We start from the raw sequence: 72,089 nt of genomic DNA, 5'->3' as shown, positions 1-72,089 counted from the left end.
TTCTATACAGAACCTATGATTACACCAATGATGAGCAGAAGTTGAAACTATTCCCATCCACTCTATGTAGCTTTGCGTTGGTTCATGGGTTTACCTGGGGATAACATCACAACCTATGCTCAGATGCAGCAAGCCTTTAACAACAAGTATCAAGACTACTGCAGTTCTAAAGACACTAACGATGAAATTTTTAGAATGAACTTAGGGCATGATGAATCCCTAGAGGATTATGAAGAAATATTTCATCTTAGCTACAAAAGGGCCAGGTACACACTTAATCCTGAGTCACTAAAGCTATTCCTACTTAAAGGGGGAAGGGAATATCTTCTAGATACCCTAAATGTGCTAGTAGGAGGGGACATCTACCAGCTACCCTCTGAAGATATCAAGACTTTCTTTAGGAACCATCCTAGGGCTTCTAGGAAAAAGGGTACAGGTAGTCAACCTATGGTAAGTCCATCCTCTTCCAATACATCCATCAAGGGTGAAATTGAAAATATGCTGGAATATTTCAAGAGTGAGATGTTGCAAACCATTGCCCTACAGATGGACACTATGCACATCAAGAGAAAGCAGGAGGAAGCAGAGAGAGCCTTAGCCATTTTCTGCCCTAGATGCACAAGGAGGCACCCTAGGAATGAATGTCCATTGAATCTGATTGAAGTTTGCTCGGTCTGTGAAGAAAACCACTCCACAGACAAGTGCCCTTCTCTACCTAGACTAAAAGATGTGTATCAGGGAACTGAAGGGGTGACTGAACATCTCTGCTACATAAATCAAAGGATATCTCATGGGCCTTAGCCATACCAGTAGGGCATGCAAGGGTCGTCCCATGCCTATTAAAACCCTGACCAAACCACATTTGTTCCCTCTTGGGGGGCCCCTTCTTATCTTTCATGGTCTACACCTATTCCTTGGTCCTTTGCACCTCAATACCATTCCCAGCTGACCAACTAGTCATTTCAGCCATATGCTCCATCACAACCTCAGTGGAATGCACCGCCCCAAGGGTGGAGGCCCCCATATAACAATGCTCCAACTTTATTGCCTTCACCACCTACTCAACCACAGATTTTACACCCTACTCCACCTAAACAACCCCAGATTCCTACCCAGCCAAATCTGAATCCGAACAATAGACAGGCACAAAAGGTTTACAATGGAGAGACATCCTATCCTGCTTATGTTATGGATATTTAGGAAATCAACCTGAGATCTAGGAGAGTACTCCCGGACAACCAATCTTTACCTCCACCTAGGGAGAGTGAGGAAGAAAGAGAGGAAAGCATACCTAGAGTAAATCCACCACCCTTTCCTAAGAGATTAACCCATCCAGTCCAGCCTACCCTAGAAGAGAATGAATTTCTAGGTGAATTGAAAAATCTATGTGTCAAAATTCCACTTTTCCATGCCATAAAGTATGTACCTATTTACAACAAGTTGATTAAGGAGAAGTGCTTCAAACATCCAAGGAGGAAAAAAAGAGACACCCCTACCATTAATGTCACTGGACAGTTGTCTGACTGAATGATGAGGCAAGTAATTTACCCGAAGTAGTTGGACCCTAGAAGCCCTATAGTAGATGTGCACATCAATGGCACCATTGTCCCACACACTTTGATTGATCTTGGGGCTACCATTAATGTGATGAAAAAGGACAACATGCTCAAGCTCAATCTCCAGGGCTTATTGATAAAGATCACAACAGTCTTGCAACTTGCAGACCATTCCACAGTGACCCCTGAGGGGATTTTGGAGGATGTGATGGTCACCATTGACTCTTTGGAGTATCGTACAAACATCCTAGTTCTCGAGCCTAAGGCCAAGCTTACTGGTTACCCTCTCATCCTTGGGAGGCCCTGGTTAGCCATTATCGATGCCTACATCAGCTGCAGGGCTGGAAATATGACTATCAAAAATGGGCATATGTCCAAGCAGTTAGTCATGTACCCTCCTGCTTAGCCATCTCTAGAAAATGACTTACCTTTATGGCTGGAAGAGGAAGAAGAAGATGAAGTCTACTCAGCCCAACTCTATACCTTAGAAACAACCATGGGAGGAGGAAAACCGGATGAAGATGATTTGATTGAACACATACTCCAAAGTCCAACTCCCAGCACCTTGTCCTTAGAGGAAGTAATAGAGGAAACCTAGAACAACCATCAGATTGATCTATGCCTAGCTAATTCAAGTCCAACCCGTGTCAAAACCATAGAATTCGACCCTAAGAGAACTTTTAAAATCAACCCATCTCTTTTTGTACACCAAGAAGAAAAGTTGTGCAACATGCTAAAGGAACATTTGGATGCCTTTGCTTGGAGTTACAAGGAAATGAAGGGAGTGCACCCCTTGGTGTGTACTCACCAAATTTATATCAAATAAGGTTGCAAACCAGTCTGACAACCCCAAAGGAGAATGAATCCAGCTCTTAACGATATAGTCAAAGAAGAACCACAAATTCTGCTAGATGCAAGATTCATTTACCCTATCTTAGACAATGAGTGGGTCTCTCCTTTGGTGTTGGTTCCAAAGAAAAATGAGAAATGGAGGATTTGTGTCAATTACAGAGAGTTAAAAAAAGAAAAAAAGAAGGACCATTTCCCTCTACCTTTCATTGACCAAGTGCTAGATGGCCTAGCAAGGAAAAAAAATTATCTTTCCTAGATGGGTTCAGTGGTACAATCAAATCCAAATCAGCCCGGAAGACCTGGATAAAACCATCTTCACTTGTCCTTGGGGTACTTTCACCTATAGGGTCCTTCCTTTTGGCCTATGCAATGCCCCTACCACTTTCCAGAGGACAGTCCTGAGTATCTTGGTCGAGCTAGTCCATGATGCAGTAGAAATTTATATGGGTGATTTTACACCTTAGGGGTGTGATTTCCAGGAGGCTCTGTCCAACTTAGGTAAGGTGTTAAACAAATGCATTGAAATGAAACTATCCCTTAGTCCCGAAAAATGTATATTCTTTATGACTGCAAGGATTGTTCTAGGTCATTCAATATCCCATCAAGGACTGTAGGTGGACCCAAACAAAATAGCCATCATCCAAAGGGTCCCACCTCTGCAAAAACAGAGAGATGTCAGAAATTTTCTAGGCTTAAATGGTTACTATCGAAGTTTTATAAAATACTTCAGCAAGTAAGCTTCTCCTTTATTTGGGTTGTTGGCCAAAGACTCTGAATATGTATGGTCAAAAATTTGCCAAGAGCCCCTGAACACCCTGAAGGACAAGTTGACCATTGCACCTATTCTCCGAGGCCCAAATTGGGCCCTCCCTTTTCATATACATGTTGAGGCCTCTCACAAATCCATAGTAGCAACTCTAGGCCCGATAGATGACAAGTTACCTTATGCCATTTACTTGATCAGTAAGAATCTGTCAAAGGCTGAATTGAACTACATAGTAACCAAAAAGCAGCTCCTAGTTGTTGTGCAATCATCGAACAAATTTAGGCATTACATAACAGGTTGCCAAAAATTTGTACATACTGACCATGTTGCAGTTAAATATTTGATGAATAAACCTGATGTGAATGCCCATATTATTAGATGGTTACTTTAATACAACAGTTTGATCTAACTATTTTTGATAAGCCTGGCAAGGAGAATGTTGTTGCAGATTTTTTATCCAGGTTAACTTTTCCTGTAGGGGAGGAAGGAATGGTTGATGATTAGTTACCGGATGAACACTTATTCACCATTTGAGTTCTCTCTCCATGGTTTGCTGACATAGAAACCTACTTGGTGCCTACATAGTTCCCACCAAATTTTTCCTCCAAAGAGAAAAGCAAGATTGTGAAGAAGAGTGCCCCATTCACTTGGATTGGGGGAAACCTTTTCAAACTAGGCCCGGATCAAATTCTGAGAAGATGTATCAGGGAGGAGGAAGTCTTTGACATCCTTCTGACTTATCATGATGGGCCTTATGGAGCTCACTTTTCAGCCAAGAGGACTGCATTCAAAGTGTTACAAGTTGGTTATTATTGGCCCACTCTTCATCAAGATGTGAGAAGGTATACTAATCAATATGGTCAATGTCAAAGGATGGGAAAGACTACTCCAAGGGATGAAATGCCTCTACAACCTCAAGTGACTTTCAAGCCATTTGACGAGTGGGGAATGGATTTCATTGGACCTATTGACCTTCCATCCAAGCAAAACCAGTACATCATTGAGTGCACTAACTATTTGACCAAGTGGGCTAAAACCAAGGCAATCAAGGCAGAAACAGAGGAGAAAGTGGCTGAGTTCTTAAGGGAAAATGTATTTTACAAGTTTGGGTACCTGTTACACAGCATTTTGTCACTGTCCATGTACTCCCCATTCCTTGATCCTAGAGGACCTCTACAATGAGCCCCGCATGCTTTACCTTCATGGAGAAACTCCCATTATGTCCCTCTTCATGAGCAGATCATTTCCCTTTTGCACCATTTCCCCTGAAACTTCTGTCTTTCCCAGTTTACAAGACCAGCGCTAATGACCTTTGTCTCCCTTGTGCCGATGAGTAGAGATTATCACTATTCCCCACGTCGATCGGTGCGACTGAGCTGTGTTCCAATTGCACCAGTCCTATTATGGAAAGTTTTTTAAATTAGAGCCGAAGCTTCCATATCCAGAAGCTCCGTAACGAAAGTCTGGTAAATGGTTTGGCCAGATGGGGTCGAGGATGACAGTTTGGGCTCCTTTCCCCTATAATGATGGAACTACCTCAATGGATAAGTCCTTCTCCCATGAGAATAGGATCCATCTCCCATCCGTATTTCCTATATAAACCTCCCTTCTTCCCAAGCACAAGCTAGTGTGAAAGTTGTAATTAGAGTGTTGGCTGAATGTGAGTATACTATTTTGATTAGACAAGCAAGCTATTACTAGTTGTAGCCATCTAGTTGTGTGAGGGAGAAGTGTGTTTGGTTTGGAGTGAATTCTAAAGGGAAGAGCCTTAAAACTATTGTTGATTGAGGCCATCATGGAATGCTAGTAGAAGTGTGTGGGAACTTGGTCTTGTAAGAGGAAGACTACGACGTCAAGATGAATTATTGTAATCTCTCTTTGATATTAATATATGCAACTATCGATTGGTTTCCTACATGTTTTTTGATATTACATATTCATGGCTTAATGTTTCTTGACTTGTTAAGTAGGTTGAATTGTAATTTGTCTATTATTATGCTTGTGTGTTGTTGTTGTTTACTTGTTTCAGGAGCTTGAAGAACGAAGCGAGAGATTGCTGGAGCGAGTAAGCGAGGACATAATCAAGTAGGATAAGCGACCAAGAGATAGGCCCTCTTGATTGATTCTAACCTCAGGAAATATTCCACAGAATGTATCTGTTGTGGCTTTACCCATTATTGGGCTAGAGGAATTTGTTTGTGTCTGCACTTATAATTTTACTTCACCACAGTACCCTAGAGAATTGGTCACTGATCAAGGCAGCCAGTTTACATCTCACATGATTGAAGACTTGTTAAGCCAGCACAAGATCAAGAATAGAACCTCCACTCCCTAACACCCACAAGATAATGGGCAAGTGGAGATGACCAACAGAGCATTGGAGGGCATTCTGGCCAAAGTCGTTAGTAGTAGCAGGAAAGATTGGGCAGATAGATTAGTTGAGGCCACTTGGGCCTACAATACCACCTGGAAGACCACCACTGGATTCACACCCTATGAGTGGTCTATGGGAAGAAGGCCCTGTTGTTCATTGAATTTGAGTACAATACATTAAGGATGGCAGCCCAACTAGATCTAGATCTCAATAATGCACAAAAAGAGAGATTTCTCCAACTAAATGGGTTAGATGAGTTTAGAATGCAGGCCCTCCTGCACACAGAGGTGACTCATGTTTAGAGGAATATCTAGCATGACAAGAACATCAAGGACAAACAATTTCAAGAATGTGATTGGGCCTTGCTATATGATTCCACATATAAATATTTTAAAGGCAAGCTAAAGACTAGATGGTTAGGGCCTTATGTCATAGAGAAATGTCATGATAATGGTTCAGTGCAGATTAGAACCATTGATGCAGAGGCTATTCCTTTACTTGTCAATGGGCACAGATTGAAGGTTTACAAGAAGCCCTTATCAACGCAAGAATTCATTGATGGAACTAGAAAGATAGTGATGGTGGTGGAGCAAGTCTTAGCTTCCACCTCATCAAGTCACTAAAAAAAAAAATAAGGAGACTCAGGTGAAAACCTCCATGAGGCACCTGAGTCCCACTGTTGGGGTGAAAACCTCTTTAGGCAGCCCAATGGTGTCAAATAATAAAGAGAGAGAAATAAAAAGATCTCTAGGTGAAAACCTCTTTTGAGGCACCCAGGGCAAGCAGCTAGGATGAAAACCTCTTGGAGGCAGACTAGTTTCTTTCAAAAAGAGAAAAACAAAAAAACAAAAAAACTTTGAAAATATTGTTTGCAGGTCTTGAAAATATTGGTTGCAGGTCAGTAGGAGGAGCACCAGAGCAACAAGAGAGGATCAAAAGGGACCTATCTAGTTCATGTTTTTATTTCTCCATTCATTATCCTTCATCACACAATCATTCCCTCCATTTTTCTACTCATTTAGCTTAGTTTGCAAGGGTTCTACATTTTCTACACGATTCCCTGTAAACCTAAAAGATTCCCTGAAAACCTACAGGATGATCCTTTTGGAATTACAGTGGCTTGGGAATCCCAAAGGAAGTAACCCTAGAGAAAGGGGATAACCTTCTCATGTCAAAAATAAGTTAAATTTCTACTTCACCATCTCATCACCATGCCTCTCTCCACCATGATCACCCCTGCATTCATCCAATAAAGTCAGTTTCAAAAAAAAATACAGTTTTCAGAACAAAAAAAAAAGGATGGAGATAAAGAACAAGGGGACAACACCTGGAAGCTATACCTCTCATTCACCAATCCCTAGACCCCTTATCCACCCATGCCAACCATCCTCATGCTCTAGAAGTGAAGAAATGATTAAAAAATTTTGAGGGAGAGGCAACTACAAGACATCCTGTAGCAGCCTGACCAACAAAACAAAAAATCACAGGTTGTAGTCATCTTCAAGCATGGAGATCCAGAGGTCAAATAAGCTCCTCCAGAGCTTAACATCAACATCAGGATGATCAGCATCACCATTTGGTACCTGCACATCAAAGAAAAACATCATAGGACAATAAAAAAAGAAGGAGAAACACATGCAACAAATACACAGCAAGGACTTCACTCTCCAACAAACATCATCAAAGAATCATTACCACAGGTATGTATCTCACTTCCACTCTCTCATTAGAATAATATGATCAAACATGTAAAATTTTTGAAAGATTTGGTTTATAAGCGAAAGGTGGCCAGTTAACTTGGCCACCTTCGATCATTCAACGAAGAGAATACATTTAGTTCTTTCACACGTGGCAGCAGTCAAGTCAAGAGAAAGGGGAGATGAGGTCAAAAGTGGTTAAGCTACGGATGCCTGAAGTGGGAGTTGATTATGAGGTAAGGAGAATAATGATGTGGTAGTGGGACCAATGGTCCAAAAATAGATACTCGTACCTCGGCTATCAGCACACCACCCCACTCAAATCACCCATATGAGAAAATAAACTTTGATCCCTGTGCATAGAGGCATTCACATTCTTGAGGCTACACACAAGAAAAGTTTCTCTTGGCCCTCAAGCAGTCTACAGGAAAGGTGGAATTTGTGTTTTCCAGTGTAGGAGCGCCTACAGGATCCTACAGGAAATCCTACAGGAGACTAAAGGATACAGAACAGCACCTACAAGATTGGCAATGAGAAATTTTAAAAGGGAAAAATAGAGGTTGGCTTCATAAAGCAGTGATAAGGAGGTAGGCTCTATACTTTCCCACATTTTCCAAGTGAAAAGAATATAGCAAAGCCTTCTAGTTTCTTGAAAAAGATTGCAATCTAGGGGAATTGCATACACAAAATTTTCATTTAAAATTCCTCATCCATTAAATTTGGTATCAAACATACACAATCCTCCATCCATTAGAGAAAAATGATAGGGGCATTTAATAAGAGGGAACCCATCAACATAGTGAGGATTCATCATCACCCTCTTGTACTAGAGATATTCACAAGGCACAATTGGATGGGTTTCTTTGAAAAATTGAGGGGATATGATGATGAAGTGGCCAGATACATTTCCCTCTCCCACATTCCACTTACTAGGAACCATGCCATTGTTGTGGTGAAAGGCCTCTCTATAGAACTCACCCATGAAATCATAAGCAAAGTCACCACCCTTCCTTTAGGGATGCCTTGGAGAAAGGAGGATAAGGGTAACAACCAAATTGAAAAGAAGAAATTCTTTTTGGAAGGAGAAGAGGCAATGGAAGACAAAAATGGAGTCAGAAGAGCAAGCCTACCATATCCTTGGAACTAAATTAGCTACCACCTTATAAAGTAGATATCATGTGTAGGTAGGTACAGTGTGGTATATGGATACCATTTTAGGCTTCTCCAAGAGTTGAGATTTGGAGCAGACACACCTTCTCAAAACAGACTCAGCATACCCTACTTTCTTCTTCAATCAATGATAGATATGAGCATTAAGGTGCAAGAAGGAAACCATCAATAGCTAGTCCATCATGGGTTAATTAGACTTATAATAAAATATGGCCTCCAAAACCTCAGAATCTCTATCACATGGGAAACTTTCAGAGACATGCAAACAAAGGAATACATAAAATCCCTTGAATATGACAAAAGCCCCACTGCCAGTGAAAGGGATGAAGAAGAAATAGACAAGGATGAAGAAGAAACAGAGGGGGATGAAGACGAAATAGAGGAGGAAGAAGAGGAAGAAAAGGAGAAGGAAAGTGGTGAAGAGACAGAAGAGGATTGAAAGGAGGAAAATCATGAACAGAGTGAGGAACTAGAGGGAGAAGAAGAGGAGAAAGACAAGAGTGAAAAGGAAAATGGAAAAGGGGAGACAGAAGACAAGGAAGAACATAGGTCTACAATGCAAGGCAAAGAAGGGGAGGAATCACCCAGGGTATCTCTAGAACCCACTGAGAAAGAGGCAGCAGTTGCCCTCACTACCCTTAGTACCCCTATCAAACAAAAAGGGAAGAGACAGAGAAAAACTCCATTGTACTTTAGGACAAGAAAAAGTACAAGAATAAGGCAAGGGAAACCTCAAACTCCCACCAAGGTTCCTATTGTCATTGAAGACTCACCAAAATAGTAGGAAAAGATAACTCCTCTTATGAAAAATCAAGGAGAATGATCATCAGGACAAGCCTCTCCCAAGTCTCCTATCACTTATGTTAGGAGGCCTGTCACTAGATCTGCCTCATCCAAAGGAAAAGGCCTCCTACAGGATACATAGAAGGACCTACAGGAAGCAGAGGAAATCATATAGGAAACTAAACCTACAGGAAACTCATAAATTGGACAGAGAAGGGAGTATGCAGCAAGAAACAAATAAGGAATATCCATAGTTGGGAACCTATTCCTCAACCTAACCTTGACTCCTACTACAGGTTCATTGAGGGGGAAGGGTCATTCCATAGAAATTTTCCATCCCATTGTTCTTTGAGCTTGAGAAAGAAAGGGCAAGAACATATAGATGGATGTAAATTGCCAATTCTAAAGGAGTGGAGGACATAGGTCACATGGAGGAGAAAGTAAAGAAGATGGGTGGAGAACTAAGCAGCTTGAGGGATAGAAAGGCAATGATGAAAGCTCATTTGGAGGCAGAAAATTCATGGTTAAGAGGACAGCTACAAGAGAGAGAGAATCAATTGGAATCCATGGCCAGTCTATCCTTGGAGGCAATCCATGCAAGATGCCAGCAAAGTCCTATGCATTGTATCTTAAGGAACAGTGGTTGCAGTTCCAAATCAAGACTTTAGAACAGAGAGGCACTATGCCCTTCCAGGATTATAGAGATTTCATTGATCTTTGTGATCAAAGCACATTGGAGGATAGGGCTAAAATATCTGAGTTCTACCTACATAACTTAGCCTTGACAGATCTGAATGTGTGGGACCCTAATTCAAAACTAGGGGACTTACAGTTGATGGATTTTTCATCATGGATGAATCATGAGGAAGAAAGGGCTACAAAAATGAAGAAAGTAATGGTAAGGGAAGAAATAAAACCCCTCATGATAAGAGTTCAGAAATCAAATCCAATGGTTGTCATCAGCCCCCATAACTTGATTGCAAATGACCCTCAACTTGAACCTAGTTAACTTGCTGCCCAAGAGCAAGCAATCACACACTTTGAGGACATATTCATGCTGTTATGGGATGACAGCATGCAAGATTGCTAAAGGAGATGGAATAATTTCCCCTACAACTTGAAAATCAAAGAGTACCATTCTCCTCAGAGAATGAGAGAAGCACTGAACAGGACACCCATGTACAAGCAAGCTCTCCAAAGACTCAAAGTCAATTGAATTGGCTTGAGACTCAGTCCACCACTACTCCTAGGAATGTTGGAAGGAAGGAAGGAAGAGGAAGAAATAAAGCAGTGGGAGGAGATAGAAAGGAAGGCATGGTTCTATGCATAGGAAGAGGAAACTATAGCAAAAGCATGGGATGTCAGGGAGGCCACTAGAGCAATGAAAGACATGGATATAGATTGAGTTGCTCAAACGATGAGAAACACTTTCAATAGGGGAGTGATGATGAGCCTCATCATTAGGTAACTATATGGACCTTAATGCACCTCCTCGCTTATTCAAATCAACTCTTCTCATAATTTCTTACATGTTTTGATTGTATTTTGCTTAATGAGATGAGTCAAAGTGAGATATTATGCCTAGTGGACTAATGTGCATTGATTGCAGGTTTTTGAGAGAAAAGCATGGAAATTTTGGTTAATTAAGGGTTGAAACTCGAATGAGACAAGGAGGAGAGATTGTAGGAGGTATATCCTCCTCATTTACTCCTCACTCATTCGAATATTTCTCCATCAATCACACTAGCTCAAAGTACAAGCAGCCAAGTCATGGAGATCAAAAGGCAGCCGAGCAAGTGAAAGTTAAAGAGATAGTTTATCTTGAGTTTGGAAGCTGAGCCTCCCTATATTTAAGGAATTCATTGGAGAGTTCAGTTGTATAAATAAGGAGGCCTAGAGCCTCATTAGGATTCAAATTTTTGCTATAAAAAACACTAGTCATTTTCGAGCTCAAGACTTGTGGAAGACATTGTGATGTAATTTTATGATTTGATAATGAGAATGAGCATTTCCTTGATCCAACACTGAGATGACTCAGAGGGTTAAAGCTCTTGGGTTAGGTCCCAACCTTAGCAGCAAAGGATCCTCTTCTTGTATTTGTATGCTTAGTTGATTTTATAGATTAATAGTTGAATTGTCTTTAGTATTATTCCATTGCAAGTAGTTGTGGATTTGGCCTCACTCCTCCCTTCAGGGATCATGGTTTGAGGAAAGAACTCCTATGCAGCCTCAAAAAGACAAAATTCTAGTTTCTCATGGAATTTAGGGCTTTCTATTACTTAGGTCAGCATTTTGCTAGTTTTCAAGAATAGGATTTGATTTCCATTTCTACTATCTTCAGTCTTACTTTAGATCTCATCAAGGCTCCATATTATTTTGCAATTTTTCCCATGCATGAAATAGGCAGCTAGCTCATGAAATTTTGTTTTCCTTAGTTAATTGAAATCCTTCTTTTTTACATGATTTATGGACAAATGTCAATGTTTGATGCAATGCAGGAGTTTCAGCAATACATACAGATGGCATGATTAACAATCTCATCCCAACCTCATCCATCCATGGTCATCACTTTATTTCACTAAAACCCTCACCAATTTCATCATTGCACAAGAATGTTCTCCAATCTTGTTGAGCAAATCCAGCCATCTCACAACGCTAGTTTTGAGCTCTGCAGGAGTCCTAGGCACTCCCTCACCTCATTCCCCCACCATCCACCTTCCCTAAGCCTTACATCGCCTTCAACATCCCTCCTTTTTCTCTCGGTTGTATCCTATAGGAATACAGGGGATCTTGTCGAAATTCAGGACAACCTATAGAACGCATTAGGACATCCTGTAGGTCGACCTGTAGTGGCCTGTTTTGATGTCGAATTGAGGGAAAATCCCCTAGGAAGCTAGAAAAGGACCCCTACTTGTCTCCCAAGCTTTCTGACCATTCGCCATCATCCCTAAGCCACCTACCACATCACCAAAAGAAGTTAGCTTTCACACTTTCACACAAAAAAGACAAAAAGAAAAACAAAATTATTTTGTTCATTTACATGCATAGCAGTAGAATGTTTGATGTTTTAATTTGCATGCCTAGGACAGTAGGATTGCATCCATGTTAACTTAGCATTCTTTTGAAGCAAAGCCTCTAGAAGTTAGTTAAAAAAATGGTGTGCTTAAACATTTGATTTCATTCTTTTTCCTTACTGCAGTAGACAAGATTTGTCTTAGTGTAGATTTCTCATTTCCTCATTGGTAATCAAGCTTCTTTTGAACCAATAAAAGTCTAGTTTGAAAACCTTAGTGGTCTATCACCAACTTAGCAGTGACAAAGAGCAGAACCATCACATTTACTTGTGTATACAGCACTGTCACCTCCAATTTTGTACGAACCCTGGGTTGATAAAGTAAAGTTGGTAGCCCCAGGAGTTGCAGCATTCTTTCTGCAATATTAGTGCTCATCAAAACTATTTGAGGCAAATTCAGAATCCTTTCATTAATTTGAGGCAAATCTCTAGCTCAATTACAATTCTTCTTTGAAACTTCATCCAAGGGTTCAACCCTTAATAACTCGAAGGAAGAGTTATTTATACAAAATGAAAGATCTTCTAGGGACATTTTAACAAAATACAAAAATAGTACAAAATTATAGGAATTCTAAAATTGTTGAGTGATGGCACTATCTTTAAGGAATATGTTGGTGATCTGGTCCCCAAAAAGTGTCGCCTAGCTATCTATCAGTTGGCGATGAAAGTTACTCGATAATTTCACATAGGTGATCCCTCCTATCTTCACTTGGTATATAAATATTAACCAACTTCTTGTAGACTTCATCAACCTCGGTATACTTTTCAAAAGTAGGTTTATTAAAAAAATGTCTTTAATTTCATGCTTGATTATTAAATCAAAATCCAAAGCTTCTAAGATTTCCTTCCCTTTAAGGTGACCCTTTATACCTGCAAATCTAGTTTTATCAGTGACAATTGCATAAAGCTTTTGACAGTATTCCTCCAAGTTGATCAACATGTCATTTGGTGCCACTAATCCTGGTAGTCCTCTCTAGTTGAGTAAGTTGAGCTTGAAATGAAATCTTTGGACAACAGTTTTCAAGGCTTGGCACTCGGTCTCCAACTAAGTCATGAGATTCTTTTCCTGCCAAACCTTCTTAATCTCCAAAATAGTTTCAGTCTTGTCCAAAATCTGAATCTACTCCAACTTGGCTCTCATTTTTGAATTTAGAACTTTAATCATGTCTATGGCTTCACTTGGTTTATCCTTAAGAAGTTCTCTAACTTATTCAACAGTTTCTTGGCACCTATTTATCAGCTCTTCTTGTTCAAAAATAATCTGTATGGAGGGCCAAACTTCAGTTATAGCCTGACTGATGTCTACCCAAATATTTTCCTTGGCTTGGGCCAAGGTCTGAGCCATTAATGACTCATTTTCCAACTCTTCTATCCTTCTAGTCAATCTATGGGTCTTCTGCATCTCTTCAACATAAAGAGTGTCATTTTTAATCTTCTAAGTCTCCAGATTCTTAAATTTCTTATGAAGCTTTTCATTCTCTTGTCTCTGGAGAGACAACTCTTGTATGACTTTGTTTAAATCTCTTGTTGTTGATGTAGACTCTATTGATGCTGATGTTGATTCCCTTGTTGTCCTTGACACTGTAATAGGTATAGATGTAATTGGAGATATGGCTACTTGAGCAGATTCCTATTTTTCTTTAAGCAATTTCTCAATTTTCTCTTCCATTGTCTTTGTCTGTACATTTTTCTCAATGATCAGCTTGAGCATTTATTCTTTATGCTACTCACTTTCTGTTATCTCCTTGGATTGAGGATCCTTTGTAGAAGGTAGTTTGAGTTGCTTCCTTAATGCTAAAATGTATGCATTCTTATTTTTAATAATGTCCTCTGCAGCTTTAACATCAGTGGGATCACACCCAATTTTAATCACTAGATCTTCTAATGATTTTACCATGTTATCTTTTGCCAAAGAGGATATATTTTCTATCTTCAATTGTGATTGTACATTTGAAAGAGGTGTCCTGAGTTTTGATAATGCCATAGAAGTGTTGGTCATGGTAGATAAAATCATCTCACCAGACTGCCTATGCATGTCCATCTAATCAATTGGATGTATATGGTTGGCATCAAAAGAAAATACAGTCTTCTTATAATCTGAAGAAGCCTTTGGAAAAGGCACTTGGGCTTGTAGTAATTCCATTTGCATCCTTCCTTTTTCACTATCAAAAGTTTTCAATAACCTATGTTGTGAAGTTGATGTCTGTTTCTAAAATTGAGCATATACATTTTCCTTCAAACATTCATTCTTTTGTTTAATTTCAAGGAAATCAATGGAGATGTTTTGCTCCTCTTCCTCACTTACTCCTGCAAACTGGGTGATCTCCAACAAATTCTATGAAACTGAAGAGGAAGATGGAGGAGTGATTACAATTTCTTTTGTCCCTATAGAAACCTGTGAATCATCCAAATTGATGATTATAGGCTCTTTTTGACTTAGAGTAGTAGTGAAATTGGAGTTAGTCCTTGATTTCTTCTAATAATGAAGAATTATTTTTCACCTTTTGTTGATGATGAAGATTCTTCTCTCTATCTCTTGTACTGCTTGCTTTCAGAACTGGGAGTCTGGAGGGTAGAAGGAGGTAAAGTTTGTTCTTCTACTTCCTGAAGTGTATTATCTTCCCACTTTTCTTGATTTCTATACTTTTCAATCTCTGGTCTTGGAGTATTATTGTAAGGTGTGGTTTTGAGTTCCACCCTTAAGTTGGAGATTATACTAAATGGATCATAAGACCAGGTAAAACTTGGTTGGAATCCCATTTGTTTGAGGATTGATTCTGCTTCAATACCTATTGATCTGGCATTGAAAATAAATTATCCTACTTGTGACTTGATTTTTAACTAAGATTTCCTCTTCCCTAAAATGAAATGTAGTTCATCCATATTAATCATTTTCCTAATATATTCCAAGGAGAAAATTCTCATTGGAACATATGTGAGAAATTTGTACGGAGCTAGTTCACATCCATACACTCTAATATTTGTATCATTATAGTAAAGATACTAGTCCTCTGCCTTGGCTTGGTCACTTAGATGCAGGATCCTTTTGATTTCTAGATTGATCCTAGGTTCGGTCTGGTTGCTGAGAATCTGTGCAATTAGATGAATAAAATAGTCAATGAAATCTGAAAACTTGAACTCATTTGAGTTCCTCCTTATCAATGATGTCCATCGTGTGACTACTTGAATCACTTGCTGATTATCCTGCTTGTGTAAAGTTATAGGCAACCTGCCTCTCTATTGAAAAAGAATCATATGCACTAGCACACATTCTCCTTTAGTAGTAATTTTCATCAATTGTTCATGCATACGTTCAACCAAAAATTGATTGTAATTACATGAAAGTAGGTTTTTTTTCTTTGGAGAAGATGGATAAATAACCTAGGATAGATTCATCTACCAATTGATTTGTTTGGTAACCTAACAAGAAAGAAATTAAGGAAATGATGTGTTTAGCTCTCTCAGGGAACATGGATGTTGGATAAGGAGGGCTTTTTTTAGGAAGTTCAACATATTCTGGAAGAAATATCTCAAAAATTTGAGCTCTTTGGGGGAAAGTGAGCTTATGGTATAAATCCATTAAGACAGCAGTGGAGAAAATCTAAGGGAATTATTTTCAGGGATAAGAAGCATCTTATTGATAGTTTCAGGGGTGATGGATATCAGAATGTCTCCATTCTAAGCTACCACAATTCTCTGTAGGGGATCTTACTTAGCTTGACACCACATGAATAAGTTAGGAAAATCATGAATCTGAGGAAACATGTACATGAGAAATAAAGATTCCCATAAGTTGATTTCATCTTTAGATTCCTGGTAAGTCTACTTTAACCAATGGTGCAATTCAAACATGTCAAATTCACACTCTGTGTCTATAATTTTGAAGAACTAGCAAACTAAGGAAATGTGACCAAGGTATGGGGTATCAAAGACTTTGGGATTTTCTTGTGAGGAACTTTGACTAGCAGAGGGTTGGTCTTTTCTTTTAGGATCCATTATTTACAGAATAGGAGGAAGAAATAACAGAAGGTTAGGGATGAAAATACCTTACAGAGAAGAGGTTTCATTCTGAAGGTAAATTCAGTAATGCCACAGAGCAGAAACAAGGAACAGTCAAACTTTAGGAAACCTGAATAAAACACAAAGCGAGGGAAAATCAGGTAACAGGATAAGAGGCTTATTTATAACAAATCATGCATTACTATTAAAGAGAAATTGTTACTAAATGGGAGGATTTTCATTTATGGCCAACGAGAGAATATAACGGCTAGAAGAAACAGATAGATGGATATACTGCAATGGATATGGACACGTGGAGTGAAATTGTTGGGGAATGGAAGGTGCGGGAAATGGAATGATGTTGGCGGGATGACGTACGCGTGAAGTAGATAAGCATATTTGGGAGCGAGTGGGGGTGGGAGGAAGTGGTAAGTGGTAATGAGGGGGGGGCGTACGAAGTGAGGAGGGAATGACACGTTGCGAGGGGCCCACATGAAGGAAAGCCACTTTTCGGACCCCCCCCCCCCCCCGCCCTACCGTTATCGCACAACAGTTGAAGGGGGTGCAAATTGGCTTCCCCGTCATTCATCTAGATGGGGAAGTGGATCACCATCCAAAAGTGTCAGTTTCTTAGTGCTTCGTGACAAATTTGATTTGTCGTTTATGACTTTGGCTTAAGACATAATAAAAGTTTAAATTAATACAAAAATTAATCACCATTAAGAGGTAATTATCTACTAATCAATCCAATCCTTAATCTAATATATCTCTTGGCCAAATTTTGAGAATGTTAGGCTAGAATTTATTATATTCTATCATATCTAATAATTTTCTACCAAGATTAAACAATTTGGTGAACTTATTATCTATTCTAAAGCATAAATTTAAATGATTTGATCATGATTAAAAAATATGATTCAAATCAAAACAACAGGTTGTAGCATTTAAACACGCTGCACACATAATCTTAATTTATTTCAATGTAATTTATTTCTTTGAAGTGGCATTTAAACAGGCTCACTTATACAAATCTTCATTTTCTCTTTATGGTGTTTCATTTCATCACTTTTTATTTTATATTTTTTCATTTTCATTTTTTTTATATTCTTTATTTTTTCATACCCTTTTTGTAAACAAAAACTAACTGATCAAAAATAAATGATGCTACAAATTTGGCTCCAACTGGGGATTGCTTCCTCTTGCAGGTTACAGAGAACTTGCAGATCCATGTGCCTTCTCCTCGGGCTAATGGGGTCTCCGTTGAAACAAATACACATTGCTTGTAGAATAAACTCTCTGATGATATACAATGACGAATGAATGGGGAACCTCTCAATACTGAATGTAATGCTTCAATTATTTCCCATTGACAGAAAATGAGGAATATTTTCCTTCCAAAGTTTGCAGGATGAAAGTGTTATTACCCTTAACCTCGGCAACGCTAAAAGTTCCATACCAGAGGTTATCAAAATTTCCATGTTTTCCTTTGTCTTCTCTTCTAACATCCCATCTTAATACCAAATCACCTTCCTTAAAATCTCTTTCCCTAGCTTTTCTATCAAACAAACTTTTCATTTTATTCTAATATTTCCAAAGCTTGTAATGAACTTCATCTATGTATTCATTAAGTTCTATAATATGATTTATTCTTCTAGAGAAATCATCACTCTCTTCATTTTATTTTTGTAAAAACTTCATGACAGGAAAAGCTAAATGTGTGGGAAATATAGCTTCTTTACCATAAACAAGTTGAAAGAGAGATTTACTTGTCGATATCTTTGGTGAGATCCGGTTAGCCTAAAGTGCATAAATGAGATGACTATCCCAATTCCTTTTATGATCCTCCAATGTTTTCTTTGTAACTTTAGCCAAACTCTTGCGTGAGGACTCTACCAGTCCATTCCCATGTGGATAGTATGGAGTAGCATGATGCAATAAAATTTGGAATTTCTCACAAAATTCAATCATCTTGACACTGTTGAATGTTGTTGCATTGTCTATCACTATTTGTTGGGGGCATCCAAATCTAGACAATATGTATTCTTCAATAAATTTAATAACTACAGTATCAGTTGCATTTCTGACTGGAATGACCTCTACCCATTTGGTAAATTAATTTGTAGTAGTCAATATCCATCTATGTTGACTACTTGATGGAGGATGAATTTCACCAATGAAATCCAATCCCCATTGAAGGAAAGGTGCTTAGACTAGTACTAGAACTAATGGAAATGTTGTTAATATCTGATTTCCAGCAAACATCTGACATTGAGTACAACTTCTAACCTTTTCTCCCACTTGTGAAAACATAATAGGCCAATAAAATCTCTCTTAAAATATTGTGTGTTGTAGCCCTCCAAGCATAGTTCCCTCCACAAATGTCTGCATGAAATTGATCAATAGTCCCTTCTATCTCATTTTCTGTTAAGAAAAGTAAAAGGATGTTAAGAGTATCATTCCATTACATATTTTCATTAACAATACAGTATTTTATGGCCTTTAACTTCAGCGTTTTACATTGATTCTTCGTGAATTCAAATGGAAACTCAAAATCTCTAAGAAATCTCACAATATCGGTGTACCAATCAGATAATAAAAATTTATGATCAATATGAATCAGAATTGATTGGTCTGATGAAGAAGGTTCTTGTGGATTCTTCTATGTTGGGATTACAAAAGGTTCTTGTGGAATTATTTTGTGTTGGGATTTCACAAGGTTCTTATGGATTCTTCTTAGTTGGGATTTCAAAAACAGAATTTATTCCCAAGATCTTACAATTTGACTCAGCAAGAAGCTTAGCCAGGCCTTGACCTTTTACCAACCTTGTGGTTTTGATAATAAGATCATACTCTAAAATCTTAGTTATCCATCTCCCTCTCCTTCCATCAGTATCAGGTTGAGTTAACACAGTTTTAACAGCACTATTGGGTACATAGGAAATAATAGAAGAGTGAAGGAGATAGACTCTAAAAGCTTTCAGGGCTTGAACTAAAGAATAGGCTTGTTTTTCAATAATGTCATATTTCAGCTCAGCATCTCTCATGACTTTACTAAAAAAGGCAATAGGTTGTTCATCTCCATCTTTATTATTTTGCAAGAGAACGGAAGCCAAGGTAGTTTCAAAGGCAAAAGAAAAGATACTAAATGGTTCGGAATAAGCCGGCCTAGCTAAAACGGGAGATTTTGGAATAGCCTTTTTAATATGATCAAATGCGTACCTTGCAGGAATATTCCATTTATCTTCATGGTTCTTTCTCATCATATCAGTGATATCCTTAACTATTTCAACATAATTAGGAATAAACCTTCTTTAAACATTTATTTTCCCAAGGAAAGCCTGAATTTCCTTCTTATTCCTTGGTAACAAAAGTGCTTGTATAGTTGAAACTCCTTTAGGATCAATGACTACTCCTTCCTTAGAAATAATATGGCCAAGAAATTTTCCTTCCTTGAGTGCAAACAAAGACTTTTTGGGATTAAGAGAAATCCCAAACTTTCTACACCTATCAAAAAACTTTCTCAAATGCTTTAAATGTTTTTGGTTAGAATTGGAAAAAACAGTCAAATCATCAAGATAAATAACAACAAATTTGTTTTTCTTACCCACAAATGCTAAATCCATAGCTCTTTGAAAAGTAGCTCCAGTGTTAGTTAAACCAAAAGGCATCTGTGCATACATGAATGTACCCCAAGGAGTTGTGAATGATGTATTTTCTCTATTCTTTGTATTGACCATGATCTGATTGTATCCAGAAAAACAATCTAACATAGAAATTCTATTATCTCCTAAAGCTTTCTGAAGTAATTGATCCATCTTGGGTAATGGATAATTATCTTTCAAAGATGGTTTCAAATTCCTAAAATCCACACATAGTATAATTTCACCATTTTTCTTTTTTAATGGAACTAAATTAGCTACCCAATCAGAATATCTCAATGGAACTATAATTTTAGAATCAAGTAGCTTTTTGAGTTCTTTTTCAATAACAGGAAGGACAACAAGATTAATTCTCCTTCATTTTTTCTTAAAAGGTTTAGCCTTTGGTTTTAATGGGATTTTATGTTCAATGAGAGATGTATCATATGTCTTTAGTTCATTATAAGACTAGGCAAAAACATATTTATAGGTTTTAAGGAGGGCTAAATATTTGTCTTTGGCTTCCATTGACAGGGATGCAGAAATTTTAACATTTATGATTTCTTTAGAACTTCCAATGTTACAAATTTCAATATTTTCCTCAGGTGAATTTGATAATGGATTTTTGGGAACATCATTATGATCAAAGAGCTTCTCAAGAGGGACTAACCCTTTTGGAATAAAATTGTTAGATAATTGAATAATGTTATGATCAACAATTTTTTAGTCAAATTGTGGTGTTTGATTTTCCTTGTAAACTTCATGATTATCAAGTTGTTCTTCCTCAACTTGCAGGGTTGAAAACTCATCAATTACTTGCAAAAAGGATTTTAACTGCTCGTCATCATCAAAAATTTTCCAATTTTTAAGATTGTTAGGAATATATAGTCTATACTTAACTTGAATTTGATATTGCAAAAGCATTTTATCAGGAACTTTAAAAGAAGTACGAGAAATAGCCAAGGAATCTGCATGAATGTTTTGATCTCTAGGAATAGCAGTTACGTTGAATGATGAAAATATATTATCTATTGAATCCCAAGTCTCATTCCTATAAGATCTAAGTCTAGCATGCTTAGTTTGACAAAGATTCCTTATTTGAAAATAAGTTTTGAGTCACTAAATACACTTAGATTTTGCACATAAAGACTTCTTTCTAATTCCAATCCTAGCAGGAAAGCTTCATACTCTACTACACTATTAGTTACATCAAATTCAAGCTTATAGGATTGGGTAATATTTTATTTGTTTGGTGAAATTAATACAATTCTAGCTCCTACTCCTTCCTTTGAGCAAGAACCATCAAAGTACAATTTCCAAATATCAGTGTTGATGATTTTAGGTTTGTCAACAATGTTTTCAATAGTAAGTTGAGTATTTTGTGAGTTATTTGATGATAATTCAAAACATCCAAAGTCTTGATCTACTAGATAAATAGGATGATTCATGGCTTGATCAGATTTACAAATAGTATTCATGAATATTACTTCTCTGTATAATCTGAGATGCTCACCCCCATATACAGGAATGGTAGCATAAGACATGTCCATTTGAAGGCTTCCTCCTAATTTGGCACAACAAGATATTGATAAGAACATGCCAAATTTGGTAGGGATGTCAGTGACTACAATGTCTAAAACCACACTCTTAACAGAGATTTGAGCTAAAGTAACTACCAGATCTTTTATAAGTCCAAGACAGGGTACTTTCTTGGAGTCAAAAGTGTAAATATCATGATAAGTTCTAGTGACCTCTAATTGCAGCTGGTCCATGATTACTTTTGGCATCATATTATGGGAAGCCCCAGAATCTAACATGCAATTATATAACAAGAAATCATGAATTTTTAGAGTCACATAGAAAGGTGGTACATTTTCATCAATCATGTTTGAGTTGGGACCAAAGACTATTGAAGGTTTTTCATCTTGTAGGCTTATTACATCCCCTTCAACATCAACAATGGATGACTGGATCCATTTAGAAACTTGGCTTTTATACCCTAGATTATTTGAAATTTTAGATAAAGGAATGGGTATTTTAACTCTTTCCAGTTTCCTTTCTACATTGAAAGTGGTGAAAATAGTTCTATCAATTAGAGTTGTTTCAGTTGTTTGATTCAATGGTTGAATTGTTGTTGTTTGAGTTTCAGTGGATTTGATTTGAGGTTCATTTACAATGGGGCTTTTTGGAGGTCTACCAGGCCCTGACCTAGGTCTTAGATCGTATCTCCTATTCAATTTTGTAATTAAAAACTCAGAAAATGCCTAATATTTTGAAATTTGAGAGTCTTCTTGATCTTGAGAAGACTGATTTAATGGGAGAGAAACAATAGAATTTTGTAAAGATGAATGATCCAGATTATTTATATCTTCATAAATCAAAGGGCCAATGTCTTCTGGTTGTTGGTCATCAATCATCAATGGGGGTTGGATCTGTTGATCAGTATTTGGTCTTTGCAAAATTTGTGTTTGGGGGGCTCTTCTAAATTGAGTTTGAGGTCTAGCAACAGTTTGTTGAATTGTTCTAGGTTGAGTTTCTATTTTTGAAATTATATTTAAAAGGTTTCTAAGTAATGATGTGATGTCATCTATATTTTGATCTTCATTTTTAGTTTTTGAGGAAGATCCTTCTTCCTTAATTTTCATTTTCCTTTTAGCTTTTTCAGCCTTAGCTTTAAGTTTAGTTGATGCTAACCTATTAGCCTCAACTTCTATAGAATTTGTTTGCATGTCTTGTAGAGTATGGTATGTCATTTCCCTAAGCATGATTGAAAAGTCATCATCAAATTCTTTAGAATATTGAACTTTTTCTACTACTACTAGTGGTTTACAGTCAGGAGTCATCTTATGATAAATTTTATTAAATATTTTTATGAAATTTTCCACTGGTTCACCATGGTTCCTTTTCAGTTCTTCAAATTTTGTAAGATATTAAATCGGATCCTTCTTAACACCCCATTGATTCTTAAATATGGTAGTTAATTCATTCCAATAATGAATTGAATCAGCTCTCAGTTGTTTAAACCAAATCCTAATGTTCCCCTCTAGTGATTGAAAAAACAATATCATATATACATCTTCATGTTCAATGTTCATATTATCAGCAAAATCCAAAAAGGCAGCTAAATGATCTTTAGTGGACAAATCAATTTCTCCATTAAACCTTGGTAGGTGTTTTAAATACCCATTAGGAAAATAATCTAGTTGGTTAGGAAGATGTAAGGAAGCATACCTAGGTTGAATAATAGGTTGAAAGGTAGCCATATTTGAAGATGAACATGAACATGAATTAGTAAAAGAGGTGGGAGATGATGTAGAAGAGGATGAGGAGGAAAATGGTGAAGCTGTAGGTGAAGATGGAGGTGTAATGGTAGGAGGAGAAGGATGGGAAAGTGGAGGATCCATAAAAGTTTTTAAAAGTGTTTGATAACTAGCTTCTGAATCTCTGTTTCAAATTCTTCTTTATTTCTAAACAAAGGGTTTGAATATACAAACAAAAGTTTCCTCGAGTTGGGCAGAAGTAGATGGAAATGTATAATGAGTGGGGGAGATAAAATCAGTAGGTTTTAACTTTGGTAAATGTACATCTAATTCTTCTTCTGACTTGGGTGAATCTGAAAATATTTCAGGGATTTTATATGATTCCAAAGAATGGACTAAGAGAGTTGACTACAGATCAACCCCTTTAGATAATAGTTCTAAAACCCTAGGTGTTAGATCAGCCAAGTATAATTGGGATGGAACAAACCTAAAGGGATCAGAAGCTGAAATATCTTTAGGTTGTAGTGGTATAGAAGAAGAAGCAGAAGCTTCAAGTCTCCTTCTAAAAGAGGCTTCTCTTACCAGTCTCTCTGGATCAGATAATGGAGAAACAATTTGAGAATCAGAATGAGATCTGGTATGTTTTGAAGGAGCCATCTTGGGCTTGTGGAGTCACCAGGTGAAATATTTTAACCTACAATTCCTTTATTCACCTTAAAGGAAAAGTCTTAATCGTTGTCCCAGGGAAAATACTTCAATTTTCGCTCCCCAACAACGGCGCCAATATGATGTTGTCCTCTGAGATGATTCTAGGTTAATTAATCATGCCAGAGCATCTAAAATGTTTTTTTTGTTTTAAAGTTTTTGGATGACCAATGTTATGAACAGTTTGAAAACAGGTGCTTAAACTTTAACACTTTCCAAATAGAATGAAAGGGTTGTTTATTTGTCTAAAATAGTTAATTTATTTTAATTGAGTGAATAGCAAAATCTTAAAGAATTACAAGCTACTAAATATTCAAACAGAATATTTAATTGAGTATAAGAAGGAAAGCAGGTAAACAATGTTTCCTTGGTCAACAAAATGTATCTAATCTAATGTAGATGGGTGTGACAATTTATTGATATATAGGAGTTTATAATAACAAACAGTTTTATAACTAATATCTAGTTATTGTTTATAACTTCACAGGGGATTTAAGATGGATTGATATGTACTTTGTGTTATCACTAAGGTTGTTCCCAGGAAAGCTCTAAGGGGGAATACGGCCGAGGTAACCACTAACCAATATTTTAGCTGCAGATTCTAGCCAATCTGCAACCAGAGAGGGCTCTCTCTTTGTAATTTAGCTCTGTTTTGAAGTATTTTAGGCTAGTTATGATGCTCGGGGTTTGGTTTTAAGTTTGTTGGATGGTGATATTAAATAGAGCTAGGATGAAAGTCTAAAACAGTTTATACCATTGGGAAAATGGGGTCAATGAGGACGAGCTGCTGAGAGTGTTTTCTTTGATAAAGGGCAATACTACAGAGCAAGATAATCGATCTTAGAACAATTTTAAAATCTGGAAATTGGTGGAATGTAAGCCAGTGGATGAAGGGCAGTTAAGAATCCTTCATCATGTTGAAAAAGGGAAAGTACATGAATATTATTAAGGAGCAGTAAAGAATTCCTAGGCAATATTCAAAGTGAAAGAATCAGTGGAAACAGGAGCAGCTAAGAATTCCTGCTTATGCTAACTCTGAAGAAAACATAATTAACAACAGAGATTGAACACAGAGTGTATTTAAACAAATTCTGGGCTATTCTTTTTCTCTATTACTAAGATTATGAAACATATATGAATCTTTCAAACACAGAAGACACAAAACGCAGTTTAGAACAACTTATTGATCCATAGAAAGACACAGGAATTCTGTAGTAGGTACCAGAACATCAAATCCACATTCAGACGGTCCATCAGCAGTGAACTTCAACAACCTTTATATTAAAAAGTCTCAGAGTTACAGCGCAGCCCAGAGAGAGAATCACCAACCCCGAATACATCTCATGGAGAGGTATTTATACAAAAATGAGATACAAAATATCGTGTAGATAAGCTATCAAGCTATTACTTCCTTCACCTACTCTACAGAAGAAGTAAATGAGAGAAATGAATGCAGCAGTAAATGTTGGTGTGCTGGCTGTTTAGTTTGTCAGATATATTTGACTTTTTGGACTGAGTGAGTCGGCTAGTAGTTGTGTCTTTGTTCTGCGTTCCTGCGTTGTTTTCTTTGCCTTTTATCTATGCATGGTCTTGCATTAATGAGTTGCAGTCCCAACCTGATTTCCTCTTTCTGCTGTTTTCATTCTTTGGCAAGTGGCCCGTGCATTTGAATTTGCTGACATGTAGCTGATCAAAAAAGAAAAAGAACCAAAATTACCTTGGTAAAACCTCCAACATCCCCTGCCACCATTGGTCTGTTGGCAACTAATGTCTTTGTATTTTTATTAGTGTTTCATCAGCTTCAGTATACCTGTAGAAGTTGGGCTGGACTTCAAAAAGATGATTTATCTCATGTTCAATGTAGAACAAATTTTCTAATTTGTCATATAAAATCTGTCCAGAGGGAGGCCCTGTGGTTTCTGAGGTGCTTGATGATGTTGTAATTTTATTGGAAACATAGGTATTTACCCTGTTAGCATATTGTTCATGTGTCAACAGCCTCCCATTGCTGGTTAACAAACTGGGTAGACCCCTTTGTTGCAAGGCTGTAAACTTTTTTGTAAAGGCATTTATTTCTGCCTGCATTTATTGGCACTTTCTTTCTAGATTTTGAACAAAATTCATCAGGGTCAGCACCTTTTTCACTATCAAAATGGTGTATGTTCTGTTCCTGATATCTAGAGCTGCTAGTTGTTCTTTGGTATGAGTATTCAAAAATTGAATGAGTCTATTGGCCTGCTCAGGAATGTTTCCCAATGATGCCCTGGCCCTTTGAATATCTACTCAGGCTATTCTATCAATTCTATTTGCTCATGTATCGTCTGAATTGGTTGCCATTGGTCAGTGATAGACTGGCCAATTTTGGTCCACAAAATTGTTTTAATGTCTGCTAGAGGTTTATTAAGAGTGAGAACTTTTTCCAAGGATTTCACCTTATTCTCCAAGACCTTTATCTCTCTGGTTTTCTCTGCCATTGTTATCTTGGATCTGTCATAGCTTACCTCTAGCCTGGCCAACTTTTCTTTGGCCTCTTTCAGCTTTAACATTTGGACTTCTAGCTCTTTTACTGCTCTCATCATTTATTCCAAGCTCATGCTAGAGTCTGGTGTTGTTATTGCTGCTGCTGCTGAAACATCTGTGGTTGATATACCTGTTGTTGATGTTGGGATGATAGGAGGGATTACTGCTGCAACTGTGGGAGGGGCAGCGGTGACTGTTGGAGCTGTTTCAAGTGGCTGGGAGGTCGACTCTCCCTACTTGGCTTGCAATGCTTTCTCCAATTCTTGCTCCATTGCAATTAGCCTTTGATTCATCCTCATCAGCAAATCCATCATATCTTCTCCTGCCTTTTCTTGTGCAAGTTCTATAGTTTGTGGGTGCATGGTTGCAGGCAGCCTCAATTGCTTTCTAAGTGCAGCAATATCTTCTTCCTTTTTTCTTATGAGGGCTTTTATGCCCTTGGCTTCCTTAGGATCATGCCCTAGCTCAATAATAATTTCCTCCAGGGTATTTATTCTGTTGTATTTAGCCAAGGAAGATTTTCTTTCCAAATCCAACTGGGCAGATGTATTGCTTAATGGCTCCTTCAATTGGTGGGCCAGCATTGCCTTGTCTACCAATGTAGCATAGACCATTTCGCCTGTTTGCTTGTGCAACTCAATTTGGTCCATTGGGTGTATGTCTTTGGCGAGGACTTCTAAATTTGTTTTTATGTAGTCCACAGCTATCTGTGGTTGCTAAACTTTAGGATTGAATTGACTTAAGATCATTTTTTCCTCCTTAATGTCATAAGCTACCATCAGTCTTTGCCGTTTGGAGGGTGTTGTTTTGAGAATTTGATCATAAATTTGTATTCTCAATAATTCATTTTGGGCTTTAATTTCCATGAATGTTCCTTTAATACCAGATGGTTGCTTACTTTGCTGCTTTGAGGAGGACACCTCCATACCATGTTGCCTCTCCATTTCTTGCCTGTAAGAGCTGGTGGATGTTTGTTGGCTGGTTTCTCTCTCCTTCCTTGGACTCCCTGTGATTTCTTCACTAATTTCCTCTTTAGTTTGAGGATCTACCCTTTTCCTTTTGGCCTCTGGCTGCTTTGTTGACCCACTTGCAGGTGTGGTTTCTTCTCTGTCCCGTTTCTTGCTTCTTTCCTCATTGAGAGGAGTTTGTAATGCTGGTACCTGTGGTGCCTCTGTCTATAGTGAAGGGGCTTGCCCTTGACCCTATTCCTTTGAGGTAGTTGGCTGGTCTGTCATTGTTTCTTGCTCTGTATCTACTACCTCCTTGCCTTTTGTTGTCCCTGCTACTGGTGTAGTCCTTTCTTGGGCAGCTTGTGAAGCTGTAGTAGTTGATGTGCCTTATCTGATTTGTTGTGGCAGTTTGAATGACACCTACCCAAAAGAATCCAAGTCAAGAGTCTTTTCCAGATTTTTCAGAGTTTGCTCTATTTTCTCTTCCTCAGTGAACTGTTCAACTAGTGTGCCTTCTACCCACTCATCTTGGTTGGCAAATTGTTTTATCTTTGGGATTTTGTAATGTTCATAAGCTGACAGCCTATATTTTATTTTTCTTGCATTGATAAAGCCATTTGGGTCATAGGGTACCCACCAAAAGCTCCTTTTTAATCTGAGTTTTTCACCCAATATCTGATCGGCCTCTTGCCATCCTTCTTTTTTGTTCATGACATAGGGGCCTAGTTGGTCTCTAAATTTCAATTGAGCCTTTTTCTTGGTGCTATGGAAATGAGTCAAATCTGAATTGATAAATTGCCTGTAATATTCCAAGGCAAACAGTCTCATTGGCACATATCTTGGCGGCCTGTAGGGGCACAGCTCACATCCATATATCCTGATGACAATGTGATTCTGGTAGAAGTACCAGACACCTATTTTTTAGTTCTTTGAGAGCTGCAATATTTTCTGCATATCATAAGACAGCCTAGGAGGAGGAGTTCTCTTTAGGAGAGAAGAGACTGGATAGACAAACATGTCAATGAACTCACAGTAGGAGTAGGGAGAGTTTTGGACTTCATGAAAGACTAAGGTCCAAAAAATCACAGACCTCTTTTCTCCTTTAGAGTCCAATCTTTTGATGGGGAATTGGAAATAGTATGGCTAATAATACAGGAACAGATGATAGATGTAGAATGAATACTTGAAGACTCCCTCCCTATCTAGATTCAATAGTTGGTCATGTATCTTGCTAGCAATGAATTTGGCATAATTGTATTTGACAACAGAGGGCTGCCCTGGGGTAAATGCGGACAGTAAGACCAATATAGTTTCATCAATATGTTCACTTGTCTTGAAACCCAGAACATAAGATATCATATCAACAAGTAATTTACCCACTTCATTGAAACATACATAGAGAAAAGGAGGTGGCCATGTAGGCTGGCGATCTGCTCTCATAAATACTTGGGCAATTCAGGTTATCTCTGAGTTGGAGAGTTTAGGACCTTCATCAAGCAAGAATTTCATAGAAAGAGGGAACAGAATTTGAGTTGGTTTGAAGTTTAGCATTTGATTTATGGAGTCAAGAGTTATATGAAAGAGGATGCTCCAAGATGGAGATTTGACTGCCCTTTGAGTTGGTTCATATTTTTCACAGTAGAGGTGAATTATCTCAGGGAAGATATTGACAGAGGGGAGGAAGTATATGGGCATATTTGATTCCCATATCCCATAAAAATCATTGTTATTCGGATAACTGTTCCTCAGCTCACAGAATGTCTGCAGGTGGTTTCTGTCACCAACCAAGTCTTGGATTAGATAATCCCTGTCAGCCAAAGGTAGTGATTCCAATTCCTTGTGAGGTGCATTTATAGGAGTGACATTCAAGGCTGCTGGAGTCTCCATCTTTAAATTCTTTGTGCTTTTGATTGGAATGTGGGTCTATGCAGCAACAGAAAACAGAACACTGGCTCTGCGGTTTTTTTTAGGGAATTACACACTGAGACTTATCTTGAAATCACCTCACTGGGTAACATTCATGGTTAAAAACAAATTTTACAGAGTTTATTCAGGGTTATTGACTAAATTTGTTGGATTTGCTGGCTCTTCGAGTGGAATGCAGAGAAAATGAGCTTGAATTTTAGCCAAATGAGCAAAACTTGCAGAGCGAAATGGATTTTGAGAAATTCTTTTGATAAACAGGACAAAAACAAAGGCTATAGCGTGCAGGTTTGGATACGGCACTGTGTTTTTGTTTAAAAAATTGTGGTTTACTGTGAGAATGGATAAAACTGGTCGCTTTGTGGAAAAAATGTTAAAAACAGGGATGGTGGCGGTATATCTCTCAAGAGCTGTAGACTGGATTTGTGTAATTTTTTGGTTCCACGGGTTTCGACACAGAGAAAAATTGGAAATGCACAGGGTTCGAGAGAAATTGAGTAAATACCTGCTTCAAATGGGTGCTAGGTGCACAATATGGACTGCAGGCCGAGCTGAGGGACCGTGTTGTGGTGTTGCTTTCACTGGGTGACGGACTATGCATCTTTGGTGGCAAATTCATCGTAATTCGCATGCAGAGGTTTCCACAAACGAACGAATAGAAATAAACAAAAAACCATCACTTTCACGGGTTTTAACATAATTTGGTCTTTTTCGAGCTCTTTGGCACTTTTTTGTGATGGCGTCATCGTGACGTAATTTTGTTGTGTAGCAGGTACGGAGGATGACGTGTCAGATGATGTGGCGGGTGACACAGAGGTGAGGTGGTGATGTCAGCGGGTGACATGGTGCTGATACAGAGTGGTGGCGGGCGACGTGGATGCGACGTTAGCTGATGATGTGGGCCAGAGGTCAGCGGGGAGGCAGTGGGGCGGTAAGCAGTATTCCCTGCACCGCCTTTGGGCCATGGTGGTTTCAGAGGGGAGGGCTCCGATCACGCCGAGAAGCCGACGCATGTCACGGGTACGGCTGTAATACTGCCCATCCCTCGGACGCTAACATTCGGTAGATGAGGGCTTCCGATATCGACGCCAGCCGTTGGATCTATGGCGCTGGATCAGACGGTCGGTGGGTGAGGTAAGTGGCGGTGGTTTACAACACGGGGACCCGCGCATATTTTAACATTTAATAATGTTTGTCAGGGTTTTAAACTTTGGTTATGGGTTTTATGTGGTTTATCCAGGCGACTATAGTTATTTGTTTAACCAAATGTCAAACAAATCCCAATATATACATGTGCGCCAGGAGTTAATATATGGTTTATGTGGGGGGTTTCAGTGTGGTTGTTTATTTAACCTGATGTCAAATAAACCCCAATGTTTTTGAATGCAGAGGGGCTATTATTAAGGTCCAAAATGAACCAATAATTCCCCAAAACTTTGTTATAAGGCTATAGTTTCCAGGGGTAGGGATATTATGTATTTTTTGGGTTTTTTGTATAGTTTTTTATAGAATAGGGGTGGGAAAATGATAAAGGAGTTATACAATAGAGTCAATGTTAATATGATTTTATGGATAGATAACGCTAAGCTTATAAGGTAATAACTTAGGTTTTTGGGGAAATGAAGTAAAATGGTAAGATCGTTTACACAATAAATGTGGCTCGTTTTGACTAAGTAAACACAAAGTTCCACTTAGTATTTATCATAAAATGAAGTGAACTAGGACTACTGGGCAAATCCCAATTTCCTTAAGGGGATGTCAGTAAGGGTACTTGGGGGAATGAGAGGGGAAATTAGTCATGCTCCACTGTTTTACAACCAAACAACTGCCATGGTACTTGTGACATCCATGAGATAAGTCTTTCTTGACAAGACAAAAAATGATCACAAACTTGCTTCGGAAACCTCAAACTGCCTACCCAGTCTAATATACCTAGCATTTTCTCTTCCTTTTGATTGGGTGCTTTTGAACTAGCAAACCCTGTCTCTCTTGTTTTTCTCTTGACTGCCCTCCTATCTAAGTCTACCCTTATCTCTTCCAAGGGCCCAGATTAAGCAGTTGGGCTCCTTTGTTTCTCTGCCTATTTACTCATCTACCAAGTTTGAGCTGTTTGGATAGACCTTTATTCTCTATTCTAAAGACAAATAAATTCAAACATGATCTAACCAGGATTGAACTGTTTGGCAATTCATCAACTATGTCAAGAATCAACCACCTGTACACAATGAAATTCTTCAAAAATGGAACAGTAGTGGCATTTAAACTAGCACACTTTCCTGATCTTTTGGTTTGGGGTTCATTTTTATCATTTTTTCTGACCAATTCATTCTTTTTGCCCTTTTATTTTTCTTTTAGGGCATACCCTCTTTTCATTTTTTAATTTTCTTCATTTGTTTACAAAATATGGAACCTTTGTAGCATGAAAGGATGAACATATTTGGCTCTTCTATAGTCAATCATGAAAAATGAAACCTATTGGTATAGGAACCTAACAGTGGCTCCACTTGGGGATGGCTTTTCCTAGCGAAAAGTCAAGAACAGCAGGTCAGAGGGCCTTATATTCAATTCTTGTTGTATTCTGACATTTCTCCTTTGTTGTACACAAAATGGTGCCTGTGCAAAATTTGAGTGATTCTCATGAATTCATTCACTTTGTTGCAGCTCTGTTTAGGTTACTCTATTTGAATATTTGTCATCATTTTCACAGCTCCCAAGCCTCCTTTTTAACTTCTTCTGATAAAATCAAAATGTAATACCATAAGGTGGCACAATTCCTTGCCTTTCCCTCAAAATTTGCTGCATCTTATTCCCTATCATATGGCTGTAATAAATTGCAGAAAGTAAACACTATTATGTACAAACTAAAGTGATGATTTCTTCAACAAACTGGATCAAAATAATGCTTCAACATTCGACCATTTACTGGCCCATCATCTGCCTCTGTGCCGTCCAAGCTTTTCAGAAAATAGGTGTTGTTTCCATGTACAGTCTGAATAACAAAAGGTCCTTTCCATAGAAAATCAAATTTTCCATGTTTTCCTTTATCTTCTCTTCTGGAATCCCACTTTAAAACTTTATCCCCAATGAAGAAATCCTTTGCTTTGGTTCTTTTATCAAATATCTTTTTAAGTTTTTCTTGTAAAACCTGAGATCTTTGGTATACCTCCTCTCTTGTTTGTTGCAAATGGATAGTTTGATTGATCCTTCTCTAAATATCATTAGGTTCTGCCTGTATTTCTTACAGCAACTTTATCACTGGGATTCCCAAAGATGAAGGGAATCTTGCCTCCATGCCATAAACCAGTTCATATGGGCTTGCTCCAATGGATCTTTTGGTGGTCAATATGTCTGCCCATAGTGCATTTACAAGTTTTTTATGCCAATTTTTCTTGTTTTCCTCCAATATTTTCTTAATGATGTTGATCAAGCTTTTGTTGGATGACTCAGCTAGACCATTACCTTGAGGGTAATAGGCTGTGGAGTGGCCCAAGGTAATGTGGTACTTATGACAAAAATTGATCATTCTTTTGGATTCAAAGGCAGTAGTATTGTCTATAATAATCTTCTCTGGACAGCCAAATCTAGACAGAATATTGGTTTCTAAGAATTGCATGATGATTGACTCATTGGCTTGTCTACAAGGGATAGCTTCTATCCACTTGGTAAAATAGTTTGTGGCTATCAAAATCCACCTATGCTGACCAGAGGATGAAGGGTGGATTTCCCCAATGAAGTCTAAACCCCATTGTTGAAATGGCCTTTCAGTTGAAATGGGTTTGAGGGGCAAAGACAACAGCTTTTTCTTGCCTTCAAAAATTTGGCATTTGTGGCAAGAAGTTACATATTTCTTTGCATCAGCAAAGAGTGTGGGCCAATAAAATCTAGCCCTTAGGATTTTATCAGTTGTTGATTTCCAATACAAATGTCCACCACAGTCCCCTGCATGAAATTCCTTAATTATTTTATCAGTTTCATCCAGTGTTAGGCAATTAAGAAAAATACCTTCATGGTTTTTCCAAAACAACACATTGTCTATAATACAAAACTTTGAAGCTTTCATTTTCAAGAATCTCTTTTTAGTCCTAGATAACCCTGGAGGAGCTTGCAGGTTTAACAATATATATCATATGTCAGCATACCAAGGTGATTGTAAAATGGCTTGATTGATTAAGTCACCATCTCCTGTTCGTTATCCAGTTCATTGATGTCAAGGGCTTGAAAATTGGTTTCAGTCATCAGCTTGGCTAGTCCTTGTCCTTTTATCAGTTTTCTTGGCTTAATTTCAATGTCATATTCTAAAATGTTATCTATCCATTTGCCCTTTTACCTTCAATTTCTTCTTGAGTTAGAATGTCTTTGATCACGACATTTGGGACATAAGCTATCACATGAGAATACAAGATATAAACTCTGAAATCCTTGATGGCCTTTACAAGGGCATAAGCTTGTTTTTCCATGATCTGATATTTTAAAGGTGCATCTCTAAGTGCTTTGCTGAAAAAAAGCAATGGGCTTCTCACATGCTTGGTCATCTTTTTGCAATAGTATGATGAGATGCAAAGGAAAAGATTATAAAATCTCTATCAAACTTGGGGCTTGTGAGGACTAGTGTTTTTGTTAAAGCTATTTTGATGTCCTCAAAGGCTTGTTTAGCTTCTATTGTCCATTTGACTTTAGAATCTTTCTTCAGCATACTATTCAACAGTATTATCAGTTCGGCCAAGTTGGGAATGAATCTCCTTAGGAAATTGATCTTTCCTAAAAAAGCTTGTATTTCTTTGATGTTTCTTGGGTGAGGCACTTGGAGAATAGTTTGTATTCTGTCCAGGTCAATTCTAATGCCATCTTTTGAAATTATGTGACCTAGGAGTTTGCCTTCTTTTAGGCCAAACAATGATTTCTTTGGGTTCAATGATATGCCATATTTTCTGCAAATTAGGAACACTTGTCTCAAATGTTCTAAGTGTTCTTGGTCTGATTTTGAAAAAGCAGTGAGATCATCGAGATATATGACTAAGAAATCATGGATCTCTTTTGAAAAGGCTATGTCCATTGCTCGCTGAAATGTGGCCCCTGCATTTTTAAGTCCGAAAGGAATTTTTACATATTTGAAGGCTCCCCAAGGTGTTGTAAAGGCAATTTTATCTTGATCATCCGGGTGAACTAAGATCTGATTAAATCCTGAGAATCCATCTAACAATGAGATCCTAGCAGCTCCCACTACCCTTTGTAGGATGTGATCCATTTTTGGTAAGGGGTAGTGGTCTTTGAGAGACACCTTATTCAGATTTCTTAAGTCAACACACCTTCTTATCTCTCTGGTTTTCTTCCTAGTAGGCACTGGATTTGAAATCCATTCAGAGAACCTGATAGGTGCAATTATTCCAGCTTCATACATTCGTTTGACTTCCTTTTCAATAAGGGGAAGGAGAACAGGATTGACCCTTCTAAGCTTTTGTTTAAAAGGGTTTGGATTTTATTTCAAGGGTATTGTATGTTGGATGACAACAGTATCATAAGACTTGTGGTCCTCATAGCTCCATGCAAAAACATCTTGAAATTCTTTAAACAACTCAATGTTTTCAGCTTTTGGTTAGGAGGCAATGTTTTGGACAGCTTTATCATTTTGGGATTTTCTGTGGTTCCAATATTGCAGTCCTCAATTTCTGCATTTAGTGGTTGCATTTTTGGCTTTCTTGGAATATCATTTGAATCAAATATATCCTCCAACGGATTTAGGCCTGTGGGCAGAAAATTATCCTTTAGTTCAATTACTTCAGATTCTCCCTCAACCATTTCATCAAGGTCCATTTGCTTCAGCTCTTGTAAATTTTTGTTATCAAAATTTGTTGCATGCAGAATCAAATTTGCTATTTCAGCTGATATACTTTTCTCACTTTTGTCTATTTGATGTTGATCATCAATGGTGCTTGTGTCAATGTTTGTACTTGAGAATTCCTCTTTCAAAGTCAGGAAATTATTTATTTGTGTATCATTTTCAAACACTTGCCAATTTTTGACATCAGAAGGTCTGTGTTTGATTTCAGCAGTGAAGTGGTGGTTGGGCTCAAATGGTAGCTTGCAAGTGCTGGCAAAAGTTGCCAAACTATGTGCATGTAAATTGTGCTTTCTTGGAATTTTGGTGAGCTGATATTTTGAGAAGGTGTTAAGTATTTCAATGGCTGCCCCTCTATAAGCTCTTACCCTAAGATCATTTGTAACAAAGTTTCCCTTCATCTTTTGTATAATCAAATCTGAGTCCCCTAGAATTGAAATCCTAGCTGCCCCTAGACTTTTAATTAGTTTGAGACCTGGTAAAAGGGCCTCATATTTGGCCATGTTGTTTGTACATCTGAAATTTAGCCTATATGCATGACCTTGAGCATGGTCAGTTTGCATGTTTTGTATCCAAACCCCTGCCCCTGCTCCTAATTTGTTCACTGACCCATCAAAATCTAAGTAACATAAGATTTCTTGATTGTGACTAGCCTTTGGAGTTTTGGAAACTTGCTCAGTGGGAAAATTTGGATTTTGTAAATCATATGGTATGTTTTGTTCATTTGTTGCATCAATCACATCAACAATTTTTTGATCTTGAGCACTAGATTGTTCATTTGTGCTTTTTGTTTGTGCTGTTTCCAGGAGTTTGACATCAGTTTTGGGACACATCTCAGCATTGTATAAGATGAATGAATCCATATCGGAATGCATAGAATAGATGGGGAAGTTTTGGGGTTTCTCTTGGCTGCTAACCACATATTTCATCAATGTTTCCCTGTACAATCTCTTTGGCTGTCCAAAGAATGAAATGGTAGCATAGGACATGTCTAGTTGCAAAGATCCTTAGAGTTTTGCACCACAAGATTTGGACAAAAGCATGCCATGCTTTGGTGGGATATCAGCTACCACCACATCCATCAAGATTTTTTTGGTGGGGTATTGTACTAGAGATACACACAGATCTTTGATTAGGCCTAGACACCTGACCTGGCTGGAATCAAATGAGAACAAGTCTTTGTATGGCCTTGTGATATCTAGGTCCAATCTTTCCATCACAGACTTAGGCATCAGATTATGGGAAGCTCCTGAATCAAACATTGCATTATACAGCAGCTTGTCATGAATGTTTAAGCTCACATAGAATGGAGGAACTCCTCCATCTACTATTTTACCATTTACCTCAGGACCAAAAATCAGTTCTGGTTGGTCATCTAAAACATTCACTGCATCCCTATTCTTTGATATTTGAAGTGACCTATTGATTTTTTCCCTATAAACTTCATGTTTAGTCAATTCAGACAGAGGAATGGTTATTTTTAGTTTGCCTATTTCTATTTCTAGGTTAAAAGGTTTCTCCACTTGAATTCTTGTATTGCAAGCAGCAAGGTTTTCCTTTTTTGTTGTATTTTCACTGACCTTTTCTTCATCATGAGTGTTGTTCTGAGCTAAATCTGTTTTGAAATTATTTTCAGGAGGGCAGTTTAGAATTTTTTTTTAGGGAAGGGATGTGGATGGCTGATTTTTTGAGGGCTGTAAATTTGATATGTCCTCCACAGTGGCTTCCTTTGGGTCGAGGTCTGTTCTAACAGGGGGTTCTATCAGGGCAGCTTTATCCTTTGTTTTCTTTGGCTTCTTGGTATCTTTCAGCTTGGTAGGTTCAGACACATCTATGGTTCTGCTTCTTAATTTGTATTGTTTATGAACCTCATAGACCCCTGCATCATACCCTTCTCTGAATCAAATGACTCTCTGGATTTGGTTTGAAATTGGTTGAAAATGAGCTTCTTAGTCATCTTAGGTTAGAAAGATTTGTTGTTCACTATTCAAACCCATTAGGTTGATTTGAGTATCCTCTATTGGCTCACTAGAGGTTGAGGCTTTGGCATAGTTCTCTTGAAATGGAGGTCTGATATTTTGATCAGGGCCAGCCTTCCCGGTGTTAGGATTTTGATTTTTTCTAAAGTTTGGATTCCTAGTGGTGTTACTTGGTTGACATTCCCAAGAAGATTTTCTCTCAATGGTTTCCACTCTATCACCCAGTCTATCCATTCCTTTGATGATTGCATCTAGTTTTTGTTCAAATGCTAAAGTCTCTTCTTTGAAAGTAGTCCTTCTTTCATTTCTAGCCTGATTTCTCTTAGATATCAAGTTGGCCTCTACACTAACCGCTATGCTTTGCATGTCTTCTAAGCTAGGAGGAGCCCTTTCCCTTAGTTGATATGCCATGTCAGAGTCAAATCCATCAGGGAATTTGATTAAGGCTAAGTCAGGTGGAGGTCTAAGGTTTTGAGGGATAGCATTGTACACATTGTTGAATCTAGCACAATAATCTTGGACAGTTTCTTGTGGGCCTCTTTTTAAACTGTCATACTCTGATAGGATATGCAATGGATCCTTCTTATTTTCCCATCTGTTCAAAAAGGTTTGGTACAGGGCATCTGGATCAGCAATTGTGTTTGCACCAAGTGCCCTAAACCAAGTCCTTACTTCACCGGTTAAGTTTTGAACAAAAATTTTCCTTCTGACATCGTTATCATCGATTTCATAGTTCTCAAAGTAGTCCATCATTTTCTTGGTGTGTTTCTGGGTTGTATAGGAGCCAATACCATAAAAATATGTAATTTTGCCTGATAATCGGAGGCATAGCCCCTGGATTTGTAGGTAACTGCAGAGGAGCATAACAGTTTGCCATATTTACAGGGATAAATGGGGCAGCAGGAAGAAATAAGATAGCTGGAACAGCAGGGATAGCATTGGAAATATCTGCAGTGGATGGGGGAATGGAGAGGATACTTTGAGGTGTGGATGAAGAACTTGGAGAGGATGTAGTATTGACAGAAAGGACTGCTGCTCTCCCAGGAGTAAGCTCAGATTTTGTAAGGTTTTGCTGAAGTATATCAAGGTTTAAATCAACAGAATTTTCTAGACTTTCTTGTCTTCTAAGGCTCTTAGAGATCAAGTTAGGATTTTCAAAAATAGCTGGAGGACTTGGATCAGGATTTGATCTTGTGTAACGAGTTTTCTTCTTTGGAGCCAGCTTCTAAATTTGTTTTTGGTATTTTCTGGAAATGTCTAAAGATCACAGTTTTTAACAATATTTTGAAGGAATCTCTTTTGAAATATAGGAAACTTTGCGCTTTCCTTTAAATATGTTAAAACAAGGACACTGATCAAATCTTTGGGACAATTGTTTAAAGCCTAAAACTAGACTGGAGATTGACTGAAGTAGCATTTATTTACTCCTGTAAATGCACAGCAAAAACAGTTTCAAAGTCTACCTGGCTAACTTTAGGCTCCATCTGTAGCTTTAGAAAATAGACAGCAGTAACAAACAGTCATTCAGTTCCCCAGTGGAGTCGCCAATGATGTTATCACTTAGGTTGTTCCCAGGAAAGCTCTAAGGGGAAATACAGTCGAGGTAACCACTAACCAATCTTTTAGCTGCAGATTCTAGCCAATGCAACCAGAGAGGGCTCTCTCTTTGTAATTTAGCTCTGTTTTGAAGTATTTTAGGCTAGTTATGATGCTCAGGGTTTGGTTTGTTGGATGGTGATCTTAAATAGAGCTGGGATGCAAGTCTAAAAGAGTTTATACCATTGGGAAAATGGGGTCAATGAGGACGAACTGTTGAGTGTTTTCTTTGATAAAGGGCAATACTACAGAGCAAGATAATCGATCTTGGAACAATTTTAAAATCTGGAAATTGGTGGAATGTAAGCTAGTGGATGAAGGGCAGTTAAGAATCCTTCATCATGTTGGCAAAGGGAAAGTGCATGAATATTACTAATGAGCAGTAAAGAATTCCTACGCAATATTCAAAGTGAAAGAATCAGTGGAAACAGGAGCAACTAAGAATTCTTGTTTATGCTAACTGTTATGAAACCAGCTCAAGAAAAGATAGAAAAGATAGATCAACGCCTTAGAATTCAGCCTCTTCGAGGGGGCAACCTCCTTTACATTACATAAATGAACAATTCTTGGATGATTCAAATGACAAAACCTCATTTCTATATATAGGAGTCTAAGGAGTCACAATATAATCCAGCCGACCTAATAATAATAACATAAAGCCACAAAAATAACAATAGAGGGATTCTATGGGGCACAATAATAACAATATGGGGGCAACAGGGGCACAACAATATTAATAAGGGGTATAACTGCAATAGTAATGGGGTAATCACCAGTATTATAGGGACCCAACATGCCCCTCTCCTTCAAAAAAGTGTTGTCCTCAATGCTTGAGTAGTTCTGGATACTTCTGCATAAAATTCTCATCCTCCCATGTGGAATCTTCGGTGGATAAGTTCTTCCACTTGATAAGATACTCTGAAATTGATCGATTCGTAGCTATCGAGTTCTTGTTTCTGTGACTGCTTCTGGTTCCAATATAATTTTTCCTTTGTCATCAAGTTCTGGCAATATTGTTTGAACTGGGAGCTTGTCGCCTATAACCTTCTTTAAACATGAAGCATGGAAAACTGGGTGCCATCGAGAAGTTGCAGGAAGCTCCAATTTGTATGCCATAGTACCAATCTTTTGCAACACCTTGTACGGACCATAATACTTTGCTGATAATTTATTATCCTTCTTAGCTTGCTTGAGGGACATTTTCTTATATGGTTGTAGCCGTAGGAATACCCAATCACCTACATCAAAACTTCTTTCGCTGCGATGTTGATCTGCCTGTTGTTTCATTCTATTCTGTGCCAACACGAGGTTATCCTTTAAGAGTTGGAGGACTTCTTGATGATGTTCAATGTGATGTTCCACTGCCTAAACCTTAGAATTTTCTCTTAAATATGATGTGATGGATGGTGGTTGATACCCATAAAGTGCCATAAATGGGGTCATTTTTGTTGCTGTATGGAAGGAAGTGTTATACCACCATTCAGCCAGAGGCAACCATTTGACCCATTGTGTCTGTTTATCAGATACAAAGCAACGAAGATATCCTTCCAAACATTTGTTTACTATCTCAGTTTGCCCATCAGATTGAGGATGATAAGATGAGCTATGAGCTAACTGAGTACCAAGACAAGAAAATAATTCTGTCCAAAAATTTCCAGTGAAAATGGGATCTCTGTCACTTACAATAATCTTTGGGTTTCCATGTAGCTTTTGAATTGTTTCCATAAATGCAGTAGAAACTGTACTGGCTTTAAATGGATGTGATAATGCACAAAATTGTGCATACTTGGTAAGTCTGTCAACTACCACCATGATGACACTCTTTCCCTCAGACTTGGGTAAACCTGTGATAAAATCCATTGAAACCTCCTCCCAACGTTGGCTTGGAATGGATAAAGGTTGTAATAGATCCGGTGTCTTAATTGTTTCAACTTTATTTTGTTGGCAAACCAAACATTCCGCCACAAATTTTTGAGTATTTGATTTAAGGCCATCCCAAAAAAATTCCTTCTTAACCCTGTGGTAAGTTTTTAAAAATCCTGAGTGCCCTCCTAAGGGAGAAGTGTGCAATTCCATAAGAATCTATTGTTTTAGCTGGGAATTCTTACAGAGGTATGAGCGATCTTTGTACCATAACGAATCATTTTTCCAGCTAAATGTATCAAACGTACTGGAATCTTGTTGTAACTTTCGAATAAGTGCCCACACTTCTTCGTCATTCTTCCATTCTTCCCTTGCTTCGTTTATCCAATCTGGTTGTATAATAGAAATGGCGCACAACAATGCTTCCACATCCTCATCCTTTCTTGAGAGTGCATCTGCCACCACATTTTGCTTCCCTTTTTTGTAGATGATTTCAAAGTCATAACCCAACATCTTTGTGACCCACTTTTGTTGCTCTTCAGAGGATAATCTTTGTTCTAAAAGGTATTTAAGGCTATCATGATCCGTTTTTACCTTGAAGTGTCTTCCCATTAGGTAGGGTCGCCATTTCTTAAGTGCATGGAGTATTGCCAACATTTCCTTCTCATAAATAGCTTTGCTTAAAAACTTTCCCTTGATTGGACGACTTTCAAAAGCAATGGGTCTTTCATCTTGCATTAGAACAACACCAATTCCATTTCTTGAAGCATCACATTCCACAATAAAGGTTTTTGTGAAGTCCGGTGTAGCTAAGACCGGTGCTTGGCACATTGCCTCTTTAAGATGTTCAAAGGCCTTTGTTGCTTCCAGAGTCCATGAAAATGCATCTTTCTTCAATAATGTTGTTAGAGGTGCTGCTATTCTCCCATAATTCTTAACAAACTTGCGATAATACCCTGTCAACCCGAGAAATCCTCGCATATGCTTTATGGATGTGGGGATTTTCCATTCTTTAATGGCTTTAATTTTGCTAGGGTCTACCTTAACTCCTTCATGAGATACAATATGACCCAAATATTCCACCTCCTGGACTCCAAAGAAACATTTGGATCTTTTTGCATATAATTGTTTCTCCTCCAATAGTTGTAGCACCCTGTCAACATGTTCAACATGATCCTTCCAAGACTTGTTGTAGATTAGTATATCATCAAAAAATACTAACACAAATTTTCTAAGGAATGTTTTGAAAATTGAATTCATCAAACCTTGAAATGTTGAAGGTGCATTGGTAAGGCCAAAAGGCATGACCAAAAATTCATAATGACCCTCATGAGTTCTAAATGTTGTTCTCGGAATGTCTTCAATCTTCATTCTAATTTGATGATATCCTAAATGAAGATCCAACTTGGTGAAGTAAATTGATCCATGCAATTCATCTAGTAATTCATCAATGACAAGAATGGGGAACTTATCTTTAATAGTGAGCTTGTTGAGCTCCCTATAATCCGGAAACATGCGCCATGATCCATCCTTCTTGTGCAGCAATACTATTGGAGCAGAGAAAGAACTTTGACTTGGTTGAATTATACCAGCCTCTAGCATTTCTGCAACCATACGTTCAATTTCACTCTTTTGGACATAGGAATATCTGTACGGTCTTATGTTTGGAGGAACACTTCCTGGAATCAGATGAATAGCATGATCATGATCACACATAGGTGGGAGACATTTGGGAATCTCAAATACCTTGGAATGCTTTTCCAGGACTTTTTGGAGATCTGGAGAAATAAATGATTCCGATGTGGAAACATCTAGCGAGCATAGTTGTGCAATTACACCTCTTTGCTCCTTTTTTAGAAGCCTTTTCATACCATTAGAGTTGATTATCTTTCCTGGTTTCCCTGCAATACCCCTTAATTCAACTTCCTTTCCTTCCGTAGAAAATTTGATGAAAAGTTCTTGAAAATTAAAAGCTATTGTACCCAAGGATTGTAGCCATTGGACTCCTAGTACAACATCAGCACCTCCCATTGGAATGGAAAGAATTGGGCTAGTCAATACATTTCTCCCATGGATAGCTTGATATTATGGCACTTTCCAGAGCAATTTATTGTTCCTCCATTTGCAATCATCACTTGACACTCTGGTGCTAGATATAAGAAGAAATTCAATTCTTTTTCTACGTTACAATGAATAAAATTGTGGGTGCTTCCTGAATCAATCAACACTATTACCATTTTCTTCTTGATTTGTCCTTCTATCTTGATGGTTTGAGGAGTGGTAATTCCCGCCAATGCATTACAAGATATGGTCAGATTTAATTTTTCTTCATCTAGGCTTTGTTCCTGGAGTATATCCTCTTCTTTTAACCTTTCTTGCTCCTTTTCTTCTTCCTCTTCACAATCTATGTAGAATAATTTCTTCTCAGCACACTTATGACCTTTAGTGTATTTGCTATCACAATTGTAACAAAGCCCTTTTGCTCTTTTTTCTTCCAATTGTTGTGGTGTCAACCTTATAGGTTGTGGAAGACTAGGGGCAACAACACCTCCGTCTTTATAGTTGTGAGTGGTATGCTTCCTGGTTGCCATAATTTTGCTTTCCATTTTTCTTGCTAACCTAAATGCCTTCTCTAATGAATCAGGTTCCCAAAGGCGAACATCATGTTGGATATTATCCTTTAAAGACCTTATGAACACATCAATCCTATGCTCCTCTGGAATATATTTTACCCTTATGTTCAATTGTTTGAGACTTATCAATTGGCTAAAAAAAGTGTTGCTTTTTGTATCCTCATAATGAGCTACCAATTCTTCCGTAAAAATTTCCTAAGTGATAAATTGTTTACGAGAGCAAAGCCATTGATACCATACAAACTGATTTGGTTCCAAATATAAAGTTTCCATGTGTACCTTTTGTGTGTTTTGCACATTATTGAGATCGAAGAATTGCTCCATCTGTAATATCCATGTGGCGGGATCCTTGCCATCAAACTTCCTCATATCGATTTTTGGAATATGGTGAGTCTTCAATCCAACATTAGCGTCTATGGAATCATGATTAACATTTCTTTTGTTCTCAACATGAGTTTCCTTTACTACCTTTTCACCATTAGTAAGTATTTCTTGTAGAAAATTTGTCAAAAATGTCTTCAAATCTGCCATGCTTGTCTTCAAATTTGTGTTCAAATCTATCTTAAAATTGTCCATATTAGCTTCCATGCCATTCATCTTAGCTTCCACACCATTTATCTTAGCTTCTGTTAACTTTTGTGAGCGTGACATTTGTTGCACTTGTTCTTGTAATTTTGATATATCATGTAACATTTCTTCCTCTTCTTCATGAGTCATGCTAGAGCTTTCAGGTTCCTTACTAGGTGTTTGCATTTTCTTTCCTCAGGGCATCACTTACCGATAATAATGCTCTACTATGCCCTTTGAATTCCTTCAAAATAAATTTTCAAACCAAGCTTAAGCAAAAATTAAAAAAAATCTACACACCTTTTTTCACTTTGTAGGAGCTCGATATTGCCTCTGATGTATCTTTGTACTTTCCAATCATCTAGTTCTAAATTTGTGATTTCTAATATCTCTCTGTGTCCTCTTTCCAATGCCACAAGTCTAACCCAAATTGGATTCTCCAAGGAAGAGTTATGTGAAATCTCCCACAGTGACTTGATTATAGACTAGTTCAGTAGAGCGAACTTGTACGACGTGCCACGAGTCACTGTTTCGACCTTTGGATCTGAAAAATGCATTCAGGAAACTAATATCCGTCCTCTTTCTGTACCTTCTTACAAAATTTTAATCCGATCCTCAGAGAGAAAGTTATGACGATTTTCCCCAGGTCACCTGTTTGGAATGTAATTCAGGAATCTGCAAAAAGGCCAAATTCCTCAGATCATATCTCCGCAAATATAGCACGAAAAGCTCTGAAATTTGGAACCGAGGTTCAGAGAGATTTCTTCTCAAATGGGTTTTTTTTGTAACTTCTGAAATGTCATAGAAAAAGAGTTATAGCAAAAATTCCATGATGACCTGTTTGGAGCAGCGAAACCCTAGAATCCAAAGCTCTGATACCAAATGTTATGAAACCAGCTCAACAAAAGATAGAAAAGATAGATCAATGTCTTAGAATTCAGCCTCTTCGAGGGGGAAACCTCCTTTACATTACATAAATGAACAATTCTTGGATGATTCAAATGAAAAAACCTCCTTTCTATATATAGGAGTCTAAGGAGTCACAATATAATCCAGCCGACCTAACAATAATAATATAAAACCACAAAAATAACAATAGAGGGATTCTATGGGGCACAATAATAACAATATGGGGGCAATAGGGGCACAACAATATTAATAAGGGGTATAACTGCAATAGTAATGGGTAATCACTAGTATTATAGGGACCCAACATTAACTTTGAAGAAAACATAATTAACAACAGAGATTGAACACAGAGTGTATTTAAACAAATTATGGGCTATTCTTTTTCTCTATTACTAAGATTATGAAACATATATGAATTTTTCAAACACAAAAGACACAAAACGCAGTTTAGAACAACTTATTGATCCATAGAAAGACACGAGAATTCTGTAGCAGGTCCCAGAACATCAAATCCACATTTAGACGGTCCAGCAGCAGTGAACTTCAACAGCCTTTGTATTAAAAAGTATCAGAGTTACAGCGCAGTCCAGAGAGAAAATCACCAACCCCAAATACATCTCATGGGGAGGTATTTATACAAAAAGGAGATACAAAATATCGTGTAGATAAGCTATCAAGCTATAACTTTCTTCACCTACTCTACAGAAGAATTAAATGAGAGAAATGAATGCAGCAATAAATGTTGGTGTGTTGGCTGTTTAGTTTTTCAGATATATTTGACTTTTTGGACTGAGTGAGTCAGCTAGTAGATGTGTCTTTGTTCTGTGTTCCTGCGTTGCTTTCTTTGCCTTTTATCTGTGTGTGGTCTTGCATTAATGAGCTGCAGCCCCAACCTGATTTCCTCTTTTTGTTGTTTACATTCTTTGGCAGGTGGCCCGTGCATTTGAATTTGCTGACATGTAGCTGATCAAAAAGAAAAATAACCAAAATTACCTTGGTAAAACCTCCAGCATCCCCTGCCACCATTGGTCTATTGGAAACTGATGTCTTTGTATTTTTATTAGCGTTTCATCAGCTTCAGTATACCTGTAGAAGTTGGGCTGGACTTTAAAAAGATGATTTATCTCATGTTAAATGTAGAACAAATTTTCTAATTTGTCATATAAAATATGTCCAGAGGGAGGCCCTGTGGTTTCTGAGGTGCTTGATGATGCTGTAATTTGATTGGAAACATAGGTATTTACCCTGTTAGCATGTTGTTCATGTGTTAACAGCCTCCTATTGCTGGTTAACAAACTGGGTAGACCCCTTTGCTGCAAGGCTGTAAACTTTTCTGTAAAGGCATTTATTTCTGCCTACATTTCTTGGCACTTTCTTTCCAGATTTTGAACAAAATTCGTCAGGGTCAGCACCTTTTTCACTATCAAAATGGTGTCCGTTATGTTCCTAATATCTAGAGCTGCTAGTTGTTCTTTGGTATGAGTATTCAAAAATTGAATGAGTCTATTGGCCTGCTCAGGCATGCTTCCCAATGATGCCATGGCCCTTTGAATCTCTACTCGGGCTATTTCCATCAATTCTATTTGCTCATGTATCGTTTGAATTGATTGCCATTGGTCAGTGATATACTGGCCAATTTTGGTCCACAAAATTGTTTTAATGTCTGCTAGAGGTTTATGAAGAGTGAGATATTTTTCCAAGGATTTCACCTTATTCTCCAAGGCCTTTATCTCTCTGGTTTTCTCTGCCACTGTTATCTTGGATTTGTCATAGCTTACCTCCAGCTTGGCCAACTTTTCTTTGGCCTCTTTCAGCTCTGACATTTGGACTTCTAGCTCTTTTACTGCTCTCATCATTTCTTCCATGCTCATGCTAGAGTCTCGTGTTGTTATTGCTGCTGCTACTGAAACATTTGTGGTTGATGTACCTGTTGTTGATGTTGGGATGATAGGAGGGATTGTTGTTGCAACTGTGGGAGGGGCAGCGGTGACTGTTGGAGCTGTTTCAGGTGGCTGTGAGGTCGACTCTCCCTGCTTGGCTTGTAATGCTTTCTCCAATTCTTGCTCCGTTGCAATTAGTCTTTGATTCATCCTCATCAGCAAATCCATCGTATCTTCTCCTGCCTTTTCTTGTGCAAGTTCTGTAGTTTGTGGGTGCATGGTTGCAGGCAGCCTCAATTGCTTTCTAAGTGCAGCAATATCTTCTTCCTTTTTCCTTATGAGGGATTTTATGCCCTTGGCATCCTTAGGATCATGCCCTAGCTCAATAATAATTTCCTCCAGGGTATTTATTCTGTTTTCTTTAGCCAAGGAAGATATTCTTTCCAAATCCAACTGGGAAGATGTATTGTTGAATGACTCCTTCAATGAGTGGGCCAGCATTGCCTTATCGTCCAATGTAGCATAGACCATTTCGTCTGTTTGCTTGTGCAGCTCAATTTGGTCCATTGGGTGTATGTCTTTGGCGAGGATGTCTAAACTTGTTTTTATGTAGTCCACAGTTGTCTGTGGTTGTTGAACTTTAGGCTTGAAATGACTTAAGATCATTTTCTCCTCCTTAATGTCATAAGTTGCCATCATTCTTTGTTGTTTGGAGGGTGTTGTTTTGAGAAGTTGATCATAAAGCTGTATTCTCAATAATTCATTTTGGGCTTTAATTTCCATGAATGTTCCTTTAATACCAGATGGTTGCTTACTTTGCTGCTTTGAGGAGGACACCTCCATACCATGTTGCCTCTCCATTTCTTGCCTGTAAGAGCTGGTGGATGTTTGTTGGCTGGTTTCTCTATCCTTCCTTGTACTCCCTGTGATTTCTTCACTAATTTCCTCTTCAATTTGAGGATCTACCCTTTGCCTTTTGGCGTCTGGCTGCTCTGTTGACCCACTTGCAGGTGTGGTTTCTTCTCTGTCCCGTTTCTTGCTTCTTTGCTCATTGAGAGGAGTTTGTAATGTTGGTACCTGTGGTGCCTCTGTCTGTAGTGAAGGGGCTTGCCCTTGACCATGTTCCTTTGAGGTAGTTGTCTTGTCTGTCATTGTTTCTTGCTCTGTATCTACTACCTCCTTGCCTTTTTTTCTCCCTGCTGCTAGTGTAGTCCTTTCTTGGGCAGCTTGTGAAGCTGCAGTAGTTGATGTGCCTTCTCCGACTTGTTGTGGAAGTTTGAATGACACCTACCCAAAAGAATCCAAGTCAAGATTATTTTCCAGATTTTTCATAGTTTGCTCCATTTTCTCTTCCTCATTGAACTGTTCAACTTGTGTGCATTCTACCCACTCATCTTGGTTGGCAAATTGTTCTATCTCTAGGATTTTGCAATATTCATAAGCTGGCAGCCTATATTTTATTTTTCTTGCATTGATAAAGCCATTTGGGTCATAGGGTACCCACCAAAAGCTCCTTTTTAATTTGAGTTTTTCACCCAATATCTGATCGGCCTCTTGCCATCCTTCTTTTTTGTTCATGACATAGGGACCTAGTTGGTCTCTTAATTTCAATTGAGCCTTTTTGTTGGTGCTATGGAAATGAGTCAAATCTGAATTGATAAATTTCCTGTAATATTCCAAGGCAAACAGTCTCATTGGCACATATCTTGGCAGCCTGTAGGGGCACAGCTCACAGCCATATATCCTGATGACAGTGTGATTCTGGTAGAAGTACCAGTCACCTATTTTATAGTTCTTTGAGAGCTGCAATATTTTCTGCATATCATAAGACAATCAAGGAGGAGGAGTTCTCTTTAGGAGAGAAGATACTGGATAGACAAACATGTCCATGAACTCACAGTAGGAGTAGGGAGAGCTGTGGACTTCATGAAAGACTGAGGTCCAAAAAATCATAGACCTCTTTTCTCCTTTAGAGTCCAATATTTTGATGCGGAATTGGAAACATTCTAGCTAATAATACAGGAACAGATGATAGATGTAGGATTAATACTTGAAAACTCCCTCCCTATCTAGATTCAATAGTTGGTCATGTATCTTGCTGGCAATGAATTTGGCATAATTGTATTTCACAGCAGGGGGATGCCCTGGGGTAAATGCGGACAGTAAGACCAATATAGTTTCATTAATATGTTCACTTGTCTTGAAACCCAGAACATAAGATATCATATCAACAAGTAATTTACCCACTTCATTGAAACATACATAGAGAAAAGGAGGTGGCCCTGTAGGCTGCGATCTGGTCTCACAAATACTTGGGAAATTCGGGTTATCTCTGAGCTGGAGAGTGTAGGACCTTCATCAAGCAAGAATTTCATAGAAAGAGGGGACAGAAGCTGAGTTGGTTTGAATTTTAGCATTTGATTTATGGAGTCAGGAGTTATATTAAAGAGGATGCTCCCAGATGGAGATTTGATTGCCCTTTGAGTTGGTTCATAGTTTTCACTGCAGAGGTGAATTATCTCAGGGAAGATATTGACAGAGGGGAGGAAGTATATGGGCAGATTTGATTCCCATATCCCATAAAAATCATTGTTATTCAGATAACTGTTCCTCAGCTCATATAATGTCTACAGGTGGTTTCTGTCACCAACCAAGTCTTGGATTAGATAATCCCTATCAGCCAAAGGTAGTGATTCCAATTCCTTGTGGGGTACATTGGGAGGAGTGACATTCAAGGTTGCTGGAGTCTCCATCTTTAAATTCTCTATGCTTTTGATTGGAATGTGGGTCTATGCAGCAACAGAAAACAGAACACTGGCTCTACGGTTTTTTTTGGGGAATTACAGACTGAGCCTTATCTTGAAATCACCTCACTGGGTAACATTCATGGTTAAAAACAAATTTTGCAGAGTTTAGTCAGGGTTATTGACTGAATTTGTTGATTTTGCTAGCTCTTCGAGCGGAATGCAGAGAAAATGAGCTTGAATTTTAGCCAAATGAGCGAAACTTGCAGAGGGAAATGGGTTTTGAGGAATTCTTTTGATAAACAGGACAAAAACAAAGGCTATAGTGCGCAGGTTTGGGTATGGCACTGCTTTTTTGTTTAAAAAAGTGTGTTTTACTGTGATAATGGATAAAACTGGTCACTTTGTGGAAAAAATGTTAAAAACAGGGATGGTGGCAGTATATCTCTCAAGAGTTGTAGATTGGATTTGTGCAATTTTTTGGTTCCACGGGTTCCGACACAGAGAAAAACTGGAAATGCACAGGGTTCAGGAGCAATTGAGTAAATACCTGCTTCAAATGGGCGCTAGGTGCACAATATGGACTGCATGCCGAGCTGAGGGACCGTGTTGTGGAGTTGCTTTCACTGGGTGACGGACTGTGCAGCTTTGGTGGCAAATTCATCGTAATTCGCATGCAGAGGTTTCCACAAACGAACGAATAGAAATAAACAAAAAACCATCACTTTCACGGGTTTTAACACAATTTGGGCTTTTTCGGGCTTTTTGGCGCTTTTTTGTGATGACATCATCATGACGTAATTTTGTCGTGTAGCGGGTACGGAGGATGACGTGTCGGATGACGTGGCGGGTGACACGGAGGTGAGGTGGTGATGTCAGCGGGTGACATGGTGCTGATACAGAGTGGTGGCGGGCGACGTGGATGCGACGTCAGCTGATGACGTGGGCCAGACGTCAGCGGGGAGGCAGTGGGGCGGTAAGCGGTATTCCCCGCACCGCCTTTGGGCCATGGTGGTTTCAGAGGGGAGGGCTCCGATCACGCTGGGAAGCCGACGAGTGTCACGGGTATGGCCGTAATACCGCCCATCCCCCGTATGCTAACGTTCGGTAGAGGAGGGCTTTCGATATCGCGCTAGCCGTTGGATCTATGGCACTGGATCGGACGGTTGGTGGGTGAGGTAAGTGGCAGTGGTTTACAACAGGGGGACCCGCGCATATTTTAACATTTAATAATGTTTGTTTGGGTTTTAAACTTTGGTTATGGGTTTTATGTGGTTTATGCAGGTGACTATGGTTATTTGTTTAACCAAATGTCAAACAAATCCCAATATATACATGCGCACCAGGAGTTAATATATGGTTTATGCGGGGGGTTTCAGTGCGGTTGTTTATTTAACCGGATGTCAAATAAACCCCAATGTTTTTGAATGCGGAGGGGCTATTATTAAGGTCCCAAATGAACCAATAATTCCCCAAAACTTTTTTATAAGGCTATAGTTGCCAGGGGTAGGGATATTATGTATTTTTTGGGTTTTTTGAATAGTTTTTTATAGAACAGGGGTGGGAAAATGATAAAGGAGCTATACAATAGAGTCAATGTTAATATGATTTTATGGATAGATAACGCTAAGTTTATAAGGTAATAACTTAGGTTTTTTGGGAAATGAAGTAAAATGGTAAGATCTTTTACACAAGAAATGTGGTTTGTTTTGACTAAGTAAACACAAAGTTCCACTTAGTATTTATCATAAAATGAAGAGAACTAGGACTACTAGGCATATCCCAATGTCCTTAAGGGGATGTCAGTAAGGATACTTAGGGGAATGAGAGGGGAAATTAGTCATGCTCCACTGTTTTACAACCAAACAACTGCCATGGTACTTATGACATCCATGAGATAAGTCTTTCTTGACAAGACAAAAAATGATCACAAACTTGCTTCTGCAACCTCAAACTGCCTACCCAGTCTAATATACCTAGCATTTTTTCTTCCTTTTGATTGGGTGCTTTTGAACTAGCAAACCCTGTCTCTCTTGTTTTTCTATTGATTGCCCTCCTATCTAAGTCTACCCTTATCTCTTCCAAGGGCCCAGATTAAGCAGTTGGGCTCCTTTGTTTCTCTGCCTATTTACTCATCTGCCAAGCTTGAGTTGTTTGGACAGACCTTTATTCTCTATTCTAAAGACAAGTAAATTCAAACATGATCTAACCAGGATTGAACTGTCTGGCTATTCATCAACTGTGTCAAGAATCAACCACCTATACAAAATGAAATTCTTTAAAAATGGAACAGTAGTGGCATTTAAACTAGCACACTTTCCTGGTCTTTTGGTTTGGGGTTCATTTTTATCATTTTTTTAACCAATTCAGTCTTTTTTCCCTTTGATTTTTCTTTTAGGGCATACCCTCTTTTCATTTTTTAATTTTCTTCATTTGTTTACAAAATATGGAACCTTTGCAGCATGAAAGGATGAACATATTTGGCTCTTCTACAGTGAATCATGAAAAATGAAACCTATTGGTATAGGAACCTAACAGTTTGATCTTACCCAGATTTCTCCACAAAGACTTAAATACATGAAGAAAAACATAATGAAATGAACACATAAGAAAAATTTACAAGAATTCAAATTGTTTGAGGCAAATTCAGAATCCTTTCATTAATTTGAAGTAAATCTCCAGCTTGATTATAATTCTGCTTTGAAATCTCATCCAAGGGTTCAACCCTTAATAACTCGAGGGAAGAGTTACTTATACAAAATGAAAGATCTTCTAGAGACATTTTAACAAAATACAAAAACAGTACAAAATTATAGGAAATCTAAAACTATTGAGTGCTAGCACTATCTTTAAGGAATATGTTGGTGATCTAGTCCCAAAAAGTGTTTCCTAGATTTCTGTCAGTTGATGATGAAAGTTACACGATAATTTCACATAGGTGATCCCACCTATCTTCACTTGGTATAGAAATATTAACTAGCTTCCTGTAGACTTCATCAACCTCGGTATACTTTTCAAAAGTAGGCTTATTAACAAAAATTTGTTTAATTTCATGCTTGATTATTAAATCAAAATCCAAAGCTTCTAAGATTTCATTCCCTGTAAGGTGACCCTTTATACCTGCACATCTATCTTTATCAATGGAAATTGCATAAAGCTTTTGAAAATATTCCTCCAAACTGATCAACATTTCATTTGGTGCCACTAATCCTGGCAGTCATCCCTGGTTGAGTAAGTGGAACTTTAAATGAAACCTTTGGACAGCGACTGACAAGGTTTTGCACTTCGTCTCCAACTTACTCATGAGATTCTTTTTTTGCCAAACCCTCTTAATCTCCAAAATAGTTCCAGTCCTATCCACAATCTAAATCTGCTCCAACTGGCTCTGGTTTTTGAATTTAGAACTTTAATCATGTTTGTGGCTTCACTTAGTTTATCCTTAAGAAGTTCTCTAACTTCTTCAACAGTTGTATGGCACCTATTTATCAGCTCTTCTTGTTCAAAAATAATCTGTATGAAGGGCCAAACTTCAGTTATAGCCTGACTGATGACTGCTCAAATATTTTCCTTGGCTTGGGCCAAGGTCTGAGCCATTAATGACTCATTTTCCAACTCTTCTATCCTCCTGGTCAATCTATGTGTCTTCTACAACTCTTCAACATAAAGAGTGTCATTTTTAGTCTACTAAGTCGCCAGATACTTAAATTTCTTGTGAAACTTTTCATTCTCATGTCTCTAGAGAGACAACTCCTATATAACTTTGTTTAAATCTCCTGTTGTTGATGTCGATTCCCCTTGTAGTCATTGACACTCTAATAGGTACAGCTATAATTGGAGCTATGGCTACTTAAGAAGATTCCTCTTTTTCTTTAAGCAATTTCTCAATTTGCTCTTCCATTGTCTTTATTCGTACATTTTTCTCAATGATCAACTTGATCATTTCTTCTTTATGTTGCTCACTTTCTGCTATCTCCTTGGTTTGAGTATACCCTATAGAAGGTAGTTTGAGTTGCTTCCTTAATGCTGAAATGTTTGCATTCTTCTTTTTAATAATGTCCTCTACAGCTTTGAAATCAGTGGGATCATACCCAATTTTAATCACTAAATCTTCTAATGATTTTACCCTGGTATCCTTTGCCAAAGAGCATATGTTTTTTATCTTCAATTGTGATTGTTCATTTGAAAGAGTTGTCCTGAGTTTTGATAATGCCATAGCAATGGTTGTCATGGTAGAGAAAATCATCTCACCAAACTGCCTATGCATGTCCATCTGATCAATTGGATGTATTTGGTTGGCATCAAAAGAAAATACAGTGTTCTTATAATCTGAAGAAGCTTTGAAAATGAAATTGGGCTTGTAGGAATTCCATTTACATCCTACCTTTTTCACTATAAAAAGTTGTCAATAACCTACGTTGTGAAGTTGATGTCTATTTGCAAAACTGAGCATATACATTAGCCTTCAAAGATTCTTTCTTATGTTTAATTTCAAGGAAATTAGTGAAGATGTTTGGCTCCTCTTGCTCACTTACTCCTGCAGACTAGGTGATCTCCAACAAATTTTGTGAAACTGAAGAGGAATATGGAGGAGAGATTACAGTTTCTTTTGTCCCTATAGAAACCTGTGAATCATCCAACTTGATGATTATAGGCTCTTTTTAACTTAGATTCGTAGTGCCTTTGGAGTCAGTCCTTGATTTATTATGCTAATGAATGAATTCTTTTTCACCTTTTGCTGATGATGAAGATTCTTTTGTCTGTCTCTTGTCCTGCCTGCTTTGAGAAGTGGGAGTCTGGATGGTAGAAGGAGGTAAATTTTGTTCTTCTGCTTCCTGAAGTGTATTCTCTTCCCACTGTTCTTGATTTCTGTACTTTTCAATCTCTTGTCTTGGAGTATGATTGTAAGGTGTGGTTTTGAGTTCCACCCTTAAGTTAGACATTATACTGAATGGGTCATAAGACTAGGTGAAACTTGGTTGGAACCCCATTTGTTTGAGGATTGAATCTGCTTCAATACCTGTTGATTTGGTATTACAAATAAATCATCCTCCTTGTGACTTGATTTTGAACTGAGATTTCCTCTTCCCTGAAATGAAATGTATTTCATCCATATTAATCATTTGCCTGATATATTCGAGAGACAAAATTTTCATTGGAACATATTTGGTAAATTTGTATGGATCTATTTCACAACCATACACTCTAATATTTGTATAATTCTGGTAGAGACACCAGTCCCCTGTCTTGGCTTGGTCACTTAGATCCAGGATCCTTTTGATTTCTGGACTGAACCTAGGTTCGGTATGGTTGTTGAGAATATGTGCAATTTGATGAATAAAACAATCAATGAAATCTGAAAACTTGAACTCAGTTGAGTTCCTCCTAATCAATGAAGTCCATTGTGTGACTGCTTGAATCACTTGCTGATTATCCTGCTTGTGTAAAGTTATAGGAAACCTATCTCCCGATTGAAAAAGAATCATATGCACTAGCACAGAGGAATATTTAAATACTCCTTAAGTAGTAATTTTCATCAATTTTTCATGCATACTTTCAGCCAAAAATTGACTGTAATTATACATGAAAGCAGGGTTGTTTTCTTTAGACAAGATGGATAGATAACATAGGATAGATTCATATACCCATTGATCTATTTGGTAACTTAACGAGCAAGAAATTAAAGAAATGATATGTTTAGCTCTCTCGGGGAACATGGATGCTGGATAAGGAGGGTTTTTTTAGGAATTTCAGCATCCTCTGCAATAGATCTCAAAAAATTGAGCTCTTTAGGGGAAAGTGAGCTTATGGTATAGATCCATTAAGACGAAAGTGGAGGAAAAGCTAAGGGAATTATTTTTAGGGATAAGAAGCATCTTATTGATTATTTCAGGGGTGAAGGACATTAGAATGTCTCCATTCTAAGCTACCAAAGTTATCTATAGGGGATTGTACTTAGATTTACACCACCTGACTAAGGCAGGAAAAATATGAGTCTAAGGAAACATGTACATGGGTAGTAAAGATTCTCATAAGTTGATTTTGTCTTCAGAGTCTTGGTAAGTCTGCTTTAACCGATGGTGCAATTCAAACATGTCAAATTCACACTTTGTGTCTGTAATTTTGAAGAATTGGTCAGCTAAGGGAATGTGATCAAGATCTGGGGTATCAGAGACTTTGGGATTTTCCTGTGATGAAGTTTGACTAGTAAAGGGTTGGTCTTTTCTTTTAGGAGACATTATTTGCAGAATAGGAGGAATAAATAACAGAAGGTTAGGGATGAGAATACCTAACAAAGAAGGGGTTTTGTTCTGAAGGTAAATTGAGTTATGCCGCAGAGAAGAAACAAGGAACAGTCGAACTTTAGGAAACCTAAATAAAAGACAAAGCGAGGGAAAATAATGGCTGGAAGACATGGATAGGTAGATAGACTGTAACGAATAATGGACACATGGAGTGAAATGGTTTGGGAATGGGAGGCACGGGAAAGGGAATGGCATTGGCGGGATGACGTATGCGTGAAGTAGATAAGAAAATTTTGGAGGGGGAGGGGGGGGGGGGGGGGTAGTGGTAAGTGGTAATGAGCAGGGGGTGCAAAGTGAGGAGGGCATGACACGTTTGGGGGGGGGGGGGGGGTCATGTGAAGAAATACCACTTTTTGGACCCCCCCTCCTCCCCCTGTTGTTATCGCGCAACAATGGAAGGGGGTGTGAAATGGCTTCCCCGCCATTGATCTGGGTGAGGAAGTGGATCACTGTCTAAAAGTGTCGGCTACTTAGCCCTTCACGACAAAGTTGATTTGTCATTTATGACTTTGGCTTAATACATAATAAAAGTTTAAATTAATACAAAATTAATCACCCTTAACAGGTAATTATCTACTAATCAATCCAATACTTGATCTAATATATCTCTTGGCCAAATTTTGAGAATGTTAGGCCAGAATTTATTATATTCTATCATATCTAATAATGTTCTACCAAGATTAAACAATTTGGTGAACTTAGTCTCTATTCTAAAACATAAATTTAAATTATTTGATCATGATTAAACAATATGATTCAAATCAAAACAACAGGTTGTGGCATTTAAACAAGTTGCACACAAAACTTTAATTTATTACAATGCAATTTATTTCTTTGAAGCGGAATTTAAATAGGATCACTTATACAAATTTCGATTTTATTTCGATGGGGTTTCATTTCATCTATTTTTATTTTCTATTTTTTCATTTTCATTTTCATTTTTTTTAATTCTTTATTTTTTCATACCCTCTTTTATAAATAAAAACTAACTTATCAAAAATAAAGGATGTTACAATAGGTTATTGAGAGGATGAACAAAAGTTTCATTAGGAGGTATGATGGACCTCTAAATTAGACACAACTTAAATCCCATCTAACCTTTATTAGGCACATAAAGGCTATATTAAATCTCTCCTTCTACACTTAATAATGTTTTTTTAGATTTAATGTGTTCTTTGGAAGGTTTAGAGATAATTGCATATTATGTGCCTAATATTATTTATTTTTGCAGAATATTGAGAGAATATTGAGTAAATTCTTTATGAGATAATATAGGGACTTTCCCCTTACTACAAGATGGACTAAGAATAGTAAATGGGCAAGATATTATGAAATTATTTAACAAATTTTGGAGTTCCATTGATTGAGAAAATCTAGTAATGTGTTCCCTATCATTAAATGAAGACTCCTAGTGTTGGGAACCAGAACCACTTTTTAAGGGATTTTGGAGGGGAAAGTTGCCTCCTTTCAAGGAGAATGCTTCCTCATCACTTTGTATAAGTACCAATTCGAATTTTCCTCTAGAGGTAGGTATTTCTTAGTTTTCTTTTGGAGAAAACTTGTTATTTAGCAGCTCCACTTTCATTTCTAGCAGGGATGTACTTGGATTGATTTGAATAATGAAGTTTGGTGCCATTTTTAGTTTCTAAAGATTGGTTTCCTTCATAGGAATCTAATTATATTTGGGCTTGGCCACCCCAAGAGCCTCATAGACCTCTTGTAAAATTTCTCAATTTCCTTTGAATGTCTTTTTCACTTGCATCTCTTATTTATACATTTAGTGTTCATGTCTCTTTTGTTGTAGGTTATATTGGTTAAATAATTGAAATGAGTTTTTTTGAAGGTTATTTATAGAGTCACAAGAATGGTGCATCCTTAGAAAAACTTTGAAAATTCATATTCATCATTGAGCTACTTGGATTGGTTTACTAGTTCACAAATCTAGAATTTTTGGAAGTCCCTTGTAGCAAAATAGTAGTAATTTCTGCTATTTTTTAGGACGTGTTAATGAGCTTCATTGAGTTGATTCCACTTTGAATGGGTCATAAAAACATTCAATTTAATAAAAAGAATTACCCCAAATCATTTTCACTTGATTAGGTTAGGCATTTGGTATGTTGTTCACTAATTCTTCAATTTTCGATTTTTAGAGTAGTAATTTTCTGATTCTTTTTTGCACGTGTTAACAAGGGTGTTTTTGAGTGATTCCACTTGGAATGGAGTCCTATGACATCCTACTTAATAAAAAAAAATTGTCCCATATCATTTTAATTTGAATTTATTTGGAACTCGGCAAGTTATCTCAAAGAGTAGCAACTATGTAGCACATGTAAACTTGACCAAATTTGCTCCAAAAGCTTGGTTTTTGTCTCTTAGGATTGAATCACGACCACTAGGCTCTGAATCCATGATTGAGTAAGACCAAATACCTCTTAAGCCTTGCATATTCTCCATTTCAATTCACCTCTACAATTTGGGTTAGTGGATAGATTTATGAATTGGATAGCACAATAATGAGTTTCTTGATTGCCACATCTAATGAACTATGTCAATGGATCTAAACTCTATTGAATGCAGTGATTGATTAAATTCTCTTTCCTTCATGAAAGATAGATTATTTTACTTTCTTTATTCTTAATCTATAGCTTCTATTTCAAGCATTGTTATTTCCATTCCATATACTAGGTTTCCTTTCAATGCAACATTTACATTTTGCTAGCTTAATGTTTACATTTTTGCAAGTAGTATAGCCTTTACATTTCTGCAATTAGGATTAGCATTTACATTTGAGAAAGCATCATTTCCATTTCTTGCAAATAGAGTAGCATTTCCATTTCTACAATTATTTTAGGCTTTGCTTTTATGACATTCACTTCATTGCATTAGATCAATGAAATAAGGGCACATTGCATGTTGCACATATAGTGTTGACACCTCTTAAGTTTGTATGAACCTCTAGTTGATCATTTAAGTCGATAGCCTTGGGAGCTTCAAAAGTCTTGTTGCAATACTAGGGCTCATCTCTTGCTAACAAGGGAAACATTACATTATGGGGAAGGAGACGGTCATCCACACAAATCATTGGCCCCTTAGTTTATACAAACATAAGGGAAGTTGCAGAGAAATCGCCATCAGAAGTGGTCCACATATCTACAAAAAAAAATCCATTTGAACATTAAATACAAGAAAAGCAACACCAATCATGTTTCGTATTGCCTCAGTCGACCCCAGTTGCAGCACTGACCACTATTCTCAACTCTTGTACCCAAAAGACCTCTAGATGGCCACAACTATATAAAAATGATCCAAAGTTTGCCACCACATACCAGATGCCAGTATATGGCAAGCAAGTTCCATATTTCCACCTCTAGGACGCATTATTATGCTACTTGGACCACCATTGTGTTCCTCCAAGCTAGTGTGCCAAAACTCCAATAGGATGTTGGAAAATATATGAGATCCTACACTGGTTATGCCTTCGCCAAGCCAACTGTCATGAAGCAAGGCTTGTACACTCCTCCACCTACTCCCAGCTAGCCCTGGGAATCCATCTCCATGGAATATTTGTCTAGCCTCCCTTCTACAAGAATGGTAATGACTGTGTATTTGTGGTCGTGGATAGATTTTATAATATGGATATATTGGTAGCCTACAAGAAGAGTATCATAGTAGAGGACATTGCCAACCTCTTTTTCCAATAAGTATGGGTACATTTTGGGATCCCGCAGACCATTATATCAAATTAGGATAGGAGGTTCCCGAGAAAATTATGGTCGATTATCTAGTCATTAATGGACACCAAGCTCACCAAGTCGATTGCATTTTATAACCAGACTGATGGCCAGACAGAGATCATTAATAGGATGATCGTGCACATATTACACATGTAAAACTCTAAGCATCCATGAACATGGGATGACAGCCTCATGTGAAACACAGTTATAACAGAGCTATCCATATCTCAATGAGATGTTGGCCCTTTCAAGTGGGTCTGGGATTTCAACCATTGTTTATGATTGATATTGTCATGCGTCATGCTACTACACAAGAAAAATCCACACATGTATAGTTTGAGACTGATAAAGCAACCAATTTTATTGAACACATACCACACATCCACCAATAGGTTCATGAAATCTTATATAAATCCAATGCAAATTACACGACATGATCAGCATCAGGTGTCACATAAGTTTCAAGTGGGTGACAAAGTTGGGTTGCTTTTGCAAAAATAACACATTTTCAGAGCCCATCGAAAGCTTTGACCACTCCCATATGGGCCTTACACCATCACCAAGGTTGTGCAAGACAACACTTTTGAACTCAAAATTCCATCATTCCTTGGGATGCACCCAGTGTTCAATGTGGACCGTCTTTGGCCATACTTTCCACCATTGTTGGACACATCAGACATTACCAAACAACTAACACTAACATAGCTCAACCCATACTACATGGAGTAGGCCATAATTAATTGGATCATAGAAACACAGATCAATAACACTCGCCAACAGAGGATCCAACTTTATCGGGTTGTTAAAGTTGGTCAACTTCTGCATCGAGGCAAGTGGCTCACTATGGACCAAGTTCAACAGAAATTTCACCATCTCATTGTGGCACTGAACGCAATGGGGACCATTGCTTCCTAAGGGGGTAGGACTAATCCAGGTTGATATTTTCCCTGCCTATTCCACCAGGACCCCTAACATTGTTTATTTTAGTATCCCTAATTTTATCACAGTTTACTATTTTTGGTAGTTTTTTCGGCTCCTAAACTTTCAGAGATGTTTTGAGACCCAAAATGACATTTTTTTGGAAAATAGATAAACGCAAAAGTTGTATTCAAAAGTTTTTTCCTTGAATAGATATTTCTAACAAGGTATCATACGCATCAAACGGAGATCGTATGCCAAAGTTACAATTCCAGGAAGTTGATGTCGCAACTAACCCCAATGGGGCCCACAAACTTTTGGCGCTTCATCTCCTAGGGTTAGGGTTTTGGATGTTTAGGTTTTTTCATTGTTTATAAATAATAAAAAGGCCTCCAAGCCTCATTGTAACACAATTCAGAAGTCATGTAGCCATCACATCTCTTCTTAGAGATAAGCTACCATCGTCCGAGATAGTTTATTTCCATTCTGCATGTAAACAATTTTTTAGTATTTGTTATTAATGAATTTAAGTTCAGTTTTTATTATATCTCTATGTTTCTATCTTAAATTTGTATTTCATTTTGTTCTTGCATAAATTTGGATTAGTGGTATTAGAGCAATCTTCTCTTTCTTTCTTTTTTGTGCATGTCCCCAGCGAGGTCGAGGTATAAGGATTTGGGACTTGAACTAGTTGAACCCTTGCAAGGTTGGCCTCACTAACCTCGATGGTCTCTCGTGGAAAAAGAAAAGAAAGAGGACGGAGTAGGATATCCTTTTAAAATGTTTCTCAAAGAAGCCCTCGAGCAACAAAGGAATGAGATGATGGATAACTTTTCCCAGATCCTTCAACGGGTATTAGCAAGAGAAGCATCTTCATCCCACAACCAGCTCGGAGGTGCCACACCCTTCAAGGTACACGCTAACTTTGACATTCCTATATTTGAAGGCTAGATAGATGCAGATGTCACAGATAAATTATTAAATTTGCTAGAATTATATTTTTCAGTCCATTACTTTTCCAATAGGGAAATATTTCTTTTTCACTCCTCAAGGCTTCCCCCCATGTCAAGGACTAGTGGGAAACCTATTGTGAGTAGAGGGACGAGAAGGAACCGTCACTATTTTCAACCGCACCCACTTGGAACTCTTTCTGAGACATTGTTAAGGAAAAATATTACCCTGTCGGGAGCTATGACGATAAGTATATAAAATGGACCACACTACAATAGGGAAGGGACCAAGAAGTCTCAGAGTTTACAAATATTTTTCATACCCTTCACATGAAGTTAGGTATTAATTATTTCGAGCGGAATATGGTACTCAAGTATCACGACTATCTACACAAATACATCTAAGAAGAGATGGATTTTTTGGACATCTCCTTGCTTAGCACCACATATCGATATGATGTCAAGATCAAGCATAAATTTAAACAAAAGAAGCGAGACTTTAGATCTACAAATTGGAAGCAAGGAAAAAGCTCCCTCAAACCGCAGAACAAAGGACAGAGCCAAGGTATTGTGACCTGAGACTGTTGAAAAGTGTGCAACAAGAAATGCTTGTTAAGAATGCAACAAGATGATGGAGCTTAGTGGGAAGGAGTCACCTTCACTAAGTGGGCCCGCAGGCAAATTATGGCGCAAAGTCTATTTTTGGATCACAGCAAGAGTGATCAGAGTCTATTTTTAGACTGCTGGTCAAAAATAGAAAAGTCAAATATTATTGTCTCATAATAATATTTAGACTATATACTTTATCTTATCCTCTTGGACCACTTCAGTTTGAGCTATAGATGTGGCACATGCAGCTGACAGAAGGAAATATGCTTTTCTTATGTGTTAGTTGAGCTATTGCATGCAGGACATCAGTTAGAACTCATGTGGTTGAGTTCTGTGGAGTTGGATGAACAGTTAATGGAGTTGTGTTCAGTTTGACTTAGTTGAACTAGTTGTATTTAGTCTAACTGATCAATAGACTAAGTGATGAGTTGTGTGAATTAGTTATTAATTAATTCACTAATTATTAACTCATAATGCAACTGAGAATACATCAGTTAACTTAGTGCATGTACAGTTCAGTGGAGACAGGTGTTAGAGGTTGAGATTGCTATCAGTTGTGCATGAGATTTTGCACATGCATGGATTGAGTAATGCCAATGAGGATTGCGCAGTATGGGGCTAATACCAAGTGATTATAGCCTCTGCTCACGTTATTTCCAGTGTGGGTGATTATCACAAGGTAAAAACGAGTTTGGTTCAACGATTCTCATTCATTCTCAGCAGGTATTGTGCAGTGGAGGCAGGCGAGCAGCGGAGGAGATTTGGAGATCAGATCAAGTTGTATTGTGTGTAACAGGTGGAGATAGTACTAAGTACTTGTGAGGAGTATTATACTATGTTTTTTACATGTTCTCAATCATTAATATACAGATAGTGTGGGGTTTTCAGCTGTAATCTTTTCCCGGGTTACATACTGTGTTAATATGTGCATGTGATTGATGTTTCATTGATTTTAATGTTGCTAAATTGATGATCAACATAGAGGAGATTATGTATTATGCATGTATTCTGCAATAGTGTATAATCGGGATAATCTCTGTTGAATATGTGTTTATTATTCAAAATTTCTACATGGTATCAGAGGTGTTGATCATCAAATCTACTATTCAGAAAGTACTTACATCTTATTTCTTCAAGCTGAGTCTGTAATCGAGCCAGGTAGCCTCTGGATTCATCCTTCTTTTGGAAGGTGAGATATCCGGAGAATGGCCATACAATCAATCTTTGTACAAGAAAAACTTTGTTCTCACGAATTTTAGATCAGAAGCGGTTGAGTTTTGAGCTGGTGGAATGGCGCTCAAGGATAAACTCAGAAACATCTAAGTGTGAGAATGGAGACAGGATGCCCCAGTATCTCACGAAGTTCACCCAATGCCAGGATGAGCTGGGAAGTGTGGGGGTGACTGTCAATGATGAGGACTTGGTGATCTTGGCTCTCCTTAGTCTTCCAAAGAGTTGGCATTCCTATCAGGACTCTGTCAATGGTCGGGAGAAATTGCCAGGATGGGAGAGACTTTGGTCGGATCTTGTGCAAGAGGAGATCAGACGGAGCACTAGAGACAGTTCTTCATGCATGCATGATGAGGAAAATTATGCCTTAGCGAGTAAGGTGAATAATGGGAAGGAGAAGGGTTCTCTTTTTTAATCCAGTTCTTCCAATGATGGGAAGAAGGTTGACAAGTCGAAGGTGAGATGCTTTCGTTGTCATGAGTTGGGCCATTATGCTACTAATTTCCCAAAGAAGAAATCCAAGAATGGATCCGGGGAAGGATCTAAGGGTGAGGTACTTGCTTCACAGTTCGAGTTGAATTTCACACTCTTCGCATGCATGGTTTCATCCATGGTGGGGAGTGGTTTGTTTCTTGATAGTGGATCTTCTTTCCACATGACCGGTGAAAAGAGTTTGTTCAGTACTTTGGAGGAGAAAGATCTCCAGATACTCATAGTGATGGGTAATGATGAGAAGTATAGTGTCTCGGGTGTAGGCACGCTTATTTTTCAAAGGGAGCATGGAGCTCGCCTTACCTTGACCGATGTCAAGTATGTACCGGGACTGAAGAGAAACTTGGTGTCGATCGTGATGTTAGAAGACAGAGGCTATGATGTAGTCTTCATTAAGGGAAAGGTTTTCCTTAGACACATCATCACTAGACAGGTGAATCAGATTGGTTCACGGGTCAAGAACCTGTATGCTCTTGAGGTTCAAGATGCATGAAAAGCCTTGAGCAGCAAGGAAACTGATGGAGACTTGGTGGTTGAGAGGGAGCGTATATTACCTCTCAACATGCAGAGCCAGAAGAAGTCTCAGACGATTGTGGAGGAGCCACGATTGGTGCAGCAGCTTCAGGAGGTTGTGGAGCAGCCACAACAAGGGAAGTTGGGTGGAGATCAAGTAGAGACATCTACTCATGCAGAGACCTTCAGTAGGGGGAAACTTCGAGCCAGGTGGGCTGAGGGATCGCATACAGCCGTACCTCAAGGTAGGAGGTGGGGTGATGTGGATTGATCGTCCCAAGGAGAAGGGGCAGGATCCTTGAGGTACCCAACCTCTTGGATGAGACCTTGCTACGGGAGACTCGATGTGGAGTAGCAGGAATTGATTGATTGGGTAGAGACAGATGCGGATGGAATGGAAAAGAGAGCGACAATGCAGGGAATCCCAGGACAACGCATAGCATGCAGGTTGCAACAATGCGAGAGGCATAAGTGTTTTTCACAGTGCTAGGTGGCACAGAGAGGTGTGCAATGGTGTGAGATGCATGGAGATGTTGCAGTAGCGCAGATGTCAGAGAGGGAGCACTTGTCAGTAGCAGGTAGAGCTTCAGCATCAGAGTATGTTCCTAGCCCAACAGAGTGGTTAGTTGGGAGTGTTTTTGTTCCAAGTGTTCTTGGAGAAAAGTGGACCGGGCAGATGTGTTGCATGCAGAAAATTCCAGAGTTATAGGATTGGGTTTTAGAGGAAGCATTTCTTGTTGAGAAAGAGTGTTGAAAAGTGTGCAATAAGAAATGCTTGTTGAGAATGCAACAAGATGATGGAGCTTAGTGGAAAGGAGTCACCTTCACTAAGTGGGGCCGCAGGCAAATTATGGCGCAAAGTCTATTTTTGGATCACAGCAGAAGTGATCACAGCAAGAGTGATCACAGCAGGAGTGATCAGAGTCTATTTTTAGACTTCTAGTCAAAAATAGAAAAGTCAAATATTATTGTCTCATAATAATATTTAGACTATATACTTTATCTTATCCTCTTGGACCACTTCAGTTTGAGCTACAGATGTGGCACATGCAGCTGACAGAAGGAAATATGCTTTCCTTATGTGTTAGTTGAGCTATTTCATGCAGGACATCAGTTAGAACTCATGTGGTTGAGTTCTGTGGAGTTGGATGAGCAGTTAATGAAGTTGTGTTCAGTTTGACTTAGTTGAACTAGTTGTATTTAGTCTAACTGATCAATAGACTAAGCAATGAGTTGTGTGAATTAGTTATTAATTAATTCACTAATTATTAACTCATAATGCAACTGAAGAATACATCAGTTAACTCAGTACATGTACAATTCAGTGGAGACAGGTGTTAGAGGTTGAGATTGCTATCAGTTGTGCATGAGATTTTTCACATGCATGGGTTGAGTAATGCCAATGAGGATTGTGCAGTATGGGGCCAATACCAAGTGATTATAGCTTCTGCTCACGTGGTTTCCAGTGTGGGTGATTATCACAAGGTAAAAACGAGTTTGGTCCATCCATTCTCTTTCATTCTCAGCAGGTTTTGTGCAGTGGAGGCAGGCAAGCAGTGGAGGAGATTTGGAGATCAGATCTGAGCAGTATTGTGTGTAACAGGTGGAGATAGTATTGAGTACTCGTGAGGAGTATTTTACTATGTTTGTTACATGTTCTCAATCATTAATATACAAATAGTGTGGGGTTTTCAGCTGTAAGCTTTCCCCGGGTTACATGTTGTGTTAATGTGTGCATGCGATTGATGTTTCATTGATTTTAATGCTGCTAAATTGATGATCAACATAGAGGAGCTTATGTATTATGCATGTATTTCACAATAGTGTATAATCGGGATAATCTCTGTTGAATATGTGTTTATTATTCAAAATTTCTACACAATCTATCTAATTCATAACCAAAGAAAAATGCCATAAAGATAAAGAAGGAAACAGGAAAGTGGTGTGAGTTCCACAAGATCCCCACTCACACAAATGAGTTTCATGCCAAGCAGTCACTAGTGATCGAGATAAAGGCTTCATAGTTATATGCATGTTCTGACTCTAATTCAGAACTCGACAAGGGGAATGACAAAGGGAAGTAGATTATCGATGCAGATCCCATCACCAAAGTTACCACCACCAAGGTCTAGAATATTGAGCTCAAAGGTCCAAAGGAAGGTGAGTATCTCTTCCAATCATATATGTGGGTGAACGGATCTTTGCTACAATTGATTATCTAAAACGAGACTGAAAAGAACCTCACCTTAGTAGAGGTCATTAAGGTGTTGGGCTTACTGACCACACCACACCCATAGAAATACATCATCAAGTGGCTCCACCAAGGATGAGATCTTCACATCACCCAGTAGTGTCGACATATTATGTATGAGTCCACACCTTCCATTATTATTATTACTTTGGGAAGTAATTTATACAGGATACTGGAGATAGCCCCGCCTACAACCATCTATTTAATTTATGATAAGCAATGCAGTAAGATAATATCCCAGAATGGGAATTTTTTCTTTCTTTCTTATTTGCTCTCAAAGTAAGGGGAACATCATGGCCACATCCATATCCCTCGATAAGGGTTCCAACACACAATAGAAGCAAGTGGATAAGGTCATGGAAGAATACAAGGACATCTTCTCCTCACCCATAGGGGTACCTTTGCATTGTCAAGTCAAGCATTCAATCAATCTAACTCCTGGAGTGCCTCTAACCAATGCGCTGATAGTCCACTGATCTATTCTAGAAAATGAAGAAATCAAGCATCAAACCTAGGATTTGTTGCAAAAAGGGCACATCTATTCAAGTTCCTCACCTTTTGGGAGCATGATTATACTTGTATAGAAGAAGCATGGGACCTAGTGACTTTTCATTGATTATCGGGCACTGGATAAAATCATTGTCAGGAACAAGTATCCAATCCCACAGATTCATGACCTTCTTGAACAGCTCAAGGGGGCCAAGTAATTCAACAAGATTGAATTAAAGTTTGGCTATGACTAGGTTCCAATAGAACCCGCAGATGTATGGAAGACCACCTTTAAATCTAAGGAGGGAATTTTTGAGTAGTTGGCCATGCCTTACAGGTTCACAAATACCGTTGAAATTTTTATGAGTTTGATGGATGATATCCTGCGGCCCTTTACAAACTCATTCATTATTTTATATCTGGATGGCATCCTCATCTTTAACAATAATTGGAAAGAGCACTTGCAACACATTTCGCAGGTCCTTCAAACCCTTTGGCAGCACAAAATATTTTCCAACTTTTGGCATGAGCCAAGTCCAATATCTAGGCTACATCATTAACAGGAAAGGTTTGCATGTGGATGCAACTAAGATCCAATTCATTCCAGATTGGCCAGCCCCAACCACTCTAACAGAACTTTCAAGTGCCTTGCCAATTTTTATCGTAGGTTCGTGTTGGGATTCTCTCATATCACTTAGCATTTGATTCAAGTTACCAAGGGTTGAGTGAAAGATTTTTTTTTGTCTAAGTCCCCACAGAAGAAATTAATTGAGATAAAGCACCGCATTTGCTCTACACCAGTACTCACATTACCAGACTTGCAACAAACATTTCAAATTGAGACTGATGCCTCCGACTATGATACTGGTGTAGTTCTCACCTAACAAGGGCATTTGATGGCCTATCATCGTGAGACATTTTTCGACACAATTCAGAAATACCCCACCTATAATAAAGATATGTATTCCATCATGCAGGATTGGTGATAATAGAAACATTACATTCTGGTGAAGGAGACAGTCGTCCACACAGATCACTGACCCCTTCATTTTATACACCCACAAAGGAAGTTGCAGAAAAATCACCATCATAAGTGGTCCACATATCTGCAACAATTTCATTTGAACATTAAATACTAGAAGGTCACCCCTAATCATGTTGCAGATTGCCTCAGTCGACCCCTAGTTGCAACACTGACCACTGTTCTCAACTCTTGTGGCCACGAGACCTTCAAATGGCCACAACAATACAAAAATGATCCAGATTTCACCACCACATACCAGATGCTAGTGGATGGCAATCAAGTTCCATAATTTTTCCTCTAGGATGCATTATTATGCTACCTGGGAAACCTTTGTGTTCCTTCAAGCCAACATTCCAAGCTTTTTTGGGAGGCACACTATGGTGGAGAAAACTATGGTAGTACTACAAAAGTATTTTTATTGGCCAAAACTTCAACAGGGTGTTGGACAATATTTCAGATCTTTCATTGCCTATGTCATTGCCAAGCCAACCATCAAGAATCAAGGCCTACACACTCCTCTACCTACTCCCAGCCAACCCTGGGAATTCATCTCCATGGAATATCTATTTGGCCTCTTTTCTACCAAGTATGCTAACGACTATGTATTTGTGTTCGTGGACAACTTTCCTAAGATGGCTATATTGGCAGCCTACAAGAAGTGTATCACAGCAGAGGACGCTACCAAGATCTTATTTGAATGAGTATGGGTACATTTTGGGATCTCATAGACCATTATATAAAATCAAGATAGAAGGTTCTTAAGCACATTCTAGCTAAGCCTTTGGTCATTATTGGACACCAAGCTCACCAAGTCGACTACATTCCATCCCCAGACTGATGGCCAAAAAATGGCTGTCAACAGGATGATCGTGCACATACTATGCATGTGCAACTCCAAGCATCCATGAACATGTGATGATAGCCTTCCTTATGTGCAACACATCTATTCAGAGCTATCCATAGCTCGATGGGATGCAACCCCTTTCAAGTGGGTCTCGGATTTCAACCATTGTGTCTAATTGACATTGCCATGCCTCATGTGACCACACATAAAGAATACGCACATGTACAATCTAAGGTTGATAAGGAAACTAGGTTTATTGAACACATCCAACACATTTTCCAACAGGTTCATGACATATTGGATAAATCCAATGCCAAGTACAAACAATGACATGATCAGCATCGGGTGCCACATAAGTTTCAAGTGAGCAACAAAATTTGGTTGCATTTGCATAAAGAACCCCTTATCGCAACCCATCGGAAACTTTAACCACTCTAATACAAGCCTTAAACCATCACCAAGGTTGTGGGAGACAACACTTTTGAGCTCAACATTCACCCATTCCTTGGCTTGCACCTAGTGTTCAATGTGGACCACCTTCAGCGATACTTTCCACCATTGTTGGACACATCAAACACTACCAAATAGCTAACCCCAACAGAGCTCAACCCAAACTACATGGAGCAAGCCACAATTGATCAGATCATGGACACTCAAATCAAGAACACTCGCCAATAGAGGATCCAACTGTATTGGGTTGTCAAAGCTATCCAACTCCTACACAAAGGCAAGTGGCTCACTAGGGACCAAGTTCAGTAGAATTTTCCCTATCTCATGGAGGCACTCAATGCAATGGGGACCATTGCTTCCTAGGGGGGATGACTAATCTAGGTGGATATTGGTGGCTACCCACCTATTCCACCTGCGCCCCAAACATTGTTTCTTTTATTTTCCTTAATTATAGCAACGGTTTACTATTTTTCGCATTTTTCGAGTCCTAAAATTTCAGAACCATTTTTCCCTAAACGACTTTTTTGGAAGATAGGTAGACCTACAACTAGATATAGGAGTTTTAACTTGGAAGTTATTGTCCTCGGTTAGATATTTCTAATGGGTTATCTAACATGTCAAACAGAGATCGTATGCCAAATTTATGACCCTAGGACGTTGATGTACCAACTAACCCCAATGGGGCCCACAAAATTTTTGCGCTTCATCTCCTAGTGTTAGGTATTTTATGTTTAGGGTTTTTGATTATTTCTCAATAATAAAAATTCCTCCAAACCTCAATGCACCATAGTTCAAATGGCATGTAGTCGTCACATCTCTTCTTAGAGATAAGCTACCATCACTCGAGCTAGTTTATTTCCATTCTACATGTAAATAGTTTCTTAGTATTTGTTATTAATTAATTGAAGTTCAATTTTCACTGTATCTTTGTGTTTCTGTTTTAAATTTGTATTTCATTTCATTCCTATATAAATCTGAATCAAATTTTCCATATTTCAAAATTGATCGTATGTAATGGTACCTGAGTTGTATATGTTTAGTCTTAGAATGAAATGTTAAGTTCTTTGCAATATTAATGGAATTTTGGTTGTTACTGTATAATCTGCCAATCTCCTACTTCTTTCCCAATTCATCCATAAACCTTTGTAACCAAATCATTTCTTTACTAGCCTCTATAGAAGCAACATACTATGCTTCCGTTGTTGAAAGTACAACAATACTTTTCTTTTAGAAACCCAAATTACTATTGTTCCACCTATAGTAAACACATACCCTGTGGTGCTCTTCCTATTATCTCTATCAATTTCCATATCTAAATCGACATATCCTTGTATAACAATGTCTGAACCTCCAAAACATAACACTTGATTAGTGTTATCTCTCAAATACTTGAGAATCAACTTTATTTTAATCCAATGCTCTTTTTTTGGATTCTTCATGTACTTTCTCACAAATCCCACTCCATGTGAAATATCAGGCCTTGTGCACACCATTGCATACATTAAGCTTCCAACTATTTATGTGTATGGAACTTTAGAAATATAGTTTATCTCATCCTGAGTCTCGGGACACATCTCCTTACTTAGTTTTAAATGGCTAACCAAAGGTGTGTTAACTTGTTTTTCATTCTGCATATTAAATATTTTGAACACATTTTCTATGTACTCACCCTGATAAAAATTTAATTTTCAATTTGTCTTGTCTATATTTATTCTCATACCAAGGATTTGTTTTGCAACACCCAAAGCCTTCATTGCAAATGAATTGGCCAATTTTATTTGAGAAAAATTATTTCCTGCATCTTAAACCATACACCAAGCATGTCGTCTGCATACAATAATTAATATAATATATTTACCATCATTTTGTTTCTTAATATAAACACAATCGTCAAAATGACATCTAATATAACCTTGTTCAGACATAAACCTATCAAAATTTAGATACCATTTCCTTGGAGCTTATTTTAAGCCATACATGATCTTCTTCAACTTGCACACTAATTTCTCCTTCCCTTTGAACTCATACCATTATGGTTGTTACATATATATCTCTTCCTCCAAATCCCCATGGAGAAACGTTGTCTTTACATCTAACTATTCAAGATCCAAATCTTCTATTGCACTAGACTTAAAATAGTTCTAATTGAAGTCATTTTAACAATAGGAGAAAATATTTCATCAGATTATATACCTTTGTTTTGTGCAAACCCCTTCAAAAGAAGTCTAGCCTTATTCAATTTTCCTCCATCTTCTTCCTTCAACCTATAAACCCATTTATTCTGCAATGTTGTTTTACCTGTAGGAAACTTAACTAAGTCCCAAGTTTGGTTATGTACAAAGGAGTCCATCTCTTCTTTCATGCATTGCTCCCACTTCTTTCTGTTTTCTACCTGCATTTCTTTTCCATATCCTTCTAGTTCACTAGAATCAGTGAACAATACATAATATAATGAAGGAGAGTATTGTTCAGGGGGTCTACTTAACCTCATAGATCTTCTAACAACTTGCAGGAGTTTGAATTGGCTATTGTTGTAGTTGTTTTTGTCATTGTTGTTGTTGTTGTTCTTATTGTTGATCATTATGATTTTCTAGCACCTTCGACTTTTCCTTTTCTGTGATTTGATCGAGCACTGTATATTTTGTGTTTTCCTTTTCCTATTTCTTTCTCTGCAACTGATTTGTGTATAAGACCCTTTCATTCAATACCAAAACTATAATCCTAATGATTTTATGGTTTTCATAATCATATAATCAATGACCAAAATCATTAACACCATATCCAATAAAGGTACACTCCTTTGATTTTGCCTCAAACTTTGTTATGTTTTCTTTATTGATGTGGACAAATGCTTCACAACCAAAGGTCTTTATAAATAATTATTTTACCTTCTTACCTATCCATGCCTCCTCTAGAATACCACCATCCAAGGAATTTGTAGATAGAAGAAAGTTCTAAGAATACCACAAGACAATGGTGTGTCATAAAGGATGAACAAGACAATCATGGA

The sequence above is a fragment of the Pinus tabuliformis genome, chromosome 2_2, assembly GCF_031772625.1.
Source record: "Pinus tabuliformis cultivar Carrire ecotype Pingquan chromosome 2_2, CPIR1, whole genome shotgun sequence".
NCBI lineage: Eukaryota > Viridiplantae > Streptophyta > Pinopsida > Pinales > Pinaceae > Pinus > Pinus tabuliformis.
This window is presented reverse-complemented; position numbering follows the sequence as displayed.